Raw genomic sequence first — 72,089 nt, 5'->3', positions numbered from 1 at the left:
GCTACCGATTAACCTTAGCGTCTCCTCGTAGTCCGCGAGAATAGCTTTATTAGTAAAGAGGAGGTAAACTATAGGAACCTTAACCTCTATCTTTAAAAGGTGCTTTAGGCTCTTCTCATGGACCTTCTATATAACGGCCTCCTAGTTAAATAAGTTAAGGGTATCCTTTTAAGCCGAGGCTTATAAGATAGACCGAGTAGTGGTCGAGGTGGTAGTAGGTCTAGATATAGGGGCTATTAAATTAGGGGTTAGACTATTATCAATATCGGTATTATTAACTATCTTTATAACCCTTTAGAAGCTTTCCGGAGTCGTTAGTGTCTATTAAACGCCCTGATTAGGGGAACCAGCTATTTTTAGCGTGGGTTTACTAATTCTACCGCTCCTAGTAGTACGAAGAGGGTCCTAAGGGTCGGTCGAAGTATAATAAGATATAGACGTAGTATATACTCTAGTAGTAATAAAGTTAATGGATCCCGTGACCGTAGTGACCCTTAAGGCTTAAGTGGTTTAGGTGGCCTAACCACTCTAACCGGTCTACTACTTCTATGCCTACTTAACTATATACTTAATCATAAGCCTATTAGTCTTATTAGTCTTATAGGGGAGGGTAACGGGCTAGAAGGTCTTAATATAAAGGTCTACGAGCTCCTTAAATCGGCTATAGAGCTTAGTGGCTAGCTAATATAGTATAAGGCGTTGGTATAGGTAGTACTCGTTAACTCGTAGCTCGCTCTTTAGGCAGGCTACCTAAATACCGGTCTAATCTATAACTAAATACGCGGGGAACTACTACTTAACTAGGTTATAGGCGTTATCGTGGATTAGGATAGGGTAATTATCTCTCCTATACCCTTTTTAGCCGTAGTAGTAGTAGCGAGCTAGCGGGGGCTAGCCGTTATTCTAGGCACCTGCTACGGCCAACAAAACAAGGCCCGAGAACAGGCCTACTGCGGAACCCTGAGCCTTAAGCAAAACAAGGCCCGAGAACAGGCCTACTGCGGAACCCTGAGCCTTAGGTACGAACATGGCAAAGGAAGGATAAGCGGATTCAGAGGGTCACGTGCGAAGACACGTGACCACTAGATCAAAGGACTCAATGGATAATCTCTATAATCCGGATAGATCATCCAGAATAACCTACGATCCTAGGAGGATTATAACAGAAGAATATCGATCCAGGGAATAGGAGCGTATATATATACCAGAGTATCTTAGGTCTTACTTCTACTAGAGAACAAGACATCGATCAATCTAAGTCTTCACCTGGACTACTATTCTACGCTTAAACCTACCTTATAAAGAAGACGCCTAGTCTTTACGACGTAACTACGACTAGACCACTACGAACGATAGTTACTGCTCTTTAGTTAATATCCTCTTCTTATTTTAAACTAAAACCTTAACGCTAGTCCCTTATCGTCCGCTATACTATAGAGGACCGGAAGCCGTCGTAACAGCACCTCTCTGCTATCCTAGGCGGTTATCGTGTTACTAGGGCGGGCGGCTATCATTATATCAATTAGTATATCTAGGGCGGGGTCCTTTATAGTAGATCTCCTCGGTGTACTAGGCGTTATTAGGCTAGGATGCGGTACTATTAGCCTGATTAGGGGCGGTAAAGTGTATTAAAGTAGTTATCGTAGGCTAAGGGGCGTGCTTAAAGACGGTATAAAAGGCGTTCTTCAGATTAGACTTTGTGGCGAGGAGGGCTTAGACCTTCTCCGTGCCTATCCTCTTAGATAGGGCGAGTATTTAGGTAACGGTGCCCCTAACGCCTTTAGCTTTATCGTAAATAAGGGAAATAGTATACTTCTCGAGGAGGTCGGCGAGCTTATCTATATCCGATTAAGAGGCTATAGACTCCTAGACTATAGTAGGCCGCCTTAAGATCGTGGGCTAGTAAGTAGTACTATTAGGCTAATTAGACTTAGCTATACTTAGTATAGCGTCCTTATCTATAGACTTACCCTCCGCTTCCTAGATATCCGTAGACTACTCGCGTAGTAGTTCCGAAAGCAGCCTATAGCTCTTAACTATCTTTCTTAGGTTAGTGCCTCGAATCTTAAGGTTATTAGCGATCAATATATAGATATCCCTATATAGAATAGTAAGGATAATACCGTAAAGCTCGGAGTCCTTAATAGAAGTGCCTTAAACTCGCTCGGCCTTAGCCTTTTAGATAGTAATTTACTATAGTAAGTCCCTAACCTAACGAACACTATTAATCTTATACGTTTTATGCTTTACCCGAAGCTAATAAACCTTATAAGAGAAGTTAAGTTAGTAGTTAGGATCTAAATAAGAGAACTCCTTAATAAGCTTCCTAACTAGATTAGACTAACTACCCTTATCGGCTTAAACTTCTCTAATTAGGCGTTCGATAGCGGGACGAATAGCCGTAGCCGTGTATAGGTTAACGTAGGTGATCTTATCGGCTTTACTAAGGCGGTTAAGCTTAGTGTAGTTATTATACTACTAAAGGAACGTAGAGTGAAACTTACCACTAAAGCGGGGAGCTCTAGTAGCGAGGGAATGTAGGGGTGCTCTTAATATAGTAGTGGTAGGGGGCAGGGCTTTAACGACCTCGGTAATAGTGCTTTCTCGGTCACGGCTTATTGGGGCTTATAGTAGCTTAATTAGGTCTTTAGCGGTAGTAGGGGAAGCGTTCGAAGCGGGCTAGGCAGTAAAGATAGGCTAGGCAGGGGTAGTAGTCGATTTATAGGTAGGGGTAGATCTAAAGGCTAATCTAGGGGCAGTACTAGGGGTAGATCCAGGGGTAGTTATCGAAATAGTAGTCGGAGCCGCGGCAGATATAGTAGTCGGCCTAGGAGCGGGCGGAGGTAAGGCCGTAGCCCCGATATCGTGGTTCCCCTAATTAGGGGCGGTAGAAGTGGCGGGTGTGTGAATAGGAGGGATAGCCGGCGAGGCAGCCTTATCGTCGGAGTCGCTAATAACGATAACGGGGGTAGGCTTACGATACTAAGTCTAAGTATCTATAGTGTTTTAGGTGTAAGTATAAGGGGGTAGGCGAATAATAATAATAGGATCGGGGCGTTTAGGGTATTTAGGGAAAGGTTCTTCGAACTAATCGTCTAGCGAGAAAATCCTATAAGTATTCTACATACTAGCTAGGTTATTATATATATTATCTTATCTTAATAAGAGTGATAAGGTCCTTAACAAGAGGGTGGTAGTAGTCCTAGGTTTTACTCCGCGATACTTATCTTCAGGGTCTAGCTTTTTTAACTTACCTTAAAGGAAGAGGCCCCCTATAATTAGGAGATTACCTATTAGTAAAGGGACTATACTCACGGATATTAATATTAGTAATATTATACGCTAAGTCTTACGAAGAAGTATTATAACTTACTTACGGGGTCCGTAAAGGTCTTATCTATTAGATTATCGGGTCCTTATATAAAGTATCGTAATTTCGCTTCTACGTTTAGTATTAGTATTTTTCTAGGGTTATTAGGGGTTTATTGCCCTAATCCAGGTAAGCTGTGCTTGGCGGTCTTATCTTTTCTTCGCTATTATACGAGAGTCTATCTTAATTAGTGGTAGGGGTTACGAGCCCCTTATCGAGTCTATTCTATATCCGGAATCTAACACTATCGCGATCTAATCAGTTTCTTCCGTTCCTATAATTACTACCTCCGCGGCGGCGGGTCTTATAATTAAAAGTGCTAAAAGTGCTTCTTACCTCATCTATATAGTCGTTTCTTTTTCTAAATCTATTAGGGTAAATCTCCCCTCGGCCTTAAAGCGTTAAATTCTTCCTCGGTCGTTATCTTTATATCCTTTAGGGGGTCGTTAACTAATAGTCCGTTTAGGAGGGCCGGAACCTCCCTCGAGCGCCTCTATTACTCTAATTAGGGTTAGAACACTTTAGGGCCGCTGAATAAATCCGCCTCCGAGCACTATATTATAACTATATAAAGACGTAGTGGCACTAAATCGTTAAGATACAGATTAGATAAAGAGATTAGTCCAGTAAAACCACGATGCATAACCAAAATATAACTAATACCACTATAACCTTTAGTAAAGAAGTAGATCGGTAGTCACTATTCCGATCAGGGTAACGTAAGTTAAACTGGAAAGATACCTTAAACGTAGAATAAGTAATTGTAAAAGAGGATAATAATTATCTTTTAATCCCTCGATAGGGATATCCGGCGCCTGTCCTTAATATATATATAGGAGGTGGATCCCGCAGCCTCAAAAAGGGGGTCATATAACCGTTCTGCCAAACTACTCTAAAGCCGTATCTGCGCGGTTATAATAGGTGTTTTATAAAGAACTATTCCAAGGTAGCTACCCCCCTTACGGACCTCTTAAAAGGTGCCTAAGCCGGGCTTTTACGCCTTTCCCCCTATACCTATACCGTATTCGAATAATTAAAACTAGTATCCTAGGAGGCTCCAGTACTACGATATTTTAACCCTATACTACCTATATATATTAAACCCGATATCTCTATATTTACTATTAGCGCGGTAATAAACTAATAAGAAGATAGTTTATAAAGACCTATTATATTTATACCCTAAAAGTTACACGGTATAGAGCTAAATTATAGCACGCCTAATTCTAAGCTAGTAGTAATTATTATTATTAGTATTATTAATATCATTATTATTACTCCGCTATCCTATCTAATCTATAGGAGCCTCATTTAGACTATACGGTCCTTCTTAGGTAGATATAAAGGGGAAAACCCGGGGTCCCGGGGGAAAACCTTTATACTTATCCTTAGTTAGAGTAGTGCTATTACGGGGCCGATATAGCCCCGGTTCGTCCTTTCTACGTATCTGGATTATACCTCTAGGCTAGTAGCTAGCGAGAAGGGTAGTAGGCTATAGTTCGGGTTAGCCTAGGGCCGTTATTAGCGAGAGAGCGGGGGGCTATAAGGGTACTATAGCGTCTCCGCTATAAGGCGGCCGCGGTATACTATATCTGGCCTCCCTATATCCCCGGGGGCTATTCCTATTATCCCTTCTATTTAATTAATAAAGAGAAAAGGCAAGGTAGGCGTTCCTGCCTCCCTTAAGGGGGGGTGCCTGCTATATCCGGCGGTAGGCAAGAAAAGACAGGGCTTCGCCTATACCCGTAAAAATAGTAGATAGTTAATAAATAATAAGGTCCTTTTCCTTTTTCCTCTTTCGTTCCTATAACGTTATAAAGCTTATTATAGATTTTCCTCGCCTTATATTCCCGCTCGCGGTCCTGTAGGCTTACCGTCACGGCATTATACTAACTAGTAGTATCTTCTAGTTCTTTATTCTTAATCTACTATATAGTTTTGTAGTATATAGTTCGCCGTTTATACGTGGCGTTATAGTAGTGCGGGGTTAACTAGGTAGTATAATAGTATTTAATAAGGGTAATTATATATAATTATAACTATATACGGACCACAACTATCACGCCTATTGACCACAGGCGCGTAAGAAGAGTAAAATCGATAAAACCACTAAGATAGTAATTATAACTAGCGTACCTTAAAGGCTACACGTAGAGGTTATTTAAGACGGCTTCCTTTATTAGGGACGATAATAAGAATACCCTTATAAGACCTCCTCCCCATCTAAGGTCGTGACCGTATCGTTAACTCTTTGTCTAGAAGTAGGAACCGTATCTTAACGCTTACGCGGCGTTCTAGGATACCTTTATAGCTAAGGAAGTAATAACAGCGATATTATCTATAGGTATACATCCCGCGGAGACTCCTAATACGGTAATCGCGCTAGCCCCTTCTGCTCCTTAGGAGGTCTAAGAAGAGGTAGTATTATAGTTAGCCTTAGTATTCTTTCCTAAGGTTATTAATAATATAACTAAACTAGCCTTATTTCCTTTAGTAACGGAGGTCGCTAATAAGATAGTTATACTAGTCTTTTCTCCTCCCATAAAGGCCTTAGATTGAAAGCCTTAGAAGAGATAGTATCAGGACTAGACTTATTACCTCCGGAGGAGGTTATTACTAAAGCGGAATAACTAGCCTTATCTCCTCCTTATAAGGTTATAGGTAAGGTAGTAGTTTTAGGCCCGGTCCCTCTTAATTTATACCGGAAAAGAACGCCTATCCTATTACTCTTACTCTCTTATCGGGGTCGATATGATTAGATAAAGACTTTAGGCGCCTTAGTCTTATAGAGCTAAGGGAGTATACTCGGTTATTTAAGGAGATTCTTATACTCGGTCGCGCTAATATTATAATCTCCGAACTCCAATAATTCACGAAGCGTAAGCGGGCTTTTACACCTACGGGTATAACTATTACTAGCGCGGGTATAATCCCCGATAATAACGATAATAAAAATAATAATAATGACGATAAGAAAGTTAAGGAGATAGACTTTAATCTATAGCGGGGCGATAAGGTAAGACTTTTACGGAAGTCGATAATCCCGAGGATAGCGATTTCGAGGTTAAGAATATCGATCTAGGCTTATAATAAGCGTGACTAGGGTATAGGGCTTATCCGGCCTAAGCTAAATCCGACTCTTACTCCCTTTTAATTAGCACGATACGATCGCTTCTATATCGGCTCTTATATTATAATAGCGCGAATATATTTAATAAGCTATCGTTTATTATTACTAAGCCGAATTTCCTTTTAAACTCGTTAAGTGCCCGCGTTTACGCTAATAGTTCTAGCGGTTTTTAGGTAGGCTTATAGTATCCTACTTATTATACTAGTACCTTATATCGTAATCCTCTGCCTCGCCTGTTTATCCTTACGTAAAGGATTTTCTTAACTTTCTATTCTTTACTATTAATTACTTCTTAAATAGGCGGTAGTTAAGGGTTGTCTACTACCTATCCCGGGAGGGGGTTATTCCCCACGTAATACAATGAGTCTACGTAGAATCGGGGGTAGATCTACGATAATATAGTAAGCTCGACTGTATATATGCTAATTACTTATATAACTCGGTATTTATAATACAGCTAGTTAAGCTTATAGGATAGTCGCAGAGTTAAATAGGTAGCTAATAATAGCTAAACTAAGTTATTAACCTTAAAACCCTTAGCGGGTATACGATATTAGTTAGCGCACTCTTTATTTCTAAGCTATATTAGTATAATCGCGGCCTAGGCGAACTCGGTCGTTTCTTATAAATAGTATAATAGGTTATAGGCCGTTAATACTTTAGGTTTTATAAGGGGCTCCTCGGTTATCTAGATCGGGTTAACGTAGTAGCTATATTCTAAGAAGAAAGGACTAAACCCTGTTATAAAGCTCTTATGGTTAGTTAGGGCTAATTATACTACGGGTAATAGGCGATTCTAGTTATCCTAAACGTAATAGATAAAAGCTTATAAATAAGTTTATACTTCTTAGTTTATATATTCTATTACTCTACTAGTTTACGGGTAGTATACTATACTAAGCTGACGCGATATCCGTGTAAGCTCGTAAAAATGCTTTTAGAACCTATTTATCTAATTCGAACCTTAGTTACTAATAATTAACCTAAGTATTCCGTGGAACCGGAAATAATAGTATAGGAACCGTTCTGTATAAGCTTCGGCTTCTATTATCTTTATCGCTTTTTATATTATAGCCTTAGTTAGGCCGTCTATAATAACCTAAAGGTAGCGCGCCTTCTTCTCGCCGGCTAATAGTAGGTCCGTTATAAAGTCTATTAATAGGTTACTCTATATTTATTCTAGTACCGGGAGGGGGCGTAAAAGGCTTTATTTTATATTCCTCTATATACCCTTTTCCGTAAATATCATAGTTCCGGATAAATTATCGGATATCCTTATTTTTCCTTAGCTAGAAAAAGCGATACGCTATTAAGGCGATAGTGTTTTCGTGTCCGGGGTATCCTCTAATTACTAAGTCGTGAATTAACTAGACGATCCTCCTTTATAATATTAACCCTTTAATAGACCCGGGCACCTAAATTCGGTCGCGGAATAATAATAACCTAGTCACGGAGACTAAATACTCGGCTATGTATAGCTTTTATTATAATAATAATAAAAACTAATATTCTTTTTAAGTAAGCACGGATAAGGCTCCTTCATACTATTTATCGATTATAAGCGTCTTATCCTATAATTATAATAGCTCTTAGTCCGTCTTAAAGAATATTTAGCCGCTATTAGTACTATAAATACTAGGTAAAATTACGGTATCGGGGAGTAATTAGATATAGTAAGATAATTCCTATTTATCCGTTATATTTTAGGGCTTATCTTACTATTAACGCGAGAGGGCGTCCGCTATTGTATTATTCTTTCTTTTCCGATACTTAAGCACAAAGTCGAATTATATAAGCTTACCGCCTTATTAGCTTTATCGCTTAGTAAGTATTCGCTTTACTATAAAGTATTGGAGGGCTTTATAGTTAAAAAGGACTATAAACTACCTATAACTAATAAGCTTAGCACGCTATATTATTAAATAACTTATAATCGCTAATATTTCCTTATTATAGATTAAGTAATTATATTCCGCTGTATTAAGTTTATAAGAGTAGTATATAACTATATAGCGATTTCTATCCGTGTTTTTTTTTTTATATTAGGCTACCCTCGAGGGCGAACCCTAAATATTCCGTCTTAATAAATAGCTTATTTGCTAGGTCCTATTATTTATAGTATCGGTCTTAATAATAAGCACTTAATTAGGAGTCTTTTTCGACACGCCTACTAACCACGGGCGCGTAATAAGAGTAAAATCGATAAACCACCGAGACAGAGATTATAGCTACCGCCTCCCTCCTAGGATACCATTATAGCGGTATCGTAATACCGGCACTATAGTATAGCCGGAAGAGTTACAGGATAGCGTTATCCCGACCTTAACCACGCAGAATTCATAGCGGACCCACCTTTCATAATATAAGCATTCCCCCCCCCGCTTATAGCAGGATATAGCGCGGAACCGATATAAGACCGAAAGGGGACTACCACGCCCCCCGGAACTAAGAGTAACTAAGACTAAGGCAGAAATTCAGGCCCTACTAGCTAATAGGAATACGATTAAGTAGGTTATAGAGCTTGTAAAGGAATTAATCACGATATATAATACCCGTAAGCATACCGGCGCGATACCGCTAGTATACCTATACGCTTCTATTCGCTACGTTATCCGAGAGGAACTCCGAAAAGGAATAAGCGGCACGAAAAAGACCTAGGCTAACATTATAGGCCGGGCTCCCGTAGCGGTACCGCCGCGGGACCCCGCCCCCCCTAGAATAATCCCCGCTAAGCATTACTAGGAACTAATTATCCGCTAAGGAACCCTCCCTAAAGACTAGCCCCTTAAAGCTAGGACCCTAAAGGAAATTATCTAAGCTATAAACGCTATAACTACCCGATATAATAGTATAGCGATATAAAAGCTATTAAGCAGAGATATCTACCTTACCTTTACCGAAGGGGTATAGTAATAGGCTACCTATAAGGAATAATAGGTTAAGAAGGCCTTTAGTAAAGGAGCTACCCTACCTATCTAAACCTACCCTACGCTTATAAAGGCTATCCCCTAGGAGGTCCTTAATATCCTATCTAAGGAGGACTTACTAGTATCCCTATAGGATATAAACCCCGAGGCTAAAATCCTCCGAGCACGATAATAAGTACCCCGTTACGGTATTAGTAGGGTAGCGCTTCTCCTTATCGAATCGGCTTTACCGGAAAGGGCTATAAGCCTTATCCGGAATACCCTCCTCTTCGAAGGGGGCAGCTATATCTATAAACTATACGATCCTAATCTTAGCCCCCTAAGGTACTATAAATACCTATACTTCGGCTATAAGTCTAATAGCTATCCTATAGTCAAGAGGGTATACCGCTATTACGCTAAGCCCGAATCGGCGTACTTATAAGGCCTATGATACTATAACGCTATAATACCCGGTCGCTCCCGCCGCTATACCGCCTATTATAGGTGTACTATAAGGAGTATTTATTATTATTATTAATCTTACTCCGCTATCCTAACTAATCTATAATTATTATTTTAGGAGCCTTTTTAGGCTATACGGTCCTTCTCGGGTGGCTATAGAGGGGAAAACCTAGGTAAAACCCGGGGAAAACCTCTATACACTTCCTTAGGTGGAGTGGTGCCGTTACGGGGCCGACGTGGCCCTGGTTCATCTCTGCTACGTATCTAGATTACACCTCTAGACTAATAGCTAACGGGAAGTATAGCAGGCTAATAGTTAGGTAGGTTAGCCTAAGCTAATCATTAGCGATAGAGTAGAGGCCGAGGGGGGTGCCGCCGCGCCTCCGCGGTGCGGTAGTTATATCCCTTTAGCCTTAGCCTCCCTGCGTCTCCGAGGATTATACCTTTTATTCCTTCCGTTTGGTTAATAAAGAGTATAGGGGAGGTAGGCGCCTCCTGCCTCCCCTAGGTAGGTTCCTACTATATCCGGCGGCAGGTAGGGAGGATAGTGCTTTACCCTATTATAAAATTTAGATAGTTAATATCCTGCGAGGTCTTCGTGCCTCTTTTCCTCTCTTTTCCTCCTATAACGCTAACGAGTTCGTTATAGGTTTTCCTCCTAATCTATACCCGTTTACGGTGCCGTAGGCTTATCGTTACGGCTCTATACTAATAGTAAACCCCTTTAGTTTTCCTTATTATTTCTTCCATATACTTTAACTATAGGTGCTTTATAGGTCGCGTCGCGGTGGCATGGTGGCGTGGGGGTTATCTAGGTGGTATAGTATTAATTCATATATATAAATAAGTAATCCGAAGTAGTAGTATAATATAAGTTCTTTTTATAGCGCGGCGGTGCCTTAGTAGTAGCGTGCTAATAGTCGTAGATATCGTCTCCTAATAACACTAATACTAATAATAATAACCGCCGCTACGAGCGCGGTATAGTTCGTGTTATGCCGTATATAGCCCTCGGTAGCGTCGGAGTGGTGTTATAGCGTTAATATAGGGTAGTTATATTCGTTATAGTAAGCGTTTAGGTATTTACCCCGATAATATAGAAGCTTACGCTAATACTACGGGAATAGGCGCGGCCTATTATTAGTATACTAATAGTCGCCGTCTATATAAGGATATAAGTCGCCTCGGTGCCGTGGTAGTGCCGTGGATACGTTATAGTGGTTATGGCTAATAGTTTAATAGGTCCCCTCCGCTCCTATGAAGTAGTAGTAACGCCTTATAGATATCTATTAGGTATATATAGCGGTAAAGGCCGTTAGTGGCGCAGGTGTTATTACTATAGGTGTCCCCTTTTAGTGCTATAGTGGCTCTACGCTAATAAGTTATAAGCTAAGGAGTGCTTAGGGACGGCGTCCTGGTCTTTTAGCCGGGCCCTAAACCGGGCGTTACTTTCCGGTCGCGGTCACGGCGGCACCGTGTCGGTAGAGGTGTAGGAGTTATCTTATTAGATAAGACGTTTAGAGAGTAAGATAGATCTAGTCCTAGAAGACCTTATCAGTGGTACCCCCTCGGTCTCGCTATAGCTCCCTAGCGGTATTAGTTAGCTAACTAGTCTAGTAGGGTCTTAAGTATATTAAGAGCAGTGTTAGTGCCTTTAAGGGAGGTAATAACGATAAGAGCTAATCTATGCTATACTAGTACTATATCGATACCGCCGGGGTCCTGGCTTATAGGGCCCTTATCCTAATAATTAGTTAGTCGTCGTGTCGTCTTATCCCCGATACGGTCTTATTTCGGTGTCGCGGGTGTTTTCGTAGGCCTTTATAACTTCGAGGGCGAGGCGGAAGTCCTTAAGCCTCTTCCGTTATAGGAACCACCTTATAACTGCCCCGGCTTCTATATTATAGTCTAATACGTCGTATAAATCCCCTTTAGTCGTAAGTAGTCTCCCTACGGCACCGAAGAGCTCTCTACGATTGTCCTCGGTTATATCCTAGCACTAGAGTACTATACACTCCGCTATTTCTGCCCCCCCGTTACTATAGGGGCACCACGTAGTTAGGAATCCCGGCACCCTCGCTTTTACTAAGAAGGCTTATAGGCCTAGTTTTTCTAATCTGATTTAGGTAAGTACGGTACTCTATAGCTTTAGGAGTCCTCTATATTTCCGGAGGGAGCGGTATATCGAGGGGCGGCTCGGTGCCGCTACGGCGTAGGTATAGGGCCTCCGTGCCTTTACCTAGGTTCGACCCTATTCCCTTATAAGGGCTTTCCTCGGGGCCGCGTTTCCGGCCTAAGTCGTTAGGGCGTTAAGTTAGGCTATCCACGCGAGGGCCGCGTGGGTCCTATAATACCGATTCGGTGCCGCTAGGGCTCTCGCTATAGCGTATACCCCGGCTAATATCTTATCCCTAGTTCCCTCCTCTTATATCCGGCGGACCTTCCGGGCATTTAGGCTTGAGAGGTATAGGTTAAGGGGGGGTAAAGGTCTTTTTTTCGAGGACCCTAACCGGCGTGGCTTTATAGGCTCCGGCTATTGATCGAAGGCACCGGTTCTATACCGTTATAAGTGCCGTTATAGGGCCGTACCGGGGGCCGGTCCCTATCTTATATATAGTTAAGGTATTATAGACGATTACTAATCGTATTACTACGAGGTATAGTCTTTTTACGTCTACGAAGCTATACCCCTACGCTACCATACTAAGCCTTAAGAGGGCTTATATCTAAGTGGTTAGGCGGCTCTTTACCTTTTTAGTGTTTCGTCAGAAGTTAAGCTTCCTATTAAGCTAAACGCCTAGGAACTTTATCGCCTCCGCTACCGGTACCGAAGTGGTATTAAGGGGGAGCGGGGTAGGTAAGGGTTAGCGTGACTTTATAAAGGGAATATAGATATACTTAGCTAGTTTAAACTATAATCCGCTCGCTATCTCCTATTCTAAGTATATCCTCTACACGGCGGCGAGGCGTTACGGCGTTTATGCCTCTATCCTGCTAAAGGCGATAATATTTATATTATCGGTAAAACCTATTATTATTATTTTAAGGACCCTTTCTAGCTCTTTATATAGAGTAGAGATATAAAGAATAAAGAGGATAGGGGAGATCGGGGAGCTTTACGGTATCCCTCCGTATAGGTGCTATAGGGGGGCCGTTTCGCTATCGAGTAGTAGCTAGGCTACACGGTCCCGGAGGAAGCTACTAATTAGGGTATTAAGCTACCGGGGGTAGCCTTTCCTTTTAAGCACCTTAATAAGGTGGGAATAGGGGATAGTATTAAAAGCGCCTTTAATATCTAGTTAGAGTATCGAAACGGTGCCGCCGTAGGCCTAGCTCGCCATTATAGCCTCCGTGGTTTTTTATACTATTATCTTTATACTTCGCCTTATCCGGTTATCTATCTATCCCTCCGGGAGGAGCCGATACTCCTCCGCTATAGTCACGATCCGGTTAGTAAGTATCCCCTTAAGGACCTTACCTATCGTACTAAGAAGTAATATCGGTCGCTAGCCTTTTACTATCCCGTAGTCGGCCGGCGGCCGGCCTTCCTTCTTTAGGACTACCACGGTAGCGTAGCGGTACCTTTTCGGGTAGTAGCTCGCTTTAAGGCACGCTATAAAGATAGCGCTAAGTCTTTAGTATAGGAGGGGTCTATATACTTTTAGGAGCCCTGCTAGGAGTCCGTTAAGGCCTAGTACCGCCTAGGGTTTTATCTTCTTAAGGCGCCCCTATACGTCCGCCGCGGTAACGTCTCGGCGGATATCCTACCCCGGGGGGGATTCCGCGCCTAAAGGCCTAAGGACGGTAAGGAGGGGGGTGGGGAAGAACTTCCGGTTTAGGACCTCGGCCTTCTCTACGTGTATAGTTACCGGGTAAGCGCTATCGTCTTAGCATAGTAGTAGCACCGATAGGGGGTCCGGTAATGCGCCCTCTTTAATTCGTGCCTATTTTTGTAGCCGCTAAAGAAGGCTATTATTCTTCCTAGTTAAATAGAGTAGGTGCCGTTAATATATCCGCTTCGCTACCGCCACGGCCTTATCCCGGCGCCTCTCTGCTTCCTAGAACTCGTCCTATCGGTTCCGGGACTTCCTAGATATATATCTACGGTGGAGGCGCCTTACTTCCTAGGTAAGGGTGTTTAGCTCCGCGTTCTACTAAGGGGTGGATAGGTGTCTAGGGGTACCCCTATAGCGGCGCGGCGTGGCCTTATCGGCTATAGTCGTGAGGTCTGCTGTTAGGTTATCTAGTACTAAGTCGATATCTTCTAGTAATATAAAGGGGCCGGTCTATTATGGCCATGTAGTAGTAAGCTAGGGGACCTATAAGGGGTCGAAGTCTTTCTAGACCTAGCGGGGCCCGGTTAGGTTCTATAGTAGTATCGTCGCGGTAGTCGGTAAGGCGTCCGTCTCTATAAGGATTCGGACCGTTTATAAATAGTGGTTAGACCCGATAATAGTCTTATCTGGGCCGCTAAAGTCGTAGCGGAGCCCTTACGTTACCTATATAAGATCTATAGTACTAGTACGCCGGCCTAGACGGTGCTATATAGTTATTCCGGGGGGGGTTATTAGGTCGAGGTTCTACCGGGTTATAAGGGTAAGTAGGGTATCGGCTTAGGGGTAATACCGCGGTGGCTATAATTATAGGGGATAGTATAGGTTAAAGTCCTTAATAAGGACGTATCGGCCCCGTAGCGGTACCGTGTCGAATATATCTTATAGGGGCGTATTCTAAGGGATCCTAGCCGACTAGTAGTTCTCTAAGTAAATCGACTAGATTATAAGGGTATTATCTTTAGTCCTGAATATAACCATATAGGTATCGCGGTAGGCCCGCCACGTCCACGTATATAGCGGGTATCTCTTATAGATATATAGGAGGACGCGGCCTCCTCCTTAGATTAGCCGATATACCCCTTAGGAGGGGTATACGGGGCTTTTCGTGAAGCGGTTAAGGCCGGGTTCCTGAATTACTATTATATTATACTCGGCGCGGTACCGGAGCGGTAGCTCGTACCACGCCTAACTCCTCCTTATATTCCACGCAAGGACGTGGATTTCTATTAATTAAAGGGGGGGGAGGGTTAAGATAACGTACCCGGTATAACCGGGGTCTAGGTCTAGGGTTCCTACTACGGTGCCTTATCGGCCCTACGGGGGACTATATAGGCGCTTATTAGGCCTAGTATCGGGGAGCCCTCCTATCTCCTAATCCTTTTCGGGGGCCGACCCCTACCTCTACGGAGGGGTCGGTCCTAGTCCTAAGCGATAATAATCGGGGGAAAGATCTACGGTTACCGCGGGTATACCGCTTCGGTCTAGCGGGTAATATCGTAATCCCTAGCTTAGTACGTATACGCTTCGCGGGTCTTCTTAGCCTCCTTTTTTAGTAGTCGGTATAAATCGTTAAAGGTATCATAGTCTCCGGTATAGACGGCGTAGCGGCGGGGGCGCCTTAGCGCTATAGCTTCGTAATATCCTAGGCCCTAGGGGTGCGCCGATTCGGGCTTAGCGTAATAGCGGTATACCCTTTCCACCGTAGGGCAGCTATTCGCTCGGTAACCAAAGTATAGGCACTTATAGCACCTTAGGGGGCTAAGGTCGGGGTCGTATAGTTTATAGATATAGCTGCCCCCCTTATAGAGGAGGGTATTCCGGATAAGGCTTAATGCCCTTTCCGGCGAAGCCGATTCGATAAGGATGAGCGCTACCTTACCGGTACCGCGGCGGGGTACCCGCTATTATACTTAGATAATTTTTACCTCGGGGTTTATATCCTATAAGGATACTAGCAGGTCTTCTTCGGATAGGGCGTTATGGACCTCCCGGGGGATAGCCTTAGCTAGCGCGGGGTAGGTGCGTGCGGCTAGGGTGGCTCCTTTACTAAAAGCCTTCTTAATCTATTATTCTTTATAGGTTGCCTATTACTATACCCCTTCGGTAAAGGTAAGGTAGATATCTCCGCTTAGTAGCTTCTATACCGCTACGGTATCGTGTCAGGTGGTTATAGCATTTATAGCTTAGATAATCTCCTTTAGGGTCCTATCCTTAAGGGGCTAGTCTTCGGGGAGGGCTCCTTAGCGGATAATTAGTTCCCGGTAGTACTTAGCGGGGATCACTTTAAGGGGTATAGGGTCCTGTAGCGGTGCCGTTACGGGAGCCCGGGCTACGATATTAGCCTAGGTATTTTTCGTGCCGTTTGTCCCTTTTCGGAGTTCCTCTCGGATAACGTGGCGAATAATAGCGTGTAGGTGTATTAGCGGTATCGTACCGGCGTCCTTACGGGTGCTGTGTATCGTGATTAGTTCCTCTACTAGCTCTATAACCTAGTTAATCGTATTTCCGTTAGCTAGTAGGGCCTAAATTTCTGCCCTAATCTTAGTTACTCTTAGTTTCGGGGGGCGTGATAGTCCCTTTTCGGTCTTATATCGGTTCCGCGCTACGTCCTGCCACGGGCGGGGGGGGGGGAGCGTTTCTACTACGAAAAGTGGGTCCGTTACGAATTCTATATAGTTAAGGTCGGGGCGACGCTATCCCACGACTCTTCCGGCTACACCGTAGCGCCGGTATTACGGTGCCGCTACGATAGTATCCAGGGAGGGAGGTAGTAGTTATAGTCTCTATCCCGATAGTTTTATCGATTTTGCTCTTATTACGCGCCCGTGGTTAATAGGCGTATAATTAATAATTTATTACTATTATTACCCCTATTATCGCCGGGGGCTAACGGGCTCGCTATTTATAAGCCGTTTTTGGATAACGCTATATCGATATTTAGGTATAGCCAGGCGCCTATCTATAGCGTGGCACTCGTAAATTAATAGATAAATAGAGCGGTAGAACCAAAACCTCGAGCACTATCTTCGCGTCTTCTACTCGCAGGAATAGGATAACTGGGTTAACCGGCTACTATTAGCAGAGTCTACCTATAATATAGCGTGGTATTCTACGATACATTATACCCTATTCGATACCCTAATAGGCTATAACCTAAGGGGACCTAATAAGGTATAACTACCTAGGGTAGACGAGGTTCGCGCCGCTAAAGCGGAACGCCGTGCGGAATACCTTATAGCCTAGCGCCGTTCTATCTCGGATCATATTAAGAGGGCGTAGGTTTCCTACGAATAGTATTATAATAACGGCCGTGCCTAGTAAAGGTTTAAGGTGGACGAGTACGTCTTACTATCCACGAAAAATATCCGGCAGAAAAGGCCCTCTAAAAACTTAGCAATAAGTTGATGGGGCCGTATAAGGTAACTAAGATCGTCGGCCTATATAGCCTAGCTTACTAGCTAGCACTACTAAAAGGTATAAGAATTTATAATATCTTCCCGGTCTCCTTACTAGAACTCTAAAGGTCCCGCGATAGGTTATAGCCAGAGCTACCCGTGGTTAACGTCGAACTAGACTCTAATAAGTATAAGGTCGAAGCTATCCTAGACTACTGATACTAAGGTAAACGGCGCTAATACCTAATTAAATATGCGGGCTATAGCGATAAGGAGAATACTTAGGAGCCGAAACGGAAGATCTCCGATAAACTCGTCGACGCCTACTTTAAGATAAGACTATCCGGGAACTATATAGGTCTATAAACTATTCTATAGGAGACCTCACAGACACGACATAAGGGCGGTATTCTACCTTTCCCCTTCCTTACGCATAATGAGACTTTCTAGGGACTAAACAGGTTTATATACTATCCCCGTAACGGCTATATCGACCTAGAAAACCCTTTAGTAGGCCGTAGAGATAAATTCTTAGGCAGGGACCCCCCTTAACCTAGACGGGGACTATATAGGCGTTATCGCCTGTGACGGCTTATCAAAAGTTGTTCACGTATTAAGGCCGAAAATATAGATTACTCGAACTAAGGAAGGAAAGGAGGAAAGGAAAAGTCTACGCAGTGTATAGGCGGCTAAGTACGTATAGAATCGTACGGGCCTCGCTAAGAGGTCCGTGCTTCTTAGTCCCGGCTATTACCGGGGACTATTCCGCGGGCTATAGCCCGTAATATACCCCCCCCCGCCGGAGGCGAGGTCGCGGTCGTGTCGTGGTTATACGGTCGTGACCTTATATTACTCTAGCCTCCCTGCGTGGAATCTGAAAATAGCCTCCTTTATTCGGCTCCCTTAAAGGCTCCTTCGAAGAGAGGCAATCCGCAGCAGCCCAGATCCTTTTAAGGCTAAAATAGTATAAAGGAGCTCTTATATAGCGGTATCGTCGTAGGCTCCTCGCTAGCGTACTTACTCGTTATAAACGATATACCTACCGAATATATAACCGGGAGTTATTCCTTCCACCTAGACGGCGTAGAAAGAGTAGTAAAATAAACCTGCTATTATTCTTCGTTTTTCCCTATTTTCTTCCCCTTTTATAGCTTCTTTTTAGGTAAGTTTTTCTCCTTTTTTTTTTTATTTTTTAATTAATTTTTTCTATACTCTAAGTAGCCCCGAGATACCTTGTAGGTCCCGTGGTAGTATAACTAACGTCGCCGAGTAACAGCTTATCTCTTAAGCCGCCTATATCCTTATTATAGTAAGTTAGTACTCCCCTCGCTCGTGGTTTAGTGCCGTGGCTAACCGTTAATAGATATCCGACTTCGTATTACCTAGTAAGCGCCCTTATAAGGGCGATAGTGATAACGATACAAATTCGCGGCCCTTACTACTATAGGTTATAAGGTCGGCCGCAACTAATAACGAGTAGACCCTAACCCCCCCCCCCCCCGGCTAAAAAAAGATATACCCCTAAAAGCCGCTAGGCCCCCGCCGACTCGCCCCTTATGCGTAGTACGCTACCCGGTAGTATAAGTAAGAATATAGTATTAAGTAGTACTACTAGTCGGGCCCTAGCGCGGCTAGGGCCGACGCTAAGTATTACGAGTATTCGTGCTCTACTTATAAGTGTTTAGAGGGAGGTTTACCTATTATACGTAGGGTAACTACGACTAACGGGTAATATAGCTCCCGCCCGCTGCCTATAACGCTACTAATACCCTATAGGATACAACTTATTCCATAAACGCGGATACCAACGATAAGGATATAAGTTTACCCCTGCCCTTCGCTTAGTAGCCTTTTTACTAATTCTTCTGTATAGAATCGCCGTTAATTCTAACATACTTACGGCCGCTTCTAAATCGCCCTTAGCCAGGCTAAGTCAGGTAAGAATATCGCTAGTCCCTTATAGTCCCCCGCTCCTGCTATCGCTATCGCCCCCGTCGCCGCTCCCGCTCCTATCGCCGCCCCTATCGCCGTTCCCGCCGCCGCGCCACCCACCGTTATCGCCCCGCCGCCCGCCGCCGCCCTATCCGCTATTACCGAGTTTTAGGTAAGTATAGTACGAGCCCTCGATAATATCGCTACCTCTATACGTAGTATAGATAAGACGCTTAAGGAAGTATCGTAAAAGCTAAAGGTTAAGAATAACGATATCACTATAATATCGTAAGAGGTTTATAACCTCTTTTACTCCGTACGCCATGTGTATAAGTATTACGTAGCCTTCACCCCCCTTACCGCGGGTAATAATCCGGGGGCTACTCCCGAGGCTACGCTCGCCTTAGCTCCTTCTTAGGAGGAGTTATAGGTGGGTACCGCTAAGGATAGTATAGCCTTATAAGAGGAGGAGCTAAAAAAGGGCGAGATTATCGGGGAGTAGGTTATTTATATCGTTTAGGTTATTTCGGTAGCTTTTTATGGTTTTACTTAGTCTTTCCTACGCCTAAGTTAAGTAGCGCGGGGGTACGCCCCTAATATAACTTCGCTCTCGGTTCTTATCCTCCTCGCCGCCATATCGGCCTTCTTTCACGCCCGTATCTTCTTCGTGTATTATTATAACGGCCCGTTATTTAACTATACCGGGCCGTGCTTCTTCTCGAATTCGTCGAGCGCTTATATCTCCTATAGGCTTTCGAGTAATTCCTATATTAGTTCTATATAGCCCTCCTATCGCACTAATACCTCACGGACCCTATTATAGCCTCGCTTTCGGGTACGGGCGTAGAGGACTTCCTTTACTACTTATTCCTCCTCTCTATCTAACCCTTCACGGATAAGTAATAACTAGGGGTTTATTATCGTTTACCCTAATAGGGGGTCGCGGTCGGCTTACTATAGGGGATCCACGTGGAAACGGTTATAGATCTATAAGGGAACGTCTAGTTCTACAATATAGGAGTTAATAACCTTTATAACTTTATATTTATAGTAGAGCTAGGTAAGTTTCTTTAAGGGCCATAGCGAAGAGTAGTTACCGATATCTAGCTATATAAGGTCGTCCTTTTTAAACCTTTTAGTAGGGTAATACCGACGGTTTACTAACTCCTCCTAGCGTAGTTATATAGCGGTTATCGCGGCTTAAGCGAACTAAGTGGCTTCCTTAGAATAACTTAGTAAGTCCTGCGCAGAAGCCTTACGCTTGTCGGTCGGTGTAGTCTTATTAGCTTAAAGAGGGTTCGCGTGGTACCCGTGTTATAGGAAGAACGGGCTTATTTAGATTATTAAGTTTACCCTATTATTTAAAGCTAGCTACACTACCGGTAATAGCGTATTCTAATCGTCTTAGGCATAATAGGTATATACTCGTAAGTAGGCTTAGACCTCTTAGTTAATACGTTTAGGACCTCCGTCTATCTAAGGGTAGTATACGGTACTTAATCGCTATTTAATACCCGCGAGTTTATAGAAGTATCTCTAAAAGCGGCTAGTTTAGTTTAACCCTCTATCGCTAATAGTAGACTTCGGTATTCCGTGGAACCTATAATAGTATAGTAAGAACCGTTTAGTATAGGCTTCGGTATCTATAGTATGTATCGCTTCTAGCATTATTAATTTTAAGAGTCGGTCGGTAATTACCTATAAATATCTATACTTACCCTCACGGGTAGGTAATAAGTCTATTATAAAATCTATCGCGATATCGTAGAAGATTCGCTTTAGTATAAGGAGTAGGCGTAGTAATCCTCTTTTCGTATCCCTTTATACGTGGCTAGCTTAGTATATATTATAATTCCGTATAAATCTTCTAGTATCTTGATTTATACTAGGCTAAAAGAATTAGCGGGCGATTAGGGTAATAGTATTATCCTTACCTAAGTGTCCGCCGACTACTAAATCGTGGATCGCTTATATAAGGCGGCCTTATAGCGGGTAACTTACTCCGTCTTTACCGTCCCCTAGCACCTATAGGCGATTACGAAATATTAGTCGACCTTAGTCGATTCTATGATCCGTGATCTATATTTTAAGCTCTAGCTTAGGGGGAAAGCTCCGTTCTCCCGCTACTATTACGGTAAAGGCACCTTAATAACGCTTATCGGTTACCCTAGCTTTATCCTACAATTATTATAGGTCGGGGTTTACTTCGAAGACTATAATTAGCTCCGGTAACGTTACTTTTACTAGGTATACCCGGGGGGAGATAACTGTATCGGGGATTATCTAAATATACCTCCTTTACTCTCGGATATCGGAAGAATTCTTAGGTATATCCTACTCTTAATATAAGAGTATATCGGCTACGATATTATCGGCCCCTTATTTATACTCTAATATAAAGTTATACTAAGCGAGCTTAGCTGTCTAGCGACTCTAGCGCTTAGTTAAGGCCTTTGTAGTTATAAAGTATTCGAGTACTTTATAATTAGAGTAAATCCAGAACCGGCCGCTACTTATAAGCTCGGCTTTCTAGACCTATAAGTAATCTATAATCGCTAGTATCTCCTTATCGTGAATCGGGTAATTATACTTAGCGGAGTTAAATCGGCGTAAATAGTATATAATAACGTACCTATATCCTTATTCGTCTTCCTATAGGAATACGTTACCTAGCGTAAACCCCGAGTAATCCGTTTCTAGCTAGGTTTTCCTTCCGGGTTACTACTATTATAGGTAAGGCTTTTCCTAGAACCTCTACTTTAGTTCCTTAAATACTGCTTCTTATAGGGGGCCCTAATAGAATAGGGTATTCTTCTTTATTAGCGCCGTGAGTAGCGCTATAATAGCTATAAAGTCGCGAACGAATATCCTATAAAAGTTAGCGAACTCTAGAAAACTTCGTACTCTAGTCGCGGAGACTAGCGCTTCCTATTCCGCGATAGCTCTAACTTTCTCGGGGTCGTAAAATACCCCTTTTTCCGCCGTAAAGATAAACCCTAGGTATTTAACTATCTTAACGCTAAACTCGCACTTCTTCGGGTCGAGGTTTAACCTAGCGTCTATAAGGGCACTAAGCACTCGCTATACCTTCTCCTTATAGTCCTTATAAGATCCGTCTAAGTAGATCAGGATATCGTCTATATACACGGAGACGAAATCGTTAAGGAACTCCCGTAGCGATAAGTTAATATATCGCTAAAATATTATAAGCGCGCCGGTTAACCTAAAAGGGTATACTAGCTACTCGAATAATCTAAACCGAGTACGGAATATAGTCTTATACTTATGCCCGGGTACTATCCGTATCTTATAAAAGGCGGCGACGATATCTAATTCAGTAAACCACTTCGCCTTAGCTAGGTTATAAAGGGTCTTTATAATTAGTAGGAGTAAGTAGCGATCTCGCTAAGTAATCGTATTTAAGGCGCGGTAGTTATAGTAAAATCGGAGGCCGCCTCCTAGCTTCCTTATAAATAGTATAGATACGGCGGTAGCTAAGCTACTCGCACGAATAAATCCCTTATCTATTAGATCCGTTATCGTCTTCCGTAATATAAGGAGCTCTTCACGTGATATATTATAAAGCGGGCCCTATAGTAAGGCTTATTCGTTACTACTACTATCCTTCTATAAGTAGACCTTATAGTCGGCGCTAGGTCGGTATAGGGATAGGCGTATAGAGTGTAAAAGCGTAAATAAGTCGCCAAACTCTTATATAATATTCTTAGGAATACATTCTCGCGGGTCTACTAGTTCCTTCGTACTTAGGGCCTTTTCGATATTCTTTAACGATATAGCCCGTAAACCCTTTTCCTATCTTTTCCCCTTCCGGTACCGTAGTTATCTATATAGTCCTACGAATACGGACCCCGTTACTAATACTATAATACGGATCTCTTATACCGCCTTCGGCTCCTCTTCGCCCTAAAGTCGGATATTAATATCGGTTACTCCGTAGCGGAGCCTTTATTCCTTAGCGTGGAGGACTACGTCGTTACGCTGTATCTATAAAAGCCTAAGGAAAAGATCCTAGTCTAGACTAAGTATTATATACGCGAAAACGCGCTCAGTATACCCTTATATATTTAGCGTAAAGACTACGATACCGGCGTTACTAGCTGGTTTAGTCTTATCCGAGAAGCCTTTTAGTAGTCGTTTCTTCTTATCGACTAATAGTAAGCGTATTTTTCGAGTAAACTTCTTATTTATAGCGGTATAATAGTTATAATCCGTATCTATAATCGCATTTATTAGCCTACTACTATTGACTCTTACTTAGATTAATACTAACTTACTTCGTAGTAGCGGTTTAAACTCCTCTTACTCGTATTACTCTCGCGTTATCGGCTCTAGTGCCCGATTTCGTACTAAAGCTACCCTTTTCTAAGTTTTCAGTATCCTCGGGAACGCCTTCGGATTCCTCCTTTTAAGGGGACGTTCGGGCCACCGTATCCTTCTTACTCTTATAGTGCCGTTAACCGTGGCCCTTTTCTAGTAGTTCTAACACGTTATATTTATATAGCGGTTAGGTTTTTTTTAGGTCCCCTTAGACTCGCTAACCTTATTAACTCTACTTATGGCGATATCGCTATTAGCGTCCTTAGCTAGTTTACGGGCGACGGGAATCGGTCAGTACGATTTACTAATACCTTCCTATCTCCACGCGATTATTTATACTTTATCGACCTACTCGGAGTAGGTATCGGTGAGGTCGGCTATTATTAGGCTATTATATAGCCTATTATTCAGGGCGCTATTAAAGAATAATATCTTAATATAGTCCACCTAATCGTGGCCTCCTACTTATACTAGATTCCTCTTAAAAGTTAGTAAGAAACGCGCGAACGGCTAGTCGGGTATTAACTTTATCGCTCTAAGGGCGTTAATAGCGCGACCTTATTCGTTACGGTCCTTATATATACGGTTAAGGTAAGCTATAAATTCCTCCGGGTTCAATTCGCCATTTATACCTCTATTACCGAAAAAGGTGCTAACTACCTACTAAGGCTAGGTATCTAAGCACGCGTTAATTAAAACCACGCCTCCTTAGTACTATAGAATAGCGGCCTATCGACTTTAAGTTTGAGTCGTATAGCCTAGGACTAGGCGGTGTATTCCGTGCGTTTTCTACTAAATTTTACGGGAATAGCGACCTACTATACCCGGTATAAGAGCGTGTGTGCCGGCGGCGGCGGCGGAATAGGTATAGTAGTCTCCGCTTTTAGTGGCCTAGGTAAGGGCGAGGGCGTTACGACTAGGGTAGGCGTCGGGTATATAGTGGGTACGAGGTGCGGGTTAAGTTAAGACCTTTCGAAGGCTGCTTATAGGCTAGCGATTATATTATGAATAGGGGCGATATATATCCTTACCGCTTCCTATACGTATTATAACACGCGTTTATCGATATCGTTATATAAGGTCCCTATAACTTACCCTTAGCCCCTTAGTAGGCTCGGGGCGAAATAACCGGGACCTCCTTCTATATAAGCGTTAAAGCTTATAATCTTAAGAGTTCGAATATATAATAGCTTATTAAACGTTATTCACGTATTAAGGCCGAAAATATAAATTATTCGAACTAAGGAAGGAAAGGAGGAAAGGAAAAGTCTACGCGGTGTATAGACGGCTAAGTATATATAGAATCGCACGGGCCTCGCTAAGAGGTCCGTGCTTCTTAGTCCCGGCCACTACCGGGGACTATTCCGCGGGCTATAGCCTGTAATATCGCCTTCGGTTACTATATTCCTCCTTTTAAGCGCTTTACTCTCGATCTTTATTCTTCCTTTTAAGCACCTTACTCTTATTCTCTATCTCTTCTTTTAAATATAACGCCCGCTTAAACCCCGTCCCTCTTCCTTTAGCATAATAGCTTATCGCCCTTAAAGTCTATTTTCCTTTACTATTCCCTTAATTAACCGTTACTATAGAGACACGATTATATTATAATAGAAGTATAGTTAGGAGTGTTAGCGTTATAATAGGAATACCCTAAAGCTGGTTAAAAAAAAAGGAAAAACCTAACCCGAAGGCTAGTAAAAAACCTAAAATAAAACAAAATAACTATTCCTCTATATATACTATCACGGCCCCTTTAGGGCGTCCTTCAACCCCACTAATTTATCGTCTAGAGGGGTAGGCTCCCGTCTAACCACCTTATTATTATTATCCTCTATATATACCTGGCTTTACCCCGCGGTAATAACCGTTACCCCCTCTTACCTACTACCCGCGGATAGTGTCGAAGGTCGAAGAGATAGGGGCGCCTTCGCCTTCTACTACTTCTTCTTCTTCTTCCCTGATAAAGGAGTCGAGGGCGTTAAAGCCTTTTTCCCCTTCTTCACTAATAAGGCCGTTATTATATCTTTATTATCGAGCACTTTAGAAGGATCCGGGGGACCCTAGGGACCTTACTGCATAAAGCCTTAAGGCTACGTAGGGCCACTATCACTAAATATATCGTCACCTATAAAGCTAACCCCCGCGGGGGCTAAGGTAGACCTTAAGGGTGTAGGCAGGTCTTCCTAGGCCTAAGCCTAGGCTAGGTTAAGAGTAGCTATCTACTTAAAAGCAGCGGCCGTATATTCCTAGGCTATAAGGTCGCGCTAATATAACGCTAGGCGTTACTACTCGATATTAAGCCGCTACTACTTAACGGTAAGACGCTACTATGATAACCCGACGAATTACTTAAGGAGCGACTCTATACTATTAAGCCTCTCGTGAATATCTTCCGCCATTGTCTAGCGGGCGTCGGTAACTTCCTTAGCTTAACGCCGAGTAATTATAGCTTCCTCGGTAGCCGACCGGTTAACCTCTAGCGTCGCTTAACCTAAAGCCTCTCTAAGGATAACCTAGCATCGAACCGCTATAGCCTAGTATTAGTATTATATAGGATTAGTACGGGTACTATATAGGATTAAGAAGGGGATACGGTTAGTAATACTTACGCGATAACTTTTATTTAGGCTACCTTTGTCGATAGCGATAACTAAAACCTTTTATAGCTACTCGGCAGCGTTCTTACCGATAATAGGGAGCTATTATCTATATTAGAAACGGGCCCACAGAGTAGTCTATAAAGGGAGGGGCTATAAGGATTAAGTGATAATAAAGAGGTATAAAAGAAAATAAAGATATATCGGGATAACGACGAAGATATATAACTTACTACGTGGTATTTAAGGCTATTATACTTAAAGTAATAGTAGCACTTATTCGTCCGCCGACTATTATCGGTATAGCAGTATATCACGGCCTTAATAGTATACGTTTTTTCCTTAAAGTTAATCGCTACTAACTAACCCGTATAATATATATAGGGGGCCCTTAGATCCCCGTCTATACCGATATCCACTACCCTCTAGCGCAGAGTAACCGATAGCGTAGTAGTCGATATTAAAGGCGTAGCCGTAGTTAAAGCAGGAGGCTCTAGTATAGCTAGCTACGGGGCTAACTACCTAATAGACTACGAGGTCGATACCGTAGCCGTGGTATTAAGCCTCTTAGAGGCTCGCGTTATACTCGTAGGAGTAGTGGCGTGTTTATTATTATCCTCTTCCTAAGAAGGTATAGTGACTATACTATATCTTATGGTTAGCTAGTATCTTAGACTAGAGATATAGAAGTACTTATAAGATAGTAATTAGTTATTTAATTAATAGAAACTATAAGTCGTTAGTCCGCGATATCTTAGATTAGGGGAAAACTCACGAAGAATAGTATAATTAAAAAATTAAGTATAGAAAAGAAAGAAAAGAAATAGGAAAAGGGAGTAATAACAGGTTACGAGATATCCCTAATAACGGTTATATAGCACCTATTTCTATTATAAAGAAGGAAGCTACGAGTTCGCGGAAGGAGTAATATTAGACCCTATAAAATACTAGCTCAGAAGTCTTTATAGATTAATCGAAGGGATAACCTAGAGGGAATAAAGGGGTAGCTCCGGAGGCCCGAGAAGGAACCACCCTAAGACCTATTAGGGTCCTAAGGGGATATTAGCTTTAGTGGTTTTATTAATAGAACGAAAAGAGGGGGTATATACCCGGGTTAGAGCCACGGCCAAAAAGGCTCCGTATAGGAACCAGATAGGGACCTATCGGGGTCCCGTCGTGGAAGGCTTTAGTTTGGGGGTATAGGGGATTTAGGGACGGGCTCGGAGACTAGGTCTTCGGAGGAACCGAGAGGCCGGCACGGATTAGGCGCTCCTAAGGATAGGAGTATCCGGGGGAGGTCGCTATATTAGGTGCCTATAGTAATAGTTATAATAGGACTATAGTATAAACCTATAGGGGTCCAGATATACTTAGTCTAAGACCCCTTAAGGCATAAATAAAGTAGTTATTATACTAGTAAATAGAATAGTCCCTCGAAGTAAATAAGACAGCCCTCGAGGAAGTAAATAAAGTAGTTCTCGAGGAGTAGCGGAGCGTAGTCTTAAGGAGCGGAGGAGCCTCCCCTTAGAAGAGGGAGGCTAGCGATTAATCTAATTTTTTAGCCATACCCACGTTCTGACCCTATTATAATTCTATCGTGATCATACCGGGTTCCTTGCTTGACTCTACCTTTTCACTCTTTGCGACTACCCATTTGACAGTTAACCTAGATCATTAAGTGAGATGTGTTTCGACATTTCAGTAAATAAATACTGTATCGTTACATACGAAGGGCTTAGTACCACTATATCGTCTACTTGGCATAGTATTATAGCACGGTCTGTTTTATTCTTATAAAGAGTAAATATACCGTTATCGAAATCAGAGACTATACAACCGATTTAGCGGAGTATTTTCATAAGAAAGTTATACCAAAGCCGGGGGCTTTGTTTTAAACCGAATAAAGCTTTATTTAGTTTATGAACTAATTTATTCGAGCCTTCTTTTTCCTCGAAGCCTATAGGTTATATAGTATAAATCTCGGTATCTATATCGGCATAAACGAAAGCGTTCTTTCCGTCGAATTATCTAAAATTCCAGCCTAGGGATACGCTTAGTATAAAAGCTAATCTATAGCTCTCGGGTCTACAGGTAGTAGAAAAGCTTTCTAAATAATCAATACCGAGTACTTAATTAAACCCTTATATACACTAACGTGCTTTATATGTTATAGCCTCGTTTTTATAGTCATATTTAATCTTATATACCCAACCGCCTCCTAAGACGTTTAAGGTATTTTTATTATTTTAAATATTCTTATATTAAGGCATATCTTTCATATTTATTAAATCCCAGGTGTTTCTATTTTCAAGTTCTGTTTTTCAGCTACTATAGCTTCTATCCACTTATCTTTATCAGAGCAGTTTATAGTCTATTTATAGGTAGCTGATTCGTATAAAGAATTTATAGTTAAAAGGAAATAGGGATCTTCTTAAAACTATAGGTTTCCTAGTATAGTATCTTTAGTTATATATAATAAGCGCTTATTATTATTATACGATATATAATCGTTATCGTTTTCCTTCGAAGATTTAGAAGGGATTTGAATTTCAAACCTGGATTTAAGGCCGTTATTATCCGGGTCGGTTATAGTTATATTAGTAGTATTTTCGGCTAGAATAATACCGCCCGCTGCTCGAAGACCCTTTCGTCTTTTATTATTATAATTATTATTATCTTCTTCTTCGGTTTAGATAGACCTAAACGTACGTTTAGTATTATTATAATACTCGCCGAGGAGATAAGACTCGGGGTTAGAAACCAGTTCTGCCTACGGTATACTTAAAGTAGGAGACTTATTTATATAGGTTACAAGGTTATTTTTATTAATTATAGTATCCGAAGAAGAAGTCAGAAACTGATTTTCTAGTATATATACGTCACGATACCAGGTAGTCTTCCTAGATCGAGGATTATATATTTCATAGTTATAATCGTTATAACGTAATAAAGCACTCTAAAGTGCTCGTGGATCCAGTTTCTTAGTTTTCGGGTCGTTATTTTTATAATATATAATAGAACCCCAAACCTGAATATTACTTATATTAGATTTACGATTTTCTACTAATTCGTAGGGCGTTCTAAAGCCTACTACTGAATTAGGTACTCTATTATACGTATAAACTACTAAATAAACAGCATCCCCCCAAAGGTATTTTAATAGGCCAGAGTAGAAAACAAAATAACGGACTTTTTCTATTATAGTCCTTATAACCCGTTCTATCGAGCCTTTAGTCTCGTGGGTATACGGGGGTTTTATATTATAATTTACACCAACGAACAGTCTTTTAAACGAGGTCTTCGTAAATTCTTTCCCGCTATCGGTATCAACTTCTTTTATTTTTATACCATATTTATTATTTTCCATGGGGATTTTCTACTCTTTTATAGCGTTTATAACAGATATTTCTGATTTATCTATAAGCAGTTTTACCCATAGATACCGTGTAGAACGGTCTATTATGAAAAGAATCTAACGCTTTCTATTATAGTTAAAGGGTCGATAGGCCCGTATAAATCTATATAAATCGTTTCAAGGTAGGAAAAACTCTTATATTTATTAATACATTCTTTATTTATAAGCGTAGCTGATTTGCTTTTTCTACGGGCTTCACAGCTCTGTATTTCTAGTATATCTTCTTTAGATATATTTATAGTATCTTTATGTATATATTTTAAGGCAGTAGGGTTAATATAACCTATCCTGTAGTGCTATAGCGTTATGTTTTCTTTGTTATTTATTGTTTTCCGACGGTTATTTCGGTCTCTTTATTCTATTCTTTATTCTGCCGGTTCTCTTTATTCTACCGGTTATTCTTTTCTTTGTTCCACGACCTATAACCCTGAAGAGTGGGTCTTTAAGTGGGTATTTTCTAGAACCGTGTTCTTTATACCTGACTATTCCTTTGTTCCTGGAATCTGTTTCTTTATTCCGTTTCTTTTATCTAGAACAGTCTTCTTTATTCCTGTTATATTTGTAGCACTATAGGGCTACGAGGACTATGACGACGACCCTATTACCCCCCCGTATATTAGGGCCCGTGCCAAAGCCTAGTAGAGGCCGTTATATAAAACGGCTCTAGTAGAAACATCGGTGGTTTTATTTTAGTTATTCTAGAATAGAATAAGCTAGTTATTGCCTATAAGGCCGTAGATTTTCTTTTTATCTAGGACGGAAAGGCTAATAATATTAATACCAAATTCGGGTATATATAAACAGTTCTAAAGTAGTAGTATTCTTCCTGAATCCCTGAATTGAATATAATAGTCACCAGTACCTATTACTTTTATTTTATTTATATTACCCTAACTAGTGTCGCACGTCAAATGCACTCTTCTGATTTGGGGGAAATCTTCGCGTGTGTGTATTATGTTAAGTTACAACGTGTGCGAGACCGTTTACCCTATTTTTATAAGGGGCAGTACTCCTCCGGAAGTACTGCTCTATTTAGATCCTATCCGGTATTTTACCGTGGGTCTACCCTTATTATTTCCACCCCCGAGGCCTGTGCCCACCCCCGAGGCTTGTGCTAATACGATATACCCCCCTAGTTGGAGCGGATCCACTTTTCCGGGCCGACTGGCCAATCAGAGGCCTCGGTTTAAACCGAATAGCTCTTAATCCTTTCTATCGTGAAAATAGTCTATCTTAGAAATAGTCCTCGAAAAGGCTCTTAAAAACGCTCTTAAACCGATCCTTTTAATCGTTTAATTTGATCTTAATCCCCGGCTTTTGATTAGTCCGATTAGGTTAATCGCCGCCTGTTTAATTCTATCGTAGGGACGCTTTGGAGGAGCTCCTATAACAATAATAACGCGTTTAAATCCACCCCCTATAGACGTAGCCGTTAGTTATATCTCCCGTGGGCGCAGCCTTTAGTGGGCATCTTCTGGTAGTATCTCCGTAGTAATAGCGGTGCCGAGGGTATCTCTGTAGTAATAGCAGTGCCGATATAACAAGCAGATCTCTCTATAAGGTCCCGTAGTAATAGCGGTTAGTTCGTAGTAATAGCGATAGTAAGGGTATCTCTACAGTAATAGCAGTGCCGATAGTTCCGTAGCAATAGCGGTGGTTCGTAGTAATAGCGATACCAATAGGATTCCTCTACCAAAGTGATAGATTAGATATCCCTTATAGACTTAAATAGCACCTTAAGGTCCTACGCGAGGTCACTAATCAATAGCTCGTTATTATTAATCCTCTGCCTATTCGTCGCCACGTAGATATAACACTATTCCCGAGTAACGGGACGTATCGCGGCGAGGGCATCTATTGCCTAACGATCTGCAGAAGCTATCTCGATAACCCTAGCGTGTTAGTATCCTATTAGGGTGGCCTTTTAATTAGCAATCCACCTATCTATATCCGCAGGGATAGTCTTTAGCGGCTTAATAAGCTAACGATATTAATATAGAGCCTTACGGCATTAATCTATAAGCGTGGGAGCTACGTGCTTATAGAGGGTAGTAATCCACGCCCTCGCGTTATTTACTTAGTCTTCTAGTAATACTCTAAGGAGGTCGCTAAGAGGGGCGTAAATCGTGTCTAGGATATAGGAGCGTAGGTTATTAAGTTCTTATTACTGACTATCGTAGTCGGCCTTTTCTTCGCGATATACGCGACGGTTTTAAAGGTATCGTATTCTTCCTTAGTTAGAAAGGTCGTCTATTAATATAGAAACTTTAACGCTACTCGCGGCTTCGTACATACGTACGTTAAGTGGCGTAGGCTTAAGTAGCAGGGAGGCTTCTACTTCGTTATTATCCAGTTAAGGATTAAGATAATTATTCTAAAAAGAGGAGAACTTCCTGCGGATACTACGTTTCTATATAATCTAATCCTTCTAGGTGGTTAGGATCTATTAATCGCGGTAAACGTTAGAGAATATCTTCTATTACTTAAGCAAAGAGGTTACCCTAATTAGATTAATAATAGTCGATTAAGTGCTTATAACGTGGTTACTTTTATAGTGGAATAGGGTAAAAAGGATAGCTTAAAGGTATAGAAGATATTATTCTGACTTAGGGGAAATCTTCGCGTGTGTGTATTGTGTTAAGTTATAACGTGTGTGAGACCGTTTACCCTATTTTTATAAGGGGCAGTACTCCTCCGGAAGTACTGCTCTATTTAGATCCCATCCGGTATTTTACCGTGGGTCCACCCTTGTTATTTCCACCCCCGAGGCCTGTGCCTACCCCCGAGGCTCGTGCTAATGCGACAACTAGCAGTACTTTAAGTAGTTGTATACGTAGAAAAGAGCGTTTTATTTTCTACTACGTGTGCTATAGCGCCACTATTAATATAAAAATTCAAATTTAATTTAATATCTAAAATCCTATTAGTCTTTTCCACTACCTGTCCTATATTTATATTAATAGGGGTTTTATTTATTTATGGTTTATTTTAAAGGATAAATACCTGTTCTATATCTATTAGGTCTTCCGCGTAGGGGTCCGGGAGACGTAAGGGTTTTTGGCATAATAGGAACGTCTTAAAAAAGAACTTTGTTATCCGAGTCTTCTTCTTCTTCCTAATCCTCTTTTTCTTCTTCTTCCTAATCCTCTTTTTCTTCTTTTTCTTCTTCTGATTTTTATTCTGATTCTTCTTCTTCTTCTAAAAAAGGCTCCTCTATAGGGGGTAAATCAGAGACTAAATTAATAGTCTTATCGTTACTTATTTTCCCTAGGAGCTTTTATTACTCGCACTAACGGAAGAAATTAAGTATTTTAGACTCTTATAACGATAGCTTCGACGGTTCCGTCTTCTTCTTCGGAGGCTTTTTATTTTTATTTACCCGATTTCAGGTATTTTTCCTTAAACCTGAATTTCCCTGGATTACCTATCCTACGGGGTTTTTTTAGGGTATACACAATAGTAGTTTGTCGGCTAATATCCAGGCCTTTTATAGTTACTATAGAAGACGTTCTTCTAACCGCTATTAGACTATTCTTTCTGAATTTTCTATGCTTTTATAAGTAGGGCCTTCGAAGTGGAAGAGTCGATTTTCCTTAACGCGTTTATTAGTTCCGTAATGATCTTATCGAACGTATAACTACCGATATCGTGCCGAAGAGCCTACGAAATCTATATAGTGACTACGTCGTACCGCTTATCTAGGCAGTTTAGAGTCTAGGTAAGAACCACCTTATCTAGTAGTATAATATCCCTTCCTCGAAGGGTAATTAGTCTTTCTTAGACTTTATATAAAAAGTCCTTAAGTGTAGGGAATTCTAAGATATGTAGGTTAAAGAACGACGTAAGGACGTCGTAGTCTGCTTAAAACCCCTTTTTCTCGTATAGGGATTTTAGCTTTTCCTAGATTTCTAAAGTAAAATTAAGGTCCGAAACCTGCGTTACGGGCCCGTCTTATAGAGCGAAGAGTAAATCTCCAGTAATCTTTAAATCTTCCTCTTTTACTTTATTAGAGGTATCTAAAGACAGGGGTTTTATAAGCTCTTTTAGAAGCTTTCCCTTACGTGTAGAGTGGGCACGTATAGCTATCGTCCAGGTCTAGTAGTCCTGACTACCCTTAAGCTTCTTCACATTAATATCTTTAAGGTCTGCCTACGCGGGTATCTTAAGAGCTTCTAAACGGTATTTATTTTATGTATTTTGGATAAGAACTAACGAAGTGATAATATAAATAAAGAAAATAGTTCTTTTCTTTATTGTTTTCTTTATTCTTTGCACGGGTGGCTACTATAGCGATACCTTTATTCGTGCTAGTCTAAAGTGGAGCCGGTATATAGTTTTTTATTCTAAAAAAAAGAAAAAGCAGCTTTATAGATAAAGAAAATAATACTCGTACTTACGAATAACAGACTTCCTTTATTTCTAAAGATAGTATTTCTTTATTCCGGCGGTCTAAAGCGAGGCCGGTATAATTATTTATTCTTATAAGTCTAAAGTAAAGCCGTTTTTTATTCTAAAAAAGGAAAAACGGCTTCGTAGATACAGAAAACGATACCTATACGTGTAGATAATAGAATTCCTTTATTTCTAAAGATAGTATTCCTTTATTCTGATAGGACTAAAGCGGAGCCGGTATAATTCCTTTATTTACGAGGATCCTACAATAGGTCTTCGCGAAACAAGGGGATTCACGGTCGCGTAGAAAACACGATGTTTATATGGGATTCCACGGTTAGAAAATATATAGGTATAGAAATCTTAGTAGAAGAACTAAAGACTTATAAGCAACGAAAGATATCCTAGTAGTATAACTAGAATAGCCCTCATAGTGAAGTGGTTATAGTATCCGTACGTAAAGAATAGTGTATCTGTTTAATTCACATAATCGTAGCTTTTATGATTTTTTAGTAGATTTTATAGATTTATGAGCGTACGACTAAGCCCACCGATTATTCGAACCGTAGAATCGTAGATATAGGTTATATAGGTCGGTAGAAAGGTAGGTAGGCAGGTAGGTAGGCAGGTAAGTAGGCAGTATCGGTAGTACGTGGAGTGTGTCGCACGTCAAATAGCACTTAGATAATCAACTTAGTAGAGCAGAAATTGTCGGACAGGCCGTAAGATTGACGGTTACGTAACGGGCACGGATTTGACAGAAGGATTGTAATCTCGGTTATCCGGGTGGATACCTGCAGAATCTTCACCATAAAAATTACGGTGGCAGGAGTTCCCCAACGGTCCAGGATTTTAGCACAGTTACACAGACAGATCTTAGATTTACAAGCCTGAATTAAATTAACAGATCAACTACCCTATTACTATTCTACGTTATTATTTACGGTTACGCTGTATCTAATAATTAAGAGTCTCACATACTATTGATAACCTATCCTTTACCTCTCGAACTACCGATTAAGAGCTATCTAAGCCGAGCCGGTACAGCGAACCTTTTACCGAATCTTTTACGGCTTCCAAGAAGCCAACAGACCATCAAGATCACCTTTCTATAAGATCTCCGAGGTTAATACCATATAAAATCATACCCAAAGCGACTAGACTTTCTGGAAATAAAGTAACAATGCGACGGTTATAGCCTATAGCGTCCGGAACTAATTCACTAACCTTAAAGATAATCTCCTTTTTTCCTTATACTAGCCTTAGAGCCTTACCCTGATTTCAACAACCTTATAACCCTTAATCGAACCACCATGCCGCCTACCTACGCAACAGATCTAACCACCGCCGGATCGGCCACCTGAACGGACCTCCGCGGTAGATCTAGCGGCTGCCAGAACGAGGATACCTTCGTGGCAGACCTGACGGTTACCAAAACGGTCACCTATAACGTCAAACAACAACCGAAGAGCACCACACGTATACCGAAGACAAGTCACGACCTTACAAGAAGACTAGCATACATTCCCTGAACAGCCTACTCCAGAGTGGGCTTAAGGAATCCTCGCGAGTCCGCAGGTCAAACGGGTACTTATTCAGACCCGAAACTAATGACCGCAAGACTGCTATGGAGAAAGAGTAGTCGCCGGTAGCACGGCGTTACTGATTCAACTGCCCACTACGAGCAGAGGGATCTACCCTATAAGCTAAGTTATTTCCACGATTAAACCGATTATATATCTACGTGCTTTTAACGATACTAACCACTCTACGACTACAGTCGTAGAACGGTTAGATATCCTCCGAAAGCCACGTACGGCTCCTGCCTACACGGAATATACCGATCTTTCCTTTTTATAACTACGCGGTGGATTATATCGATCTTTCCGAATTTTACAATTATAATCAACGGCGTCAGATATCTATACCGTTATACGGGAGTTCCTGCATTAGTTGCTTTAAGCGGCAGCTCTTACCGTAACGAATATGCCCGCGAGAGTGACATTAAGCTAATATAATCCTGCGAGAAAGCAGGCGTTATTTAAAGGACTTTAACATCCGGCTAGAGTACTCCACGCTGGGGACTTCTGTTTCATAATAAGATACCAAGGGCAAGGCTTATAGCCCTGATACAACTATACCCTTCCCCGGTCTATAATACCCAGCAGTAAGCGGGTGGATTAAGGCCGTTTTATAGAGGCATAAGCTAAGGACCCCCCTTTACACAACTGCTTATTCTGAATTTAACTACTTATAAACGCCCTTGCCGGGGCCAGTTACCCCCGGATCCCCTTCCTTGACGGCGTTGCCGTCAAGGTTATAGTTTATAGCTTCCGGCCATAGGGGGTGGAGGAGGCTATCTCGAGTCTAGATAGATAAGATTTAGGACACGAACTGTGTGATTTAGCTGGCGTGGCGCCTGATTACCGTCTATAGCTACCTAGTCTATAGCTTCCCGCTCTACTAGTAACCCCGCTGTCGGTTATAGCACTAATAGTAGCTGTGATATTAGGAAATCGTGATGCCTTTACGGTTACGGCCGTAGGGTTCCTTATAGATAGAGGAACACGATATAGCGATTCCCCTATAGCTACGCCTATAGGGTTCCTTATAGATAGAGGAACGCGCCTATATTGGTAAGAAGATAGCTAGTAAATATAAGACGGTGCTACGATGCCCCTGTAGTTATAGCTGGCTGCAGGGCTCCTATGAATAGAGGAGCGCGCCCTGACTGGAAAAGAATCTGGAAAAGAAGCTGAAGAAGACCGGATATCGGCGTTTAACGCCGGCCGGAAGCTCTTCGTAATCAAGTCTCCGGAACTACCGGAGGAAAACGGTGCCGGCAGACGCCGCAAAAGACACTAAGTACCCGAGTCTGTAAAGAAATAACATAGAAGGCTAATAAGCATATATTCCTACACAAACACAGAGCACAGTTTATATTACGAGGAAGTCAAAGCATCAGATTCCGGCTCTACAGACTCAAGATCTCCCGCACGCGTCAGAGCTCGGGGGTGAAGGCCGAGATCTTCTTAACCGCCTCGTGTGCTGCCTCATGTGCTGCCTCGTGTGCCGCAGCATATGCCGAAGATACGGTCGAAATCTTCCTGATATCGTGTGCTGCCTCGTGTGCCGCCTCGTTTACCGCAGATACGGTCGAGATCTTCTATCCGGCGTTCAAGATACGGCACCTCCGCGAGTACCACGTCGAGTACCCTTATTACGGTCGAGGGCCTGATAGATAGGAGGGACCGACCACAGCAAAAATTACTGGTAGAAGTCCCGACCGAATATTAAACGCCGCGTTGGATTAACACCGCGATAGTGGCGGACGGATTAACGAAGGCGTTAACGGGCGAGAAGTTCGCGACGTTTAAAGCCCAGGTAGGCATAATAGATACAAGGGACCGAGTATAGCTAAAGTAGCTCGTGGAAGTCCCGACGGAGTATCCGATAGATTAAGAATTAACGTTTACGATAATTAACGTTACGATAGATCGATAGATTAACGTCGCGATTATTTAACGCAGCGATAGATTAACGCCGTAACGATCGACGACCTAATAGATAGGAGGGACCGACTATAGTAAAAGAAGCTAGTAGAAGTCCTAACAGAATATCTAACGGGCATGACGATCGACGCCACGATGGATTAACGATAATTACGTCGTGGGGATTAACGAAGACACCTTTAACGGGCGAGAAATTCACGATATTTAGAGACTAGGCGGGCGTGGTGTATATACGGGAACGCCTATAGTAACGGAAGCTAGAGGAGGTCTTAATAGAGTATTTTAGAACGCCGAAGATTAAAATTAAAGGAAGCTACGGAACGATTAAACCGTCGGCCTGCTATAAACAGCGTTAATAACCTAACTGCCGTTATGGCTGTTAAGGGGGTGTGTCGGATAGGCCGTAAGATTAACGGTAATATAACGGGTACGGATTTAATAGAAGGATTATAATCTCGGTTATCCGGGTGGACACCTGTAGAATCTTCACCATAAAAACTACGGTGGCAGGAGTTCCCTAACGGTCCAGGATTTTAGCACAGTTACACACACAGATATCAGATTTACAAGCCTGAATTAAATCAACAGATCAACTGCCCTATTACTGTTCTACGGTATTATTTACGGTTACGCTATATCTAACAGAAATCTCGTGTGTGTGTATTATATTAAGTTATATCTGGGAGAGTCTCTTATGGCCTTAATTTAGGTGGTGAAGACTCTATTATGGGTACTAAGTCATTTAGATCCTATCCGGTCTTTTCCGGTATCCGCCCCTATTATATCCGGATACCCGAGGTCCCCGATATCCGAAGCCCTTAGTTATAGCGTGGATCTCCCCTGGATCCCTGATAGACCACGTTATAGTCCGTATACCTATACAATATACCCCCTTAGTTAAGGTGGGTCTTCCTAGGTTAACTAACTAATTAGAGGCTTTGGTTTAAACTAAACGCTCTTAACTTTTCTATCGAAAAATTAACCGCTAAGGGAAAACGCCCTTATAAAAGGGATCTAAATCCGCCCTATTTAACCATTTGATTTAATTCTATCTTAATTAGTTCCTTAATCCTGATTAGCCGGATCTGCTTAATCGGATCTATATCTATCAGATCTACTACGCCCTCGGGGGCCTTTATAGTCGCTACGGCTATAGCTTTAGCACGTTTAATCTCTTCGTATAGTCGTTTAGACCACTTAATACGATCCTTTTAATTAGTTAAATTAAGCTATTACTATAATCATTTAATACCTGCCTTCGGTAATGCCTTTATTAAACCATCCGCGATTATCTCCTTCGTGTTAACGTGTATAATCTTAAAAAGACCTTATTACACTAACTAGCACGCTTACTAGTTATGTATATCGATATACTATAACCTTATCCGTAGGCATTATACCTTCTTATCAACGAGGTTAATAGTCTGCTACTTATCGTAGTATAATTATAGCTATTGTTAATCTAACCGAAGCTCTAAATCCCTTAATATCTGGCTAACGAATAACGTCTTTTTAGCGGCCTTTATAAGAGCGAGTAGTTCCGATTCTATTACCGACGTCGTGACTATCGGTTATTTACCCGCCTTCTAGTTAACGGTGCCACTAAAGAGTTTTATCGTATATCCTTACGAACTCTTACAGTCTAGATTATCCCTAAAGGACGCGTCGTTTACAGTTAGGAAGAGTTTATCGCCGCTAAATTCTAGGTAGTAGTGCCTTATATAGTATAAGAATAGTAGCACTTATTAAGCCCTTTTAAGGTGGTTAGAGAAGGGGTTAACGTTATATTAGGAAAGCTTCGAATAGGCGAACGCGATATCGGGTCTTACTATAATAGCGGCGTATAGGATAGAACTAATTATACCCTAATACTAACGGACCTTAGGAATCGTCGCGTATATACCGTTACGTGGTATTAATAGTTCTACTATTAATAATAGGACTTTTAATAGTCTTCGGTAAAGGATATCTACGTAGTATTTAACCGCGATCTTCTCTATATAGGAGGATTATAATAGCTATAAGCTACGGGTAGCTCTATCCCTTAGGACCTTAATACCTAGGAACTAACGGATTTCTTCGCCTTCTAATAGTCTATAGCTTCGTTTAAGGGCGGCCTTAAGGTCGTCGGCGTTAGTCTTACGGTCTTTATAGTAAATAAGTCCGATATCGTTAACGTAGAAGAATAGGATTAAACTATCGTAGATTATAATATAGGGGTTATTAGGTATAGCCATAAATCCTATCTTCTATAGCGTGCCGCTCAGTTCCTCTTACTATAGTAGTAGCGATACCCTTAAGCCGAAGAGGGCTTTCCGTAGTAGTAGGACCTTACCTAGTACTTCGTAGCCTTACGGTATCTTTATAAACACCTTTTCTTTAAGGCTAGCATTAACGAATACGTTTATAGCGTCGAACTACTTTATTTTTAGATTAAATCGAGCGGCGATAGCTATTAGTATACGGAAGGACCGCGAGGCTCATATAGCAGCGTAGTTATCTTTAGTCTTTAACCGTTTTTATTAGTCCCTTTATACTATAAGGCGTGCCTTACACTTAAGGAGGGTACCCTCTTTATGAAATGTATAGGTGTATACCTATCTATAGGCGAGGACTTATTATTTATTAGCCTAATTACCGTAAACCTCCTACTAATAGCCTATCTATCGGTGTCCTTTAAGGTATTCCCCCTTAGCCTATAACTACCGTTCCCGTAATAGGTGGAGGCGTATATCGCGGTAGTGGTTTAACGGAGGCGGGAGATCCTCGCGGGTTAGGCGCGATAGGGAGGCGTTAAAGGGAGAGGGATCTATAATACTAGCGCCGATAATAATACCGTCGTTAATAGCTTACTTCCTCCTACGTATAGGGTTATAAGTCCTTCTACCGTTAAAGAACGCCTTCTACGTATTATCGTTCTGTACCTTCTCGGTCTTATAGATACTTACGATGGATAGGCACGCGGGTAATAGGCACCCCTTAGGGGTATCCACGGCTGCCTGTTAGTTACTATTGTCTCCTTTAACCTTAACGCCCCTGACCACCGCTACCGCTATAAGGAACGCGCGCGTAGGATCTTCCGGGGATATTAGAGGCGTGGGAAACGGTTCGAACCTTATAGCGGTAAACCGCGGAGTGTCCGTAATAGTATCGGTGTCCGTAGTAATAGCGGTGCTATAGTCTATAATAATAGTAGTAGCCTCTCACGTAGTAATAGCGGTAGTGTTAGAGTTACGAGGTTCTAAATCTATAGCCTAGGTATTAGGCTATAGATTTAGAACCGCGTCTATAATAATAGTAGTGGCCTCTTTTATAGTAATAGCGACGGCCTCGCCTTTATCCGTACTAATAGCGGTAGCGTCGCCTTTACCAGTAGTAATAGCGGTAGCGTTAGAGTCTTCCGACTCGAGATCTAATACGTCTACGGCTATACCCCTTAATAGTAGCCTATTCGCGGTCTTATTAGATTAGGTGATACGGATAGATTATAGGCGTTCCCTAATTTCCTTAGCGGAAGCTATAGCTTATAGCGTTTTAATCCTACCGTTAAATATCTTATCTTCGTTAAAGACTATATCTTTTATAGTAATAATATCCGTTAAGTGTGGTAGCTAAATACGGAAGCTATTCGAGGATTAGTATCCGATATAATAACCGATCTATACCTTCGGTTCTAGCTTTTATAGGCGGTTCCTTTTAGCTTAGGTATCCCGTGTTTTTATAAAGGCTTTATAGCCGTAAGCTTATAGGTGCATAAGGTTAGGTTAACGGCCGCGTAGGCCTTTGTATAGCGTTCGCTAGTTATTAATATATCGTGGCGTCCTATTATATAGATATATAGTAGTCTTAAAGATCTTAGGGTAGATAGATATAGGCAGATTAGCTTTAATTCTTATAGCCCTCGCCTTTCTCTTAACGATACCTTTAATCTATTCCATAACGCCGTTTTAATCCTATAAGTATAGTGCCGACGGCTAGCCTTCTACCCCCTTAGTAGCGAGGAAAGTAACGACTTCTAGGTGCTAAAGTATCTTAGAATCGGCCCGTAGGATATATAGCTTAGCGTCGAATTAGGTCTTAAGCAGGGTAAAAATATCCTTTAGCGCGTATAAGATAAAGCCTTAGTCTCTCTTCTATAGGTAGTAATTCCACGTATAACCTATATATATATCTATAACAACTATAATAGGCTTATATAGGCCGCCTACTAACGACTCCGCCTTTTGTAGATTATAGAAATGAATAGCTAGGGCCTCTCCGGGCCTTAACGGGTAAGGGGATAGTATTCGCCGGATCTATATAGGTATTTACGATTACCTATACGCGTTATAGTCCGTTATACGAGGTCCCTTTATCTTTACCCCCTAAATAACGTCGACAATCTTTATAAGAGTATTAGTGCCGTAGGGGCCGAGGCGTTTATACCACCGTTATACTGTAGTCTTCTACGGTTACTGCGGTTATCGTGATCTTCTATACGGGTTATCGCGGGGGTGCCTTACCGAGACCGCGAACGCGGTAGCGGCCGTGGCTTCCGCGCGCTTGATTATATACTAGCCATAGATATCTAGTAGCTTATAGATAGGCCGGTTATCGGCAGAGCTAATAATAGTATCGTTTACGGTATCCTAGCGGTAACCTTATAGGCGTAGCTAGTATTCCGAGACGGTATCAGTAACGAATTCCTTATAGTATACGATAGTATAGAGGCGTAATAGCCTCTTTATACCTAATAGGGATTACATACGTAGCTTAACGTCTCTGTATCCGAGGATAAAAGCCTTATAAATACCTACTTAAAAGGATAAAGATAAAGTATCCGTGGGTAGTCTAATAGCCGTAAAACGGCCTTAATTATTAAAGATATAGATTAATAATCCTAAATCTAGGATCGCGTAGTATAATAGCGCTCTAGCTTAGTTAATAGAAAGGGATACCCCTTATTCTTATTATAATCTTAATAGTATTGTCGTACGATAATAGCGTACCACCCCCTAGGTTAAGTAGGCGCCTGGTCCCCCTGTCGCGGTGACGGATAAGTCTTTATAAACTATTATAGTAGGCGTAGTATTATAGAGTTAATCTTCCTAGACTTCGTCTATCTTATTAGCGTTAATAGTCTCTAAGGCTTCCCGCCTCTTCTATATCGCGGTGTCTACGCTGCTCTTAAAACTATAGTTACGTATCTTCTTTTCTATAACTTTCGTAATATCTTCGCGGCTATACTAGGTATAAGGGCGTATATCCAGCCTTATACACTAAGAGGCGGCGGTAGTATAAGTATTTTTATATATCTTATAAGGCCTCCTTATTACGGGAGGGATAGCCTTTACGGACGTATTACTATAAGGACGCTTCTTATTATCTTTATTATTAGTAGTATGCTTAGTATCGGGGAGGTTCTTAAGGGTATTAAAGGTGCCTCTCCTAACTCTAGGCTTTATAGCGGTGGATTATAGGCTCTTTATATTACTAAGAACCGCCTGTAGAGCCTTTACGAAGTCGTTAATCGTTAGCTTATTTTCCGTAATCGTATCGTATTTATTTACTAGGTAGTTATTACTTTATTCCTAGGTAATAGGTCTAATAGCTTTTAACGCGTCTTCTACCTACCGGACCGCGCTTAATAGCTCTAAAACACCTATATATTTATAGTGTATTATCCCTATTTTCTAGCTTACTACCTAGGTGTTTATATCCTTAGGTATAGCCTTTATAGGCGTAGTGTATTATCGGTATAGGACTAGGGCTTCCTGATAGAGGTCTATAGGTGTTAGTCCTACGTGCGCGTGCAGGAGAATAATATAGGCCTATAGGGTATTTACGGTATTATCCTATAGCTAGGCTAGAAGGCTACGTAATATAGTATAAACCGTCCTTTCGATATAGGAGTATACGTTATTAAACTCCTTCTACTACGTATCGTAGTCTACCTTTTCCTCGCGGTATATATAGCGATCTTATAAGTAACGCGTACGCCCCTTTTTAAAGAGGTCGTTAATAGACATAGGCGTCCTAGTCGGTGGCTTTTTATTATAGCTATGGTTTTCCGGCGGGTAGCCGTTTTCTTTTTGCCTATAGCTGTGGCCGCCGTGGTAACGGCTATAATAGCCGTGGTAGTAGCGGTGTCCGTAGCGTCCTTATCGCCCTTTAGCGTGATAGTGGAAGACGGAGTAGCCGTAACGGTAATGGCCGTGGCCTCCTCCGCGTTAGGGTCCACGGTAAGGGCTTCATATTTATAAATATTAGGCGGCGTAGGTATAGAGAGGAGGTAGGCTTTAGCCTCCTTATCGCTTAGCTTTAGATTAAGATAGTTATCCTAGTAGGAGGCACATTTACCACGTATAGCGCGCTCCTATACTATCTAATCCCTCTTGTTAATAAGGGTAATAGCGGTCGCCTTCTATTTAGCGTTATATATATTAAAAGATATCTTTACTAGTTTATCGTTTATCGGTTAGTTAATTAATAGGTAGGTTCATTAATCTCTTAGTTACTCTAATTAGGTCGATAGTAGTTACTTAAGAGTGCTTATCTAGATATAATTACTTTTTATAGTAGAATAGGGGTAGCCTTATTAATATCTATCGTTTAGGCGTTATAAGCCGGGCTTATAACTATCGCACGTAAAATAGCACTTAGATAATTAATTTAGTAGAGCAGAAATCTTATATATATATATTATATTAAGTTATATCTAGGAGAGTCTCTTATACCCTTAATTTAGGTAGTAAAGACTCTATTATAGGTACTAAGTTATTTAGATCCTATCCGGTCTTTTCCAGTATCCGCCCCTGTTATATCCGGATACCCGAGGTCCCCGATATCCAAAGCCCTTAGTCATAGCGTGGATCCCCCCTAGATCCCCTATAGACCACGTTCTAGTCCGTGTGCGTATGCGATAGAGTGGAATATTAGATAGGAATAGGGACTATTATTTAGAATCGGGGGATTCACTTTTTAGCTTACGACTGTAGGCAACTAAGGAATATATTATTTCGAGACTTTAGTTAAGCTTTTCCGGGCTTATAACCTTTTAAAGATTATGGATAAACGGAAGGGACGAAAGTTATAAAAAGCAGTGGAAGAATAGATAGTAATAATAGGATTATAATAGTAGGGTTTCTGCGCGCGTGTGGATTATCTAAAAGCGATAAAGAAGAAGAATAAAGGAGGGAAGAACCGAACCGAGGGAACGGGTTAATATCCTTTATTCTTTCCTTCTTTCTAAAGGATCGAGATCGTAATAATAACGTAATCCTTTATCTAGGCTTACGGGGAAGATATCCTTTATTCGAGTATAAAGGTACTCGAAGGATATACTTACAAGATATTATTAGTAATATTAACAGTTACTATTAGTGTTATCGGCGACTTCTACTACCTATTATTATAACTAACTCTACGTAGATAGCTTTATTCGGCGTTGTTATTATTATTATTATTATTATTATTAAGCTATAGCAAAAACTCTAGCTATAGAAAAAATTAACTACTATAGCTTAAACGAAGGTAGGTGCGGATAGGCGAGAAATATAAGATTCAGTAGTAAATACAAGGGTACTTTATATGAGGTTACTTTCCTAAAGTAGCTACGATTATCGTATACTATAATAGCACCTATATAATTAACTTAATAGAGTAGAAATCTCGTGTATATATATTATATTAAGTTATATCTGTATAAGTCTCTTATACCCTTAATTTAGGTGGTGAAGACTCTATTATAGGTACTATATTATTTGCATCCTATCCGGTCTTTTCTGGTATCCGCCCTTATTATATCCTGATACCCGAGGTCCCCGAGATCCGAAGCCCTTAGTCACGCATAGATCCCCTAGGGACCACGTCGTGGTCCGTGTGCCTATACGATAACGATTATACCTTTTCCTGTACCTCGATATCGAAATATAGGTCCGATAGAACGGCCCCACTTTTGGGTGCCTCTCCAGCCAGATATAGTGCCTCTCTCGACGGTCCCACAAGTATTCCGTTCCTAGGCAGGTCACGTGACCGGCCCCACACACCTCGATACGGTGGCTGTGGGCATCTGACAGGTGCTCTGGGTCCTCGGTCTTTGCACCCCCAATCTTACTTTTGAGCCATAACAATCTGTTCTTGAATGCCATTGTCCTTGGGTCACACGATGGCACTCGAGGGAGACGATATCAGACAAAGCAGCACCAAGCCCGCTGATCCCAGCGAAAACGGCTCTGCTGAGGATTCTTCGAAAACACTCCCCAAGGGCGTTGTCATCGGCAAAGACGGGAAGCCGTGAGTATACGACGCTGAATATCTTTTCTTTCTGCTTGTCTGGCAGTGACGCTTTGGGGCAGAACCGTTGACCGTTACGCCCGGCTCGAATAGCTGCCGCAGCTGCACATCCTTTGCCCAATGGGCCGCGCAGGCCAAGTCGTCGCTGAAAGCCAAGACCGATAGTCCCATCACAGCGACCCAGAAAACCACCACAGTTAGCGATGTAGGCACTCTACCGGCCGATTGCCCTCCCGATGTCGAGCGTCTTGGAAACAGCACGTGGACACTGCTTCACACTATCGCGGCAACGTACCCGGAAAAGCCAACGGGGATGCAAAAGGACGACCTACGAGGCTTCATGGCTACGTTCAGCAGACTCTACCCTTGTTGGGTATGTGCGGAGGATTTTCAGGACTATATGAAAAAGGATAAACTGAAGGTTGAGGGTAGGAAAGAGTTTGGAAACTGGCTCTGCGAGGCACATAACGAGGTAAATCGGAAGCTAGGGAAGAAGGAATTCGATTGCTCCAAGTGGGAGGAGAGATGGAGGACTGGGTGGAAAGACGGGCGTTGTGATTAGAAGCGCAGGAAGAACGTATACGTACCAGGCAGGAACTGGAACTGGTAATGGCTCGACGGGGTATGAGGCGCCATGAGAACGGGGCGATTGTATTATATGGCAAGCAGGGGCGTCTCAGGTGAAATTTCGGTGTTGGGCGGGACAGCGGAAACCATCTCCTGTTGGATTAGAATATTGAACTCGCTTAGGTAACTGACCATTCTCCATTCCTCACAACTCACGGAGGAGGTACGGAGGAGGTACGGAGGAGGCCAATTTTCAGCAGCCTCGTGCCTGGCATATGTCCGTTACTAATACATACTCGCCCGAGAATATACGCCCAAGTTCTATGCGCTGACTTTGGAGTTCCGGATATGAGCGCGACCCGCACTACCTGGTCCAACAATGCGGTTGGACAGAATGGTCTCAGTTTATCATCAGGCTGTACCTGGTGGGTGATACACAAGGAGTTCGCTGCATATTCGTTCATGATATGATCCGTGGAATGCATTTTGACTGACCTATAGAGGAGACTACTAATACCAGCTACCTGGTAGGATTCAAGTCCGGCTTGCGACCAATGTTCGGGGTATCGAATAAATGTGCGTATCACAGAACACACTGTGGTCTAGAGCGGCGGGGAACTGTGGAATCCCGTGGTGTGAGTTCCATTACGTCACCATGACTACTATACAGCTTGCACATCTCAAGCTGACTTTCTATGGCCGCGAGCTTACACAAGGCGATGCTCGCCCTAATATGGGCCCAGTGTGTACCGTAGGACTGTTCTCTTATCTATCGCCGCGTCTGGTCGAAGGTGTATAATCGTACGACCAGCCCTTCCGTACATTTCTGTCTGCACATGGGCACCAACGGGAGGCTACTTTTCGAAGAGTTTTAGTCGGAAAACTCTACCTCCTGTATAAGAAGCGCCTGTCTTCTCCCCGTTCAGGACCCTTCGTAGGTATCATCCTAGTTTTGTAGTACACGTCCAGTCATTATCCCCCAACGTCGACACCTTGAATCAGACAGACAATGTCCGGACTCGGGAAAGATTTGCTTCAGGAGCCGGTAGATGTTGGTGAATATCTGTTCCGGCGGCTGTACGAGGTGGGCGTGCGCTCAGTTCATGGGTTGCCCGGAGACTACAATCTCGTGGCCCTCGACTATATCCAAAGCACTGGGTTGAAATGGGTGGGAAGCGTAAATGAGCTGAATGCTGGTAAGTACTTAAACCCACAAGCTGATAGACCGTGGTCGAAGGCCTCGGGACATGGACCCTAGACTAATAACCGCTTGCAAGGCTATGCTGCCGATGGCTACGCCCGTGTCAAGGGCATCTCGGCCCTCATCACGACATTTGGTGTCGGGGAGCTATCTGCCATCAACGCGATTGCTGGGGCTTTCTCCGAGCATGTTCCCATAATCCACATTGTCGGTTGTCCGTCCACGGTGTCTCAGCAGAACGGCATGCTGCTGCATCACACACTCGGCAATGGGGACTTCAACGTCTTTGCGAACATGAATTCCGAGGTCTCCTGCGACATTGCAAAGCTCAACACTCCGGCCGAGATCGCAAGTCAGATCGACCACGCGATTCGAAAATGCTGGGTTCGTAGCCGGCCAGTCTACATCATGCTTCCAACCGATGTGGTGCGAAAGAAGATTGAAGGCGCCAGGCTCAAAAAGCCCATTGACCTGGAGGAGAACCCAAACGACCAAGCGAGAGAGGACTATGTCGTAGACGTGGTGCTGAAATACCTCTACGCGGCTAAACGTCCCGTGATGTTGGTTGATGCCTGCGCAATTCGTCATAGGGTTTTGGACGAGACCCACGCACTGTTGGAGAAGGCGAACATGCCCGTCTTCGTCACACCCATGGGGAAGGGCGCCATCGACGAGACGCATTCGAACTATGGGGGTGTTTATGCAGGTGAAGGCTCGAATCCAGAAGCCAAAGTCAGAGTGGAATCCTCCGATCTTATTTTGTCCATCGGAGCGCTGAAGGCACGTTTGCCACACCACATGAAACATTATCCGGAACAGATGACGCTGACAGACTCTGGCTTCTTTTTTTCTTATAGAGCGATTTCAACACGGCGGGCTTTTCATATCGCACCTCGCAGCTCAACACCATCGACTTCCACAGCACTCATACCATTGTTCGTTACTCGGAATACCCTGGCGTGAAAATGAAAGGTGTGCTCCGCAAGGTCACTGAGAAGCTTGACCCCGGCAAACTTGCCATGGTCCCGTCGCCGGTGGTAGAAAATATCGTCCCCTCGCGTCAGGAAGATCCATCCCCTACCATAACCCAGGCTTGGCTCTGGCCTAGGTTCGGTCAATTCCTCCGCTACAACGACATCGTCGTCACCGATACGGGTACCGCCAATTTTGGAATCTGGGAAACCAGGTTCCCCCCCGGCGTCACCGCGCTGAGCCAAGTTCTCTGGGGTAGCATTGGCTGGTCTGTCGGAGCTTGCCAGGGAGCAGCACTGGCGGCCAAGGATGTCGGGCAGGACAGGAGAACCATCTTGTTCGTGGGGGACGGCTCTCTCCAGCTGACTGTGCAGGAAATATCGACCATGATACGCCACAAGCTGCATGTGACGATGTCAGTCTAGTGCTCCTTCCGTCTATCTTTCTACCTCTGAAGTCAGTGACTGACCTGTGATTTCTAGCTTCGTCCTTTGCAACGAGGGGTTCACCATTGAGCGCTTCATTCACGGTATGGATGCCGAGTACAACGACATTGTCGAATGGAAGTACAAGGATATCCCGGCCGTTTTTGGCGCACCGGAAGGAGAAACGAGGGCTTACCGAGTTCATATCAAGGATGAGCTGGAGAGGCTGTTGACAGATAAGGAGTTCGGTGATTTCAAGGGTCTGCAGCTGGTCGAGCTGCACGTAGGGAAGCATGACGCGCCGAGGTCTTTGGTCCTGACGGCACAGCAGAGTGCAAGAACAAATATCAAGAACGACTAAGATGCGTGGCAAGGTCAGTAAAGAAGCCCGTGTTGAACCGGGTCTGGAACTCGACATCCACGAGGACGTCGCTTCCAGATAGTCTTAACAAGGTTATCTCGCAACGCTATGCTATGCAATGATACTATATCTGACCACGACGGGAAAACCATGGCAGTATCTGGACAGATCCAGCATTTTGAAAGTTGATCAGGCACGTGCCATTACCCATCGTAAGCAGTTCATCTGTATGTTGATGCGAATTATTTTGCTTTGTTGGATGTTTTCAAGTGATAAGACTCGGGATGCATTGAACATCGTTTCCAGTGAGCCAACATTCATTTTCCAGGTTTAATCACCGGTTATTTGGGCTTTTGGCTTCCGACTTTCAACTACCCAGCTCAAAAGGATGGAGGACGGGCTGACTGTCCAGTTGTCGTGTCAGTAGTGGGTTGGGCATCCCAATTTCATGAGCTCATGTGTTGACTAACGTCTCCATAGGGTAGGACAACGTACCTATAATCGGACGGGTCTCTGATGGCTTTTATCGAAGCCTCTGGATGTTGACTTGAAAACGGCACACAGCTTACTAAGGTACCTACCGTCGAACAGGGATTGGAGGATACGCAATACCTACATGAGTAAGGTACTTTCTGAGTACGAAGTAATAAATTACCTTAGGTACTCCGTAATACTCTGTCATAAGGTACCTGGAGTTTATAATAAGGTATCTTAGATACCTTTAGCCCTCACTCTCTGGGTTGCACTTACTGTAACGACAATCCAGTTTGACCACTCCACAGTATATAATTTTCGAGCCGGGTGCTCGATAAATTAAATCCTTGCATCAAACGGCCATCACAGCCATTCTCTTAACCCAGTCGCATTGTGTCGTCCCGACATCGTTCATATAGCTAGTTTTGCGAATGTGAAATTTATGCAATGGATGATCCCAAGCGCAAACAAACACACGATAGTGGGGCCAGGCCTCTGAAGAGGAGCAAGGTGAGAGCTACGGTGTCTTTAAGTCATTAGCCAAGCCACTTTTTCTCGAGCTCCGAATCTTGGGCTGACAATCATCATAAAGGGAGGAAATTTGGGCGCTTGGCAGACGCCGGCCCACAAGTCCAAATTAGCCATGCTCACTGACCGGGATGCCGTCCTCCAGGTAGGAGATCAGGGCATCTGGGTGACCTTCGCTCGTGGCATGGACAGGAAGGCTATCAGCGAGCTGATGAGTCTATGTGACCAGGTACCCAAGCATTCCAGCATCCAGCTCACGTAGCCGACTTGGTTCTCATATGCTTATCAATTGGGTACCCATAGCTCGGTGAAAAGCTGTATAATATTGCGCCCCCACGAGAACATTGCCAGTCGCAGGACGAGGAGGACATCGAAGCCTCGATTGAGAAAGAGCTCGAGGGGTTCAAGGCGGGCGGGCCTAAAAGGAGCAATGGACTCTTCAAAGCAATTCGTGCGGACATAGACTGCGTTTTCTTCATGAAAACTCGAGAGCCGGTGGATCCGGTGAGCTTTTGCCGCAAGATATGCGAAGACGCCAAGTGTTGCTCCAACTTGCGAGAACGCAAAACGCGATATATTAATCGCCTGACTCCCGTGAGCATCCTAGATAAGGCGTCCGAAAATGGCGTGGAGAGAGTAGCTAGGAAAGCTCTGGCCCCGTGGTTCGATCTGCAAGAGGAAACCGAGAGTGATAGAGCGATATCAAGCAACCCTGGAGACGAAGAGAGGCCGGCATATTCGGTAAATCCCCCGTTACTTTCTCTCGAATGACAGGACTTGAGAAAAGAGACTGTTGGGAGATGAGTGCTAACACGAGGGCCGATTATAGTATGCCATCCGGCACTCCATTCGCAGCAACACGGAGTTGAAGCACGGCGAGCTTATCCAACGCATTGCCTCTCTCATCGGATCCCGTCATAGGGTCAGTTTAGAGAACCCTGACAAGGTTATCCTTGTCGATGTTTTTAAAGTGAGTGCCACCCTATTGCAGTTTTTTTTTTATTTCATTATTCGCCCTTTCCCCCAACCACTCCTCGTCTCTTCTCCCCCAAGCAGAAACCAGGAAAGAAGAAAAAGATGGAAACGTGAAGAGAAAGGAAGACGAGATGATGAGAGTCAGTGTGTGGTCCAGTCTAACAAATCCCGTGCCAGAATTTCTGTGGCATGAGCGTGGTCGACGGGAGTGAATGGGTTCAGTTGAGGAAATTCAACGTAAACGAGCTTTACAAGGTAGGCTCCTCAGGGGCATCTCGGGACACAGACCAAAAAAACATAGGCGGCGAGGTGCCGGGCCCGGAAGTTCAGCTCCAAGAAGGGTAAGGGCGAGAGTAGAGGTGAGATCAAGACGTCTCCATTACCGCGGCATGTTGAAACGGGAACGGTTGTTACATATGTGATCTTGTATTTTTCTTTCTAACACTATTTGTCGCATACAAGCGGAAACTCGGGCTGCACTCGACTTCAAATGATATTCGACGGAGCGTAGGGAGTTCGTATAGGTACTCGTTGAGAGTTAACAAGTCCAGGGTGACTGTCTGTCAGAAGTCCACCCAATACATGCTCCGTCCGGATGACTACCTAAGGTACCCCCCTCACTCTGCGTGTCGAGCAGAATATTAGCCAGCACTCCGTCAAAGGTAGGCATCGCGGATGTTTACAACAAATATCCCGACAGCTACCTTCCTAGGTAGGTAGCGAGCATGCATCTTCGGATCTCATGGCTGCATCCCACGTAGAGTGGTGGGATGGACCTGACGCTAAGCCCTATTGCGATAAGTTTGACGAGGACGGGGTTAAATACGCCATAGACTATCACTTCTCAAGTCTTTTCCAACATGCTTCTATGCGAGGAAACTATATGCCAGCGGCTCGAAGGCGATTGGAAAGCAACGTACGCATTCCAAGGCGTCTCAGGGTTGCTATCTGGCAGGTGAGTTGACCGACGAGTTCATGGCATGAAACGGCCTGGGGTGGTAATTACCTACAAACCTTAGGTACCCAAGGTAGATAGACAATCCGTACGTACATGTAACAGATGCAAAAGTACTTCGTGCGATTTGATGACCTACCTGTAAATATAAGGACGGAGTAATCATAAATGTCCGTACGGAAGACGGACAGTATAAGAGGTAAGCCATAATATCTAAGGTAATTAACACCATGAAAGGGCATTCCCCGGCCTCGCTTATGGCCTGCCAATCATAAATTTTCCGAGTCGCTTCCTTGGTGCAGGTACAGTGCGCCCTGTACACTTCACTTGCATCCTTCAAGCTTTGTAACCTCATACGGCAAATCACAGGAGGCACTGTAACAACTTAAGAAAAACCAAAAAAACATTAGTAGACACACACCATAAACATTAAAATGCCCACCCCCCCTCTAGGACGTACCCCTATTTCGGATACCACTTTACACTAAAACACTGCTTTTTAGACCCCTGCTATTATATAAAATAAAAAAGTAAATATTATAAAATTATAAAATTAAAACCTTATATAGATTAAAGGTCAAGTACTAATATTCTGTTTATAGTTTTAATATAGGCTTAGTAGAAGAGCTATAATATAGCTTAGAAGTTATAGATTTAATTTTATTAGTATTACTATATATTGTATACGAAATTCTAAGTAAGAGTAATATATTACTTATAAATTAATAGATATAGGTAAAGGTATAAAGTAAGTACTATAAATAACTTCAAACTCTATACTATGTATATCTATTACTTATCTAATACTATATATACTAGTTTATATAATATAACTAAAGGTAAAATACCCCCCTACTAAATCTTTATATAGGCTTATATTATCAAGGAATAAGCTATAATACCAGGGAAAAGATACACCGTAACGGATAATACTATTCGGACTTAACAGTCATATATTATCAAGACTTTAACTTAAGCAGGAAAAGGGGACTTTTCCCCCTTTACGCTAACGTGGTAATGTAGTCTCGCTAAGTACTCGGCGATCCGAGCGTATCCCCGATTATACATAGTGCTAATCCACTATACTACTTAGTTCCTTATATTATCCCCTCTCTAACGGGGCTAGTCCCTTAGGCCTATTCTATTCCCCCTACCGGGCAAAACGTGCATGTGACTCTAGCCTTATACGAACTCTGCTATCCGGTCGGCGCTTATAATTAGTCGGCACCGGTAAGGCTACGTACCTCCTTCTAAATATCACGACTTCCTTCCACGTATCGTTAAGTAATCGGTAAACCGTCGGCGGTAATTATATAGCCGACTCGCTTACTAAATACTATTCCCTTTTCTAGCGTTCCGCGTAATAGCCGGCGATTACTCGCCGCGTTTTATAATATCCCGCTTATCGTTATACCTTCCTGTATTATCGTGGTGTATAGTGTTACTAGATTTATTCTTACTATTCTTTATACTTACTCCCTCTCCGGCCGGATTCGTAATTAAGGCGACTATTCGCCTCGTAGATAAAAGTTCTTATAGCTCCCTCGTAGTTATTCTTCTCTTCTTCCTTTTCCTTACATAATCCTTATTCTTTATATTACGTTTTGGTTTACTATATATTTATATTTATATCTAAATCTATATTATAGCCGAATAATCGCTATTATATCCTTTTTAATTCCTAACGTCGACTAATCACTAATATATCTCTTCTACTCGGTATTACCCGAGAGTTACGTCGTATACCCTATAATACCGATAATAGGTAGCTAGGGAGCTTTTCTAACGATCCGCCTTATAGTCGTTATATAGCTTCCCTGGCTAGCGATATTTATATAGATTATATTAACCACTCTAACTCTAACGTATATAGGTACGTCGTTTATCTTTATTCGTATTAGGCGTGTATATCTATAAGTTTCTCCTTACCTTCGCCGAATATTCGGCTTCTAAAGCGTTTTTAGATTTCTAACGGCCTTTTAGGAGCTACCTAGACTATTTGGAATATTACTACTAGCGTCCTCTAGAAGGAGGCTAACGAAGAGCTAACGCCGATTAGTCGGCGCCGCTTTTATCTACGGCTTTAGGCCGTATATAAATAGTTCCGTAAAGCTTTAGATAAAGCTACTCGCCCTCCCGCCGCCGCTAACACTAATCGTCTTATACTCGACGAACTATCATCGATTCTGTCTTTATTAACTATCGACCTAATAATACGGGTTTATACCTATTATTTGCCGTTCGGTTAGCTTATACTAACCTTTTCTAGGTTAATAACCTTTAGGTCGATAAGGCCTATTCCCTTATAGGTATAGTTACGCCCCTTAGAGACTATAGCCTTATCACCTTTACCACGTTACGGCGTGCTATCCGTAAGCTTCGGGGCGCGGATATCGAGGAATACCCCGATAAGCGTGCGGCTTAAACCGCTAGCCTTAACTAGCGCGGTAGAAATTCGTTCCCTCGCCTATAGGGACTAGCCGCCGCCCTCGCGAACGCTAGTAAGCCTTATTATCGCCCCCTTATATCCGCCGCCTTTACCGGCCGCCGCACCGCCGCCTATAGGCCTTAGGTTCACGTTTATTCGGATAATAAAGAGGGTATTATCGAGTAGTCGCTACCTACTTCCGCTAACGCCGCCTTTCCCGCTTTACCCGCCGCCGATACCGCCGATACCGCCGCTAGTACCGCTAGCGATACTAGCGCCGTTAGCGTTATCTCCCCTACCGCCTCGCTTATAGCCGCTAATAGCCCTAAGGCTATCGCCGAGTCGTCGCCCGTGGCCGCCCTATCTAAGGGGGAGGAGGAGGAGATGGAGGAGGAGGGTATTAAGCCTAACTCCGATAATATTAAGATAGGGGATACTAATCCTTTAGAGGAGGTTATCGTTATTAGTAGCGATAATAACTCCTTTAAGGGTTTCGATAATTAAGAGGTATAGTATCGGCGGCCGTAAGGCACTATACTAATAAGGCTAGGATTTAAATTATTTTATAGTCGTCTCTTAGCGTTATCTCCTATATATATAGCCTATATTTTCACCTTATACACTATTCCGCTATATAAGATAGTATCAATTCTCCTAATATTTTCTAATTATATACCGGCCGTTTAGCGCTAATAGTCGCCCTACTTTTTATATATATATTTCTTTTACTTCTAGTATCGCTTCACGATAGCCGGAGCGTTTCCTAAGTAGTCCTCGGGCTCTTAGGTATTATACTTTACCGGCTAGCCCGCCTATTTTACGAGGTAGAACTTCTATCTTTATTCCTCCTTATAAGCTATAACGTCCTCGACTTCCTACTCGTCTTACTCCTCTATAAGCGGTAGTAGGTTAATCGCCGAACCTTCGGCTATAAGCCCGTCTCTCTATAGTTCTAATAGCGATACCAAAAACACGTTATATATCCTTAAGTACTATAGTAGTAAGCGAACCCTATACGCTAGCTCGCCGATCCACTCTAAAACCTTTACCCGGATATACCGCGGCGCGAGTTTTAAGCCGGACTTAAATAGAAAATTAATAGTAGCGAGCCCCACGAATTCTCCTTTTTCGAAACTCCTAGGCTTATACCTCTTATTATAATACTTAGCCTAAGTCTTAACCGCCGCCTCCTAATAGGCGCGGACCCGTCGGCGGATATCCGCTAATTATTCGACGCGTTCTCTAACGCCTTATACCGTGGTATCGTCTCTAGGTTTAACGTACTCTACTATCCTCGGGTAATACCCGTAAAGTGCCTCGTATAGGGATACCCTAATAGAACTATATAGGCTATTATTATATATAAACTTAGCCTCTCGTAACTAGATCGGCTAGTACTTAGCGGCCTCCGCTCCTATTATCTTTAGGAACTTAAGTAGCGTTTAGTGCGTCCGTTTAGTCTGCCAATCCGTTTAAGGGTGGAATATAGTAGATAGTCGGCGAGTAGTCGCCCTTTCACGGCAGAACTTTTCCTAAAACCGACTTATGATAAGCTTATCCCTATCGCTTATAATTCCCTTTAGGCTCCCGAAATAATATTTAACCTCGCTATAAAGGATAGTAGCTAACTAGGGTGCTATAAGTATCTTATAGGTTAGCACGAAAAGTGCGTACTTTATTAGGCGGTTGACGATTACTAGTACGGCGTTATAGGTTTAACCGTCCCTGCCCTTCACGGGTAGGAAACCCGTGATAAAGTCTATAGCGATCTTTTAAAACGGGTATAACGGTAGTAGTAGCGACTATAATTATCCGTGCCGTTTATGCCTTAGTACCTAAGCGCCTTAATAAGCCGAGTATACAGCGACGTATTCGCGAACGTTATACGCTAGGTTAACCTAATAAAATTTCCTCGATACTAGCTTTAGTGTCTTATTCGCACCTATATACCCTGTACGGAGGTTATTATAGTGTTAGCGTAGAATCTCCTTCCGAATTATTACCTTCTCGGGGATTACTAGTCTTCCCCTATAACGTAGTATACTATTTTTATCGAGAGAGTACCCCGCTCTTTTTCTAGTCTTTTATCGAATATTCGCCGCTAAAGATATATAGTTAGCGTTAGTAGTCTATAGCCCTCTAATTAACTACTTAAACTCTTCGCTAGATATAAGACGATTTACCGTTTTGCCCCTAATAAGCTCCCGTACTATAGAGTATAGGATATACTAATCCGGGATTATAGTAACCCTAGCCTTAGTCTCCTCCTCCGGCGTATAGTCGGTAAAGGCCCGCCGGGCCGTCGTATTATTACCGCGGGTTTTCTTAGCCTATGTGATTACTACGATAATAATACACGAGGTGCCGTCTTCTAGGCTTAGAGGTAGCTATTACCTTTATCGCCCTACTCTAGAGCTTAGCTACGCGACGTCTTCGCTTAGCGGAGTAACCCGTTATCTCTTAGGTCTAAGGTCCTTCTCCTAAAGTAACCTCCTAGCGGCCTGTATATATACGAAAAGAACCGCCTTTTCTAAGGTAGCGTGGATTTATACGATCTATCGGCGAACGCTCGCCTATATATTATTAATTAGACTTAGCTTACTAAAGAGGATAGGGAGGATATCGCTATAGGATATTTCCCCCCCTATATAGTCTAGCCTCCTAGATAGACTATCCGCCGGGTTTATCTTTCCCGGGCAATACTATACTTCGAAATTAAAATATATAAGCCGATATACCTATCTAGTAAGCTTTCCGCAAAGGTCTCGCACTAGCGCCCGTAGTATACTCTTTAGGGCTTTATAGTCTATTAGGACTGTGAACGCCTGCTCTATACCTTTAAGGTAGTGTCTTTAATACTCTAAGCTTTCCACGATAGCTTATAACTCCTATTATCTTATAGCCTACCGTTATTCTATATCGGTGAGTTTCCGCAAATAGTAGGCGATTAGTCGCTACTACGAGTTATACTTCTAACTTAAAATCCCGGATACTACTTTATCCGACGCGTCTATCTCGATTCTAGAATCTAGTACGGGGTTCTAATAGCGTAGAATAAGCGCCAAGCTAAAGGCGACCTTTAGTCTTTTAAAAGCTTCTTAAGCCTCCGGCGGAAAATAGAACGGCCTTTTCTTTACGCCGGCCTTACTACCCTTTAGTAGCGCGGATAGGGGTATTATAACCTTTAAGTACCCCTCGATAAATCTCCTATAGAAATTCGCGAATCCTAGGAAGACTTATATATCCCTAAAAGATTCTAGCGCCGGCTAGTCGGCTACCGCTTATACCCTCTCTAAGTCTATTATAATACTCTCACGGCTTACTATAAACCCTAAGAAGTCTACTCGGTCCTTATAAAATTCGCACTTTAATAGTTTAGTATATAATTAGTAATACCGTAACCTTCTAAGGACTTATTATAGGTGCTTTGTGTATTCATCCTTAGTACGGGAGTAGATTTGGATATCGTTAAGGTATACGATATAGTAGATATTAAGTAAACCGGCGAGTACTCGGTAAACGTACGCCTAAAACGTTACGGGCGCGTTCGTTAACCCGAATAGCATAACCGTGTACTTAAAATGTCTATACCGTGTTCTAAATATAGTTTTCTAGCGGTCCTCTTTCTTAATCCGGATCCTATAATAGGCGTCTCGGATATCGACCTTCGAAAAGTACTAGGCGCCTAAAAGGCGATCCAGTAGTTCCCTGATTAGTGGGAGTAGGTACCGGTTCTTAATCGTGATAGCGTTTAGCCTATAATAGTTAATATATAGACGGAGGCTACTATCCTTTTTCGGTATACATAAGACTAATAACCCTATTAGGCTAGTCGATTTCTGAATACGACTACTTATTATGCCTTCGGCGATATACTCTTTTAGCTTCTTAAGCTGCGTGGGCGATAACGGGTATAAGGGCCTAAACGGAGGCTCCTTCCCCTTTTACAGGTTAATAGAATATTCTGCGTTCTTTAATAAAGGTAGTTCCTTCGCTGCTTTTTCCGAAAATATATCTTCGAACTATCGTAGACTAGAAGGTAAACGCACGCCTTTAGGCCGTGGTTTATCGTCGTCTACTAACGGAATCGTTATATCCGGGGTGCTACCCGTGATAGCGGTGGCTATAGTGATATATATAACGTACGCCTTCGCCCTTTACTTTACTACCTCCTAGACCTAGGCCTCGGGTTCCGCGATAAAGAGCGATCTAAAGCCGAATATTCGGCTAGCCGTATCGATTAGGATACTCTCCTAACCTATACTATTATTCGATAATAGTAAGTGACCTAACCCCTTTAGCCGGTCCGTGTAAATAAATACTCTCTTTAAGAGTCGGGGCCTCCCCTTAGAGTCTACTAAATAGAAAACTAAGCCGTATACTCCGCGACTACTCACCGCTCGGCTATTAAAGCTTTCTAGAGCCGGGGCCTGGATTCTGTCTAATAGCTATAACTTTAACCGTTCTACTAGCGCCGGGCTAATAATATCGACTTATACACCCGTATCGAGGTTAATACTAAGCTCGACCTTACGCCCTTCTCGGATAATATACACTACTCCTCGCGCGACTTCACCGACTAGGACTTATTTCGGGGCTTCTACGGATATAGTGCTTACCCTCTATACTACGCCGATCCGTTTCCCGGGCTACTAAGGATCTCGGTAATCCGTATATCGTCGTTAAGGGCTAAATTCCCCTAGGCCTGAATATTACTTATATTAGCGCTTTTCTTCGCCGAGCCCTTACCGCCATCTTTACGGTCTTTACTATAGTAGTCCTTAGACCGGTATCCCTTTTTACTATAGTTATAGTACTCCCTATTAAAGGGTTTATCTAACCTAAAGGTCTTCTAGGCGCTAGGCGTGGTTATCGACGATAAAGATTTCGTCGTTTATTACTACCCCTTTAAGGTGCCTTCCGACCGTTTAGCGGATGGATACCGTCCCCTCTACGACGGGTTATCTTTCTAATAGTAAGAGTAGGACCTTTTCCGGCTATCGGACCTATTATTCGGGGAGTATGTCTTCTAAAATAACTACGCCTCCTACGCTACTATATAAGCCTCTTTAAGCTTAACCGGTTATTCGCGAAGCTTATCGCGGAACCGTGCGGGTAGTCGTTAAAAATAGTTATACGCACGCTCTTCGCTGCCGTGCGTCTTTTACCCTAATAGGCGATAGTAGTTATCCTATTATTCGAATAACTGTATCGGCGTTATCTCGCTAATAATACGTAACTTATATAGCTCCTCCCGGTAGTAGAAGTGCTATAAGTCGCGGGATAGGTGTTCTCGCCGAACGAACGCCTTAAAATCGTCCTATTTAGGCGATAAGAGCTTCCGTTTATAGCTCCGCCACGATATCTAGTAGGAGCGTTCTAGCTTAATTAAAGCCTATTTAATTAGCTAGAGTATAGGGACCTTTGCCCGAAAACGGTTCCCGGCCTTGACCGCAGATACTTAGTCGTTAATCTTAGTAACGGTCGCGTTCTCTCCTAGCGTCTTATAGTTATACACCGGTAGTTTTTTATATTCGCGCTTTATCGCTAGGCGTTCGATAAGCCTTTATAGGATAGCTTTGTTCTGCCTCTGTATCTGCTGGTTAAACTCTTACTGCTACTACACCTAACGCGCTAGCAGGGCGAATAGGTTCTTAGTGGTTATTGGGGACGGTTCCCTTATACGGTCGGAAGACGCGTAGCTCGCTAACCGTTCGGCGCTCCTCGCTTATTCGATATCGAGTCACCGTGGACGACTATCCACGGATAACGTCCGCGTTCGTACTAAACTAAGGGATAACGATAAGGCCGTATCGTTATTATTATCCTATCGCTTTTCGATACCTTAAATAGGCTCTTCTTATTACACGCCCGTATCCGCCCTCTCGGCGTCGGTAATGCTTCGTAAAGTCCGCTTTAATAGTATCTTCGGCCCGGTAATCTCGTAGGTATAGAAGTTAAAGAATTTATTAAGGAATAGGCTATAATACCAGGGAAAAGATACACCGTAACGGATAATACCATTCAGACTTAACAGTTATATATTATTAAGACTTTAACTTAAGGAGGAATAGGGGACTTTTCCCCCTCTACGCTGACGTGGTAATTTAGTCTCGCCGAGTACTCGGCGATCCGAGCGTATCCCCGATTATATATAGTGCTAATCCACTATGCCACTTAGTTCCTTATATATATATATTATTTATTAATATCTTTAATACTAAATACTTTTACTAGAAGGGTTCTATAGTAGTATCTATAAATTTTAGGCTATGTTTTAATATATAAGTTCGAACCGATCGGATAAGTTCTAGGAAACGGAGAAACGCCGCGATAAAGCCGTTACGGTAGCGAAGCAGCTATACTAGCGATACCTGCTATATAAGACTAGAAAAAGCAATAACCTCCTTTAGCAATTATAGAAATAGGCATGAATAAAAGGGGGAGTACTATTAGACCCTTATCGGTACCGCTACTACGCCGAGACGATAACGATAACCTAGCCACTATACACGCTAAGAAAGCCGAAGTCCTTAACCGGAAGTTCTTCTTACCCCCCTCCCTACCGCCCTTAGATTCCTAGGCGCGGTATTCGCCCCTAGCTAGGATATCCGCCGCGACGTTACCGTAGCGGACGTGCAGGGGCGCCTTAAGAAGACTAAACCCTAGGCGATACTAGGGCCTAACAGGCTCTTAATAGGGCTCCTAAAAGTATATAGACCTCCCCTATACTAAAACCAAGTGCTATCTTTATAGCGTGCCTTAAAGCGGGCTATTTCTCGAAAAGGTTTACGCTATCGTGGTAGTTCTTAAGAAGGAAGGTTGGCCGCCGGCCGATTACGAGATAATAAAGGGCCAGCGACCGATATTATTATATAATATAATAGGTAAGGTCCTTAAAGGGATACTAGCCGACCGTATCGCCGCCGTAGCCGAGGAGTATCGGCTCCTCCTAGAAGGGTAAACAGGTAACCGGACCGGGCGGAGTATACAGATAGTAGTATAGAGAGTCACGGAGGCTACAAGAGCGAGTTAGGCCTATAGCGGTACCGTTTTAATATTCTAACTAGATATTAAAGGAATATTCGATACTATCCCCTACTCTTACCTCCTCGAGGTATTTAAAAGGAAAGGCCTCCCCTAGTAGCTTATTACCCTAATTAGTAGCTTGCTTTAAGACCGTATAGCCTAACTACTATTTAATAGCGAAACGGCCCCCCCACGGCACCTCTACGGGGATATACCCTAAGGCTCCCTAATCTCCTTTATTCTTTTTATCCTCTATATTTTTACCCTCTACGAGGAATTAAAAAGGGTCCCTAAAACGATAGTAGCGGGCTTTATAGACGATACGAATATTACCGCCTTTAGTAGAATAGAGGTATAGACGTGGTACCGCCTTACCGCCGCGTAGCGGATATACTTAAACTAAGAGATAGTAAGCGGGCTATAATTCGAACTAGCTAAATACGTCTATATCCCCTTTATAAAGTCACGCTAACCCTCCTTTACCCCGCTCCCCCTTAGCGTTATTTCGGTGCTAATAGCAGAGGCGATAAGGCTCCTAAGCGCATAGCTTAATAAGACACTCGATTTCCGATAATACGCTAAAAAGGTAAAAAGCCGACTAGCTATATGAATATACGCCGTCTTAAGGCTTAATACGGTAGCGTAGGGGTATAGCTTCGCGGATATAAGAAGACTATACCTCGTAGTAGTAAGACTAATAGTGGCTTACTACGCCTCGGCCGTTTATAAGATAGGGGCTAGCCCCTAGTATAGCCCCGTAGCGGCACTTATAGCGATGTAGAACCGGTGCCTTAGACTAGTGGCCGGAGCCTATAGGGCTATGCTAGTTAGGGTCCTCGAAAAAGAGACCTTTATCCCCCTCCTTAACCTATACCTCTTAAGCCTAAGTGCCTAAAAGATCCTCCGGATATAGGAAAAAGGGACTAAGAATAAGATATTAGCCGAAGTATATACTACGGCGAGAGCCCTAATAACACCGAACTGGTACTATAGGACTTATACCGCCCTCGCGTGGATAGTATAGCTTACCGCCCTAATAACCTAAGCCGGAACCGTACCCCCGCGGAAGGACTTTATAAGGGAATAGGGTTAAGCCTAGATAAAAGCACGGCGGCCCTATACCTATACCGTAGCGGCACTAAGCCGCCCCCTAATATAATACTCCCTCCGGAAATATAAAGGGCTCCTTAAGCTATAAAACTCCGCACTTACCTAGATTAGATTAGAAAACCTAGGCCTATAAGTATTCCTAGCTAAAGCGAGGGTACCGGACTTCCTATTACCGCGGTGTCCTTGTAGGGATAAAGGGGCGGAAATAGCGGAGCACGTAGTACTCTAGTGCTAGGAGGTAACTAAGGAGGACCGTAAGGACCTCTTTAGTACTGTAGGGAGGCTATTTATAACTAGAGGAGATTTATACGATATACTAGAATATGATACTAAGGCCGGGGTAGTTATAAGGTAGTTTCTATAACGGAAGAGGCTTAAGGACTTTCGCCTTACCCTTAAAGTTATAAAGGCCTACGAAAATATCGATAGCACCGACACGAGACCGGAGCGGGAATAGAATAGTATAGCGAACTAGTTAAGTATTAATAGGGGTCCTATAAGCCGGGACCCCGGCGGTATTAGCTCGGCACTAATAGGGCGCTACTAATTCTTATTATACTAGTATTACGACGGCTTCCGGTCCTTTATAGTATAGCGGACGATAGGGGACTGGCGTCGGGGTTTTAGTTTAAAATAAGAAGAGGATGTTAACTAAAGAGTAGTAACTATCGTTCGTAGTGTCTGGTCGTAGTTACGTCGTAAAGACTAGGCGTCTTCTTCATAAGGTAGAGTCGAGCGTAGACTAATGGTCCAGGTGAAGACTTAGATTAATTGATGTCTTGTTCTCTAATAGAAGTAAGACCTAGGATGTGCTGGCATATATATCTACGGGATCACGGGTGTCCTGGTGATCTCCTGGTTCGGGATCACGCCGGATCATTTCTCGGACTAAGTGACCCCTAGTGATCTTAGTGATCCTCCTATACTAATAGGTTCCCTGTGCAGGTATATACTATACCGGTTATCTATCACGTGACTTAGTATATAATATTATCCTGAGTTATCTTCTAGTTACGCCCTAGTACGCTAACCGCCCTAGTACGTTACACACTAATATATTCTTAGTGTATATTAGGTCTACTAGCCGTAATATTACCTTCCCCCTTCTAAGCGTTATCCTAGCGGTCGTATAAATAGGTCGCCTACCCCGGGTTTATAACCCCCCGGGTTTTCTTCTTTTCTCTTATAGCTAACTATTATATCCGGTCGTATATAGAAATCGTAGCTTTCTTATAAGACGTAGTATCGAATTAAGTTATCGCGTACTATTAAGCTTTCTAGAGTAGAAGTTATGCCTTATTCCTTTTACGAGTCGAAAGGCCTCCGGTGCCTTATAATCGAGAGTATCTCTTATTATAAGGAATATATTCGTCGTGGTCGTTTATACGATAGTTTAGGTATCCCTCTATCTTCTTATAGGTGTTTTCCTATTCTCCGCGAGCCGTTTTTTTCTTACTAACCGCTCTCCCTAGTAATACGTATTAATAAGGAAATAGAGCGTCTTAAAGCGGAGGAGGAGGTAACTAAGGCTTCCTTTGTATCTGCTTATCGCGCGTTAGAGAAGGCATAAAAGGAAGCTTCTAAGTCTTTAGCCCGTCTAGCCCGAATCCGTCGTTAGAGGGAGTCTCTTCGTTCTAAGGGTATGACTATAATAGCCTGTGGCCTTAAGTCCCTTAATACTTTAGAGGCGGCGGATCGTGAGGAGTCCAAAGCGGTGGTCGATACACGGGTAGCGGGTGCGGTTAATATAATTAACTGGAATCTGATCCTATCGTAGAATATGGGTGATTTTCTGGATATTAATTTTGCGTAGACCGTGGCGTCCGGTTCTAGGTCCTGATAGTGTTCTGTCGGTATTACTTTAGGAGTTACTTATAATTAATCAGGTTTTCTTTAGGTTCCTATATATTATCGCTATAATCGTAGTTTTTCTATTTTATAAAATATTCGGTACTGTTTAGCGTCTCTCGGTGATTAAGGATTCGTTCTGCTTTATATATATCGCTAATATCGACCACGATCGTGTCTTATATTATTTTTACGTTTTTTAATACTAGTTTAAGTAGTAAAATATAGAAATTATTATATATCCTTATTATCGGAGGTAGTAATAGAATATAGTTTATATCTGACTTTTTCTCTAGGATTTTAAATAGTCCTAATTTTTTAAAATCTAATTTATCGCTTAGTTATTATATCTTAATATTTTTACGAATAAGGTAGATGTGGTCCCCCTTTGAAAGGGTTAGTCCCTTAATTCTTAATTAATTCGCGTACCTGCTTATTCGTGTTCTGACTATCTCTAGGTCGGTTCGTAGTTCTTCGTGTAGTTTTTTTATACTTTTAACTGTTTTTATCGCTCTTAGTGCGTCTAGTCCTTCTAAAGGTTTTCTAAATACTATCGGTGTGTATCCGTAATTTACTTCGAACGGTGTTTTCTTTATTAACTCGTTTAACGAGCTATTATATATAAACTATATAAGTGGCAGGTATTATACCTAATTATCTTATTCGTACCCTATATAGTATCGTAGGTACTATTCTAGGACTTGGTTTATGATTTCGGTTTATCCGTCCGTTATAGGGTGAAACGTTATCGAATACTTATATTTCGTTCCTAGCTGGCTTATAACTGCTTTCTAGAAGTTACTAGTAAAAAGCTTATCTTTATCCGTGATAATTTCGTTTAGTGCGCTATAATCCCTGATTAGGCGGTCGATAAAGATACTTACTAGTTTTTCTGCTATAGTGTTTTTAATATATAGAATATAAAGAGTGTATTTCGTGAATCGGTCGATAATCACGAATATACTATTATAGGCGGTTCCTGTTACTAGATCTTTAGATACTGGATATCCTGTTACGAAGTCTATTATGATCGATTTCTATAGTCCGTCTACTACTAGCAGTGGTTTTAGTAGTCCGTAAGGTTTATATCGGCTGCTCTTTGCTTTCTAGTAAATATCGTAGTTACGAATAAAGTCCCTGACTTATTCTTTGGTTCCTGTATAGCCGTATTATTAGCGTTATCGGTGGTATATTTTATAAATTCCTTAATATCTATATATCGGCGAGGCGTATACTTCTTTAAATATAGTATCGGTTATCCGATTAATGCTATTTACCTTTTTATCCTTTAGAGTAAGAGCTTCTCCTTCCTATTAGAGTATAGCTTACGGTTTAGGTGATTTATTAGGTGTCCCTAGTTAGCTGAGTACGTCTGCGCGACTATTTTCGCTCCTTTTTATATACTGAATATAGAAATTGAATTCAGCTAGGAATTCTGCCTATCGGATCTATCGTTTATTAAGAACCTTAGTAGTAGTGAATTACGCGAGGTTCTTATAATCCGTGTAGACCTATACCGGGTGTTTTATCCTTCATAGATACGGTCTCTATTCTTTAAAGGCTTCGATAATAGCTATTAGCTCTTTATCGTGGATCTAATAGTTAAGTTCTAGTCTACTAAGTTTCTTAGATATAAAGGCTATAGGGTATAGTCTTTCTTCTACATCGCGCTATCCGAGTTGTACTCCTAAAGCCTAGTCGGATACGTCTATTTCGAGTTCGTATTCTTTATCGGGGTCTAGTATTACTAAGATAGGTTCGCTAATAACCCTTCCTTTAAAAGCTTAGAATACTTCTTCTATTCTTTTATTCTATTCGAAGTCGAGTCCCTTTTTAGTTACTTTAGTTAAGGGGATAGTAATCTTACTATAGTCCTTAATAAATCGTTAATAGTAGTTTATAAGTCCGAGAAAGGACTAAATATCGCGAACGTTCTAGGGTCGTGGCTACTTAGAGACGTATTAGACTTTCGCCTTATCTATATAGATCTTATTAGGTTATATCGTATAACTTAAAAAGTTAACTTCTTCCGTGTGGAATTAAACTTTTTCTGGTTTAACTAATAGGTCGGCGTCTTATAGGAGTTATAGGATCGTGTAAATATATTATCAGTGTTTTTCGAGTATCTTAGAGAAGATTAGAATATTATCCAGGTATACTATAACGAAGTGGTCTAGATACTTCCTTAGGATATCGTTAATAAGTATTTAGAACGATACCGGCGTATTTATTAGTCTAAAAGGCATAATAAGGTACTCGAAATATCCTCGTTTCGTCTAAAACGCTATTTTCTACTCTTCTCCTTCCTTAATCCTAATTAAGTTATAGGCTCCTTTTAAGTCGAGTACCGTGAACTATTACGCTCTAACTAGCTAATCTTATATTTCTAAGATAAGAGGTAATAGGTAGCGGTTCTTAATAGTTATATCGTTAAGTTATTGATAATTAATATATAGTCGTAGTTTACCGTTTTTCTTTAGTATAAATAGGATCGGGTATCCTACTAGTGATTATAATACTCTAATATAGCCTTTTACTAGTATCTCTTCAAGATATTCTTCTAAGGTATCTAATTCCTTCTAGTTTAGCCCGTAAATTAGGAAGGATTTTAGGTATATCCTTTCCTTTAGGGGTATCTCGTGATTATAGTATTAGTATTTCGGTAATCCGGTTTCTAGATTTTCGGTAAATAGTTTTCCGTATTTATAGTATTCTAGTAATACCTTAGCGAGTCTATCATAATTACTTATTATTAGTCCTTTTTCTGCTTAGACGATCTAATAGATTCCTTTAATAATATTAGTTACGTGTTAGTGGTTATGCCGTCGCTACTATCTTAAAGTCTTTCGTACTTCCTTCGCCTTAGTCCCTAACTTCTAGCGGCTGTCTAAGTCTCCCTAAGGCTCCTTTATCGGTAAGTCTTTCTGCTATTTTCGACGGATATTAGGATCGGGTAAGGTTTCCTTTATAGTCTCCTACTTACTCTTTAATCTCTACCGGAGCTAGCTAAGCTTCTAGTCTATATCGGGATTCTATTTATTAAACTATAGTTCGCTAAGGATAATATCCTTATAACCTATATCGTATATATCGAACTTTATTATTCTAGTCTTATTCTGGATTTTAACCTAAAGGTGTATAGTCTCCTAGTTAATAATAACTTCTTCGTAGGACTAGTTCTTTCCCGTATACGGAGTAACCTTATACTCCTCTTCTAGGTATTTTCTAACCTAGGGAATAGAGAACTTTCTCACGGCTACCGGTAAGATAAAGTTTCCTACTACACTTATATCTAATAGTGCGTTTATCTCGTGTTTATTAAGTCGTATTCTAATATAATAATACCCTATACTACTACGTGTTATAGAGTATATCTATCGAGTGCCTTTTATATACTCCTAGTAATAGTATACTCCTAGTTTTTTGCCCGTTTAGCTCGGTATTCGAGGGATATTTCCTTATCTAAGAACCCGTACTAGATTAAGAGCCGTTCTATCTATCGTAGGCGTTTATCAAGGGTCTAGAAGCGTGACTCCTAAGCTCCTTAGTCTTATTCTAGTTATCGGATTTTCTTAGAAGCGTATACTACGTAGCTAGTAGTATTATATTTATCTAACCGGCACCCGTAGTAGTTATACCTAGGTAGTTAATTATCCGATCCTTATAGGCTTATTATTAGGTCGGTAAGAGTATCTCGGTTTTCCTAAGCGCGGTAAGGTCGCTAATATATAGTTTACTGCTATTCCCCGCTAATATTCGTGGGTATCCTACGGTAGGCGTTATCGAAGTTAAGTTTAGTGAAACGAACTTAGTGGGTCTATCTAAGGGGTTCTTCCGGGAGCTAGTTAAGTATCCGCAGCTAGATAGTTTCCTCCTTAATTAGGTCGGCTGCTTCTATAGGTTAATACTAGAAGTTCGTGTTATTATCCGGGGTTCCGTTAAACTCCGTTTCCTAATCTTACTCTTCGAGTTTAGCGATTCTCCCTCAGGTACGATCTCCTTCCTTCTGGATTTCTAAGATCTACTTCTACCTTTTAGCTTTTTCTTTCGTCTATCCGTATTTTTAAAGGATTTCTGCGATAGTTTATAAAGCTGGTTTATCCTTATCCTAGTCGGGGATCTTAAGGCTATAGTCGTTATCGTACTCGTTACTAGATACTATAGCGAGTATCTTCTAGGGTCTCTTAGGGTGGTACCTAGCTCCGTTTTTCCCTGATTAGTGTCCTAGATAATAGTTATCGTAGTAGGTTACTTAATAGAGGTTAACGTATAGTATTTTATCCCTATAAATTTCTAGGTATTTAATAGCGTTAATTTCCTTCTAGGGTCTTTCTTTCTTAATCGTATTTACTTATCGTTACGGTTATTCTTTCTTAGGCTTATAATAGTCGTGTGCGTAGTAACCTAGCCTATTATAGTTATAATACTTAACTTTCGTTATATCCTTTTTACCCTGCTTATCGCTTTATCGGTTAATATTATCAAGCTCTATAAGTCTACTATACTATCTATATAAGGTATTTCCGAACTAGTATAGGTATAATTATTTCTTCTTCGAATTAGCTATATAGAATAGAATACTTATTTAATACTTCTTTTAATAGCGTTATTTATAGTTCTGGTTATCGATACGAATTACTATCGCGGTATATTCGCTAAATATCTTAGGTTAGTCTAATCGGTATAGTTCGTTCTTTACTTCTTCCTTAAGCCCTTAGTAATACTAATCTATAAAGGGCTTATCCGGGTAACTAAGCTTTAACGAGATTTACTAGAATCTCGTAGTATAGTCTATAGCTAACTTAGTCTAATATAACTAGCTTAGTCGTTCGGCCGCGACTTATTCCTTATCGGACTAGCCGAAGATAGCGTTAAGTCTCTTAACGAACACGTCGAAGTTCTCGAAGATTATTATAGTCCCGGGCTTCCTTAGGATCTCTATTCCTATATTCTTTAGGTAGTCTCTATGGATAGACTCGAACTATTCGTGCGTATCTCCCGTAAGGAGTGCCGCGGTATAGAGTACCTTAGTTTCTTCCGTACGGATACTATCCTAGTAGAATAGGAGGTAGCCTCTAAGCTAAGTAATAAAGCTCTAAAGCTATCCCTAAGTCCCGTCATACTTAGGGGGTATAGGGTATCTATACTTAGCCCTAATTCCAGGATAGTTTAACTAAGCTCTTAGGGTTATATTCTCCCCCTAAAGCTAAGTGATTATATCGCGAATCTGCTAAAGGTCGTTACTTCCTTTAGTAGTAGTGGTAGGCGTCGCGGTATTTATAGCGTTCGTGGTACGGTTATTATTCGATATATTAGAAGAGTGGTTACTAGCTACTTCGTCGTCTTATTAAGGTTATTCTGGTCCTTCCTCTTCGTTAGAGGAACTAGATTCTTCAGACGATGATTCTTCTTTAGATAAAGTGACTTCTTCTTCCTTAGGCGAAGTAGCTTCTGCTTCGGGCGTACTGCTTATTAGCTATTAAGGTTAGCTTACCGAACAGGATCGATCAAAATATTATAACGGCTTCCGGTCCTCTATAGTATAGCGGATAATAGGGGACTAGTATCGGGGTTTTAGTTTAAAATAAGAAGAGGATATTAACTAAAAAGCAGTAACTATTATTCGTAGTATTTAGTCGTAGTTACGTCGTAAAGACTAAGCGTCTTCTTTATAAGGTAAAGTCGAGCGTAGACTAATAGTCTAGGTAAAGACTTAGATTAATCGATATCTTATTCTCTAATAGAAGTAAGACCTAGGATATACTAGTATATATATCTACGGGATCACGGGTGTCCTAGTAATCTCCTGGTTCGGGATCACGCCAGATCACTTCTCGGACTAAGTGACCCCTGGTGATCCTAGTGATCCTCCTATGCTAATAGGTTCCCTGTGCGGGTGCACACTATACCGGTTATCCATCACGTGACTTGGCACGTGATATTGTCCTGAGTCATCTTCTGGTTACGCCCTGGTGCGCTGACCGCCCCAGTACGTTACACACCAGTATGTCCTTGGTGCATGTTAGGTCTGCTGGCCGTAATAACTAGTTCTTATTATCCTTATCGCCCTCGGTAGCGCTAATACTACTCTTAATATACTCAAGGCCCTAAAAGGACTAGTTAGCGAACTATTACTGCTAGGGGCTATAACGGGGCCGAAAGGAGACTACTTATAAAGTACTTTAGAATTAAGTCTATCTTACCCTCCTAACGCCTTATTAGGCGAACTAACTCCTATAACTCCACCGGCGCGGTGCCGCCGCGGCCGCGACCGGAAAGTAACGCCCGGTTTAGGGCCCGGCTAAAAGACCGGGACGCCGTCCCTAGGCGCTCCTTAGCCTATAGCTTATTAGTAAGGAGACTACTATAGCACTATAGGAGGATACTTATAGCAGCGATACCGTTACTACCGGCGGCCTTTACTACTATATACGCCTTATAAAGGTCTATAAAACGCTATTACTGCTTTTTAATAGCGGAGGGGATCTATTAAGATAATTTGAATACACCACTACGGTATACCTATAATACTATAATAGCACCGGCACGACTTATATCCTTATATAAACGCCGGCTATTAGTATATTAAAAACAGGCTATACCAGTTTCTATAGTATTAGAGTAAGCCTCTACGTCGTCTAGGTAGGTGCCTAAACGCTTACTATAATATATATAACTACTGTAAGTTAGCCACTATAATACCGTATCGACACTACTAAGGCTTATATATAGTATAACCCTAATTAAACCTTTTTTATAGCGGTTACAATTATTATTAGTATTAGCGTTATTACTAGGAGAAGATATCTACGGCTAATAGCACGCTATCGCGGAGGTACTACTACGCTATAAAGGAAGAAACCTATATTAAAGTATTACTACTAATTACTTATATATATATATAGATTAATACTATAATATATAGTTAACCCCACGCTACTGTACTACCGCGATGCTACCGCGAGATACTTATAGTAAAATTATAATAGGAATACGATAAGAAAACTAAAGGAGTTTACTAGTTAGTATGAGCCGTAACGATAAACCTATAGGACCGTAAACGGGAATAGATTAGGAGGAAAACCTATAATAAACTCGTTAGCGTTATAGGAGGAAAAGAGAGGTTTAAGGCATAAAGGCCTCGGGGGATATTAACTATCTAATTCTTATAATAGGGTAAGGCCTTTCCCTACCTACCGCCGAATATAGCAGAAACCCACCTAGGGGTGGTAGAAGGCGCTTACCTCCTTACTCTCTTTATTAACCGAACGGAAAGAATAAAAGGTATAATCCTTAAGGGACGCAGGGAGACTAAGGCTAAAGAGCCGTAGCCGCCGTATAGCGGTAGCGCGGTAGCGCCCTCTTAGCCCCCCGCTCTACCGCCAGAGATTAGCTTAGGCTAACTTACCTAACTACTAGCCTACTATACTTCCCGTTAGCTACTAGCCTAGAGGTAAGATCCAGATACGTAATAGGGAAGAACTAGGGCTATATCGGCCCCGTAATAGCACCTCTCCACCTAAGGAAGTGTATAGAGGTTTTCCCCGGGTTTTACCCGGGTTTTCCCCTCTATAGCCACCCGAGAAGGACTGTATAGCCTAGGAAGGCTCCTATAAATTAGTCAGGATAGCGGAGTAAGATTAAGAATAATAAT

The 72,089-nt window shown here is 42.1% G+C and overlaps 3 protein-coding genes across 3 annotated transcripts; all 3 read left to right on the top strand.

The window, feature by feature from the left end:
• Positions 1-45,434: 45,434 nt before the first annotated feature.
• Positions 45,435-46,124, top strand: SODALDRAFT_267189 (augmenter of liver regeneration; the record flags this gene model as incomplete). Its single annotated transcript, XM_028607536.1, has 2 exons — positions 45,435-45,562; positions 45,656-46,124. 2 exons carry the CDS (start codon positions 45,435-45,437, stop codon positions 46,122-46,124), a joined length of 597 nt encoding a protein of 198 aa, XP_028470517.1.
• A 726-nt stretch (positions 46,125-46,850) lies between these two features.
• SODALDRAFT_326863 (pyruvate decarboxylase) lies at positions 46,851-49,284 on the top strand. The gene is made up of 4 exons (XM_028610284.1): positions 46,851-47,325; positions 47,407-48,110; positions 48,188-48,717; positions 48,785-49,284. The coding sequence occupies exons 1-4, from the start codon at positions 47,139-47,141 to the stop codon at positions 49,086-49,088; spliced, it is 1,725 nt and encodes a 574-aa protein (XP_028470516.1). The 5' UTR covers positions 46,851-47,138; the 3' UTR covers positions 49,089-49,284.
• Positions 49,285-49,837: 553 nt separating this feature from the next.
• SODALDRAFT_326861 (hypothetical protein) lies at positions 49,838-51,597 on the top strand. Its single transcript, XM_028610283.1, has 5 exons — positions 49,838-50,072; positions 50,155-50,319; positions 50,394-50,831; positions 50,920-51,060; positions 51,243-51,597. Exons 1-5 carry the CDS (start codon positions 50,010-50,012, stop codon positions 51,408-51,410), a joined length of 975 nt encoding a protein of 324 aa, XP_028470515.1. The 5' UTR covers positions 49,838-50,009; the 3' UTR covers positions 51,411-51,597.
• Positions 51,598-72,089: the final 20,492 nt, after the last annotated feature.

The sequence above is a fragment of the Sodiomyces alkalinus genome, assembly GCF_003711515.1.
Source record: "Sodiomyces alkalinus F11 unplaced genomic scaffold SODALscaffold_1, whole genome shotgun sequence".
Classification (NCBI taxonomy): domain Eukaryota; kingdom Fungi; phylum Ascomycota; class Sordariomycetes; order Glomerellales; family Plectosphaerellaceae; genus Sodiomyces; species Sodiomyces alkalinus.
The sequence above is the reverse complement of the archived record's forward strand: the minus strand, read 5'-3'. Positions and strand labels throughout refer to the sequence as shown.

Excerpts from the sequence above, each read along its gene's own strand:
- SODALDRAFT_326863 (XM_028610284.1), top strand. The coding sequence starts at position 47,139 with ATGTCCGGACTCGGGAAAGATTTGCTTCAGGAGCCGGTAGATGTTGGT. Across the intron at positions 47,326-47,406 it reads CGTAAATGAGCTGAATGCTG|GCTATGCTGCCGATGGCTAC; the intron begins GTAAGTACTTAA and ends ACCGCTTGCAAG. Across the intron at positions 48,718-48,784 it reads CACAAGCTGCATGTGACGAT|CTTCGTCCTTTGCAACGAGG; the intron begins GTCAGTCTAGTG and ends TGTGATTTCTAG.
- SODALDRAFT_326861 (XM_028610283.1), top strand. The coding sequence starts at position 50,010 with ATGGATGATCCCAAGCGCAAACAAACACACGATAGTGGGGCCAGGCCT. Across the intron at positions 50,320-50,393 it reads TGATGAGTCTATGTGACCAG|CTCGGTGAAAAGCTGTATAA; the intron begins GTACCCAAGCAT and ends GGGTACCCATAG. Across the intron at positions 50,832-50,919 it reads AAGAGAGGCCGGCATATTCG|TATGCCATCCGGCACTCCAT; the intron begins GTAAATCCCCCG and ends GGCCGATTATAG.